Below are 72,089 nucleotides of genomic sequence, written 5' to 3'. Positions count from 1 at the left end.
GGTAGACTCTACCCATTGGGCACTACCACCCCACCCCAAAATTTTGCCCCTGGGCCCCTTTTACCCCCGAATCGATTCAGATTCAGATTTGGATTAAATCCGAATCCGAACCGAATCAAGGGTGATTCGGGTGACCCAGATTCGGGCACAAAACAGAACAGGGGTGATTCGGTTCGGGTCCGAGCCGAATCACCCGAAATCCCGAATTGCACACCCCTATCCTGGAGAGACCTCCCGAACCTGGGAGGCTGCTTGCAACCTCCTGGTCAGGGGTCTACTCGTGTGTCGCCATGTGCCATGGCAACACATGATGAAAAAGATGAGGTTAATGGAGCGCTCACTCCATCTAAGGTGAGGGGTATTTATGGAGGCTAGCTGCTGGGAGCCACACGGCTCCTGTTGCAGAACACGATCACCCTCAGAGCAGGCTACTCTCCCTTAGCCCACTTTTGGGAGATCATGAGAATAGCCTCTATGAGTCTTTTCACTTGATCAGAGTGGGGTGGTTGGGGCTTGGGTGATTCCTAGTGTAAGATCCAATTGGGATCATTTTTATATTGAATAGGCGCATAGGTTAATAGGTTAGCCATATTGGATTAGGTAAATGCTTGACATGAGTCTGTTTGGCTTTGATCTTAGCATGAACCCATGAGCAATGCTGTCATATAGGTAAAGTCCCAGATCCCCCGCATTGTGCTCAAAATTAGTCCTCGGTGGAGTCCCAGAGCTTATACAGACTGCTGAGTGAGTAATTTCTTGCCCACTGTTCAGGAAAGCCCCCACCTTCTCTCTTGTCTGATCTGAGAGAATCAGCCTGTTAGCTCAGACACACTTCCTCATTTTTCAATACCTCAGATCGAAAGACTTGATGTTCCATTTGAAGGGGGGTCGCTCGGCCCATGCCTTGTTCCTCTTTCGCATCTCCCCTAGCCGATGACATCTTCCCTAGCCAATAGTGTAAAATGTCAAATGGAATGGGTTAGCCGTGGGTCATCAATGGTCAGGACCCCTCTCTCTGGCCAATCACCGTTGAGTGCATGGGCAGAAAGGGTGGGGTACTTAGGACCCTGATCTGGAGCAAGAGGGAAGACAGGAGGAGTGGGTGCTGAAGCTGAAGGAAATAGAGGAAGGCCGTCTGACCTGACAGATCTGATACTTCGCAAAAGGGGAAACATCAGTTTCTCTCTTGGTAAGCTCAGGGGATAAGCCACAAGGAGCGTGCAGAAGCTCTGGTATTTTATAGGGTGTTAGTCAGATATTATTTTAGTTGCTGCGAGGGAGAGGGAGATCACTGTCTGTATACACTGCAATTCAACTGAATATTGGTAAGAAAATAAATCTGTTTTGATTAAATATAATTCCTTCACTTCTCCTCGTGTCTTCTTGGGTCTTGGGATTCTTGACAGCCAGTACCATCAAAAGAACCCAGTGAATGTGAGGATTTTTGGAGCCCTCATTTATTCCTGGTTGCAGGAGTTTTGGGGAGACAAAAATCTCTTACACTAGCCCCAACCTGTTTGCATGACCATAGCCTCCATTTGGTCCTGCAAACCCTGCTCACGTTTGATCATGGCAGCAGCAAGCATAGCACATGGAAGTCCGCCCAAGAATTGAGGGAACCTTCTCACAATGCCAGAAGAAGGGGGAAAGCTCATTACACCATAGCTGAGGTTCGATTGGCCATGAGGGGAAAGGGTGCAGGGCATGCCCCATTCAAACCATCCTGAGCAAGTGAGCATAAAGAGGCGTGTGCAGGGCAGCACATTCACTGCTCATAGCCCTGCCAACTGCAGCCCTCTCTGGAAAACATGGCATATGGCTGCCCAAACCTGAAAATGGATGGGGAAGTGGAGACACAATCAGAAAATCCAGGAACTGTGTGCACAGAGTGGAGAGACACTGGGACGGACCTTTAAACCCATTCAGAATTCCAGGGCCCGGTCCAGTGTTGCAGTGCATGCAGACCTTGTGGTGTGGGGAATTGCATGAGAGGGGAGCCCTCATTTTCAAGCTACCCTGGGAGAGTGGGGTCACCAGTTTGGGGCACTGGCAAGGATGCACATGACCATATGGGTTGAGGAGCTCGCAGATGATATGCCTTGTCAGTGGCAGTAAGCAGTCACCAAGGAAAGCATTCCCCAGGGCACTCCTCCCCACGGCTTTCCTCCATACAGCAACCTGGCTCGATACAGAGCCCCAGGTAGCCTGTCGGTCCCATGAGGCAGTGATTTGTGGGGGAAGGCGATGTTTTGCCATAAGGCATCAAGACTGAATTTGCTCGGCATCTCTCTCCCCTCCCACTGATGGTTTGCCTGATGAGTTGTAAGGGGGTGTCCCCAGGGCCTTTCACTCTCATGACTGAGCATTGCGCCCCTGGTCAGGTGGCCCTGTTTTCACAACAGTAGCGCACTTCGCTAAGATTTGAGCACTACTGACCCTGGTGACTGGCGTTGCTCATGAGTAAGTCTAGGGAGCACAAACCCCCAAAGGGGAAGAGGCTGGTCCCTGGATGGGGAGACCAGGTTCTCTGATGCACCTTTAAACAGGTCTGGTCTGGTATTGCATCATATGCAGATCTGCCAGTGTGGGAATTTGCGGGAGAGGAGAGCCCCAGGTTCTTGCTGCTCCAGGACAGTGAGGTTGCCCTTCAGGGGCACGGGCAAGGGTGCACACGTCCACAGCCGCCACAGGTGGGCTGCTGACAGCTACTTGGCAGCAGTCGCCAGGACCGGTACAGCACTTGTAGAGAAACCCGTCCTTGCAGCTTTCCTCAATAGAGCATCCTCACTCAGTCTTGAGCATCTGGTGGCCTGGCACTCTCGTGAGAGAGCAGTCAATGGGATAATGGGTGGCAAGCGCTCAAATACCACCTAGTAAATTTTACATTAGTACTCACAGATGGGAAGGGTCAATGCCCGTCCTAAGTAGGGGATGGGGCACCTTCAGGGGAAGGACGACACCGCTAGGCCCCTTCCTTAATAGCCGCCAATGGACCCGCTTAATTAACATCAGACCAGTGTTTGGTAATCATGATATTGTAGCCGTGGCGGGCACAGTGCGGCGGTGAACTGCCAAAGCGGTGCTGAAGCTTAGGTAAGCTTTTCAGCTGTAAGCAGGAGGGGCAAATCCCTTGAGGCTTGACAGATGAGGGATCCTGCTTTGCTCCTACATCTCTGCAAACGACATCCTACCATATGGCTTGACAGCGTCGGATGGGTGGCGTTAATTGCAGAGACCTGACCTTAGGTCGGCTATGAAGGGCGCCCCCTTCTGGAAGGTGGGCCGCCTGGAGCCAAGGTGTCTGCGCCATGGGCTTTTAGGGAGGGGCGGACACGTGGTGGGCCAGCCCATTTGGATCTGCACTGTTGCTGGTCTGAACGCCAATCCCAGCTGCCGTGCCCCAAATGCATGTTGTGTCCGTGTCTCCTTGGGTCTGGGTGCAAAGCTTGGAGGGTGGACTGTTTGAGGAAATGCATGTTGGGGTTGGGGGGCAGTTATTGTGTGATTCAGTTTTGGCAAGGTTGGAGGGCAGATTAGATCTTTAGGTTCGGTAGGGTTTGACACGATGTTATAAGATAAAAGATAAGCATTTACTTGAATAGTTAGAACAGGCACATTTGAGGACACTTTATATGTTTTCCGGGTTTTGTTCTCAATAAAAATAAGTAAACCTTAACATCTGATTTGTTCCTCTCACATCCACTTATCTTCAATCTTTGAACACATGTTCTGAAATCTGGAGCAGGCAACTGGGATGGGAAATCACATTTCACTGCCCCTCTCCTCCTGCTCACAGCCCTGCCCAGATCCACGAGGAGGAGAGACTCTTTGCCCTCCAAAGGCAGATGGGGCAAAGCTGTTGAGCATCCTGGAGAGCTGCGAAGGGAGAAGAAGGTTATAGATCCCTGTGAGGCAAGAAGAATGATGTAGAATGATGAGCGTAAAGGATTGAGGGTGACGTATAACCACTGGGATGCTCATAAACCCAAGTAGGGTCAGGGGACTGTTGCCCAAGCACGGTGTCTACTATAGCCTGTTGGTGGCATGCAATTCAAAGTTATTGGAAGCATCTGTTACCATCTCATTGCAAGTCTGTTGATCCCAAGCACTTTTGATATAAAGCTGCCTCTGTGGTGGACATGGATGCTACAGGTATCGACAGCCACTATTATTAAAGAATTATTATATATTAACAATATTGTCAAATATAATAGTACATTAGGCAATATTACATGGGGATGGTGGATGAAATGCCACAGGGCACTTAGACTCATTGTGGCTGATCCTGACCTGGAAGACAGGGTTGCAGAACACTGAACAGAAAGTTTTATTATTTTTTAACTTGTTAAATGGGGTATAAAGTATAACTTGTTAAATGGGGTATATAAAGAGCCCCTGGTGGCGCAGTGGTAAAACTGCCGCCCTGTAACCAGAAGGTTACAAGTTCGATCCTGACCAGGGGCTCAAGATTGACTCAGCCTTCCATCCTTCTGAGGTCGGTAAAATGAGTACCCAGAATGTTGGGGGCAATATGCTAAATCATTGTAAACCGCTTAGAGAGCTCTGGCTATAGAGCGGTATATAAATGTAAGTGCTATTGCTATTGCTATTGCTATTGCTATAATAGATCATGTTCTTAACTGAGGGTTTAGCAAGATATTGAGGCTGCCCTCATGAGCAGCTTAGCCCAGGCACTGCTCAACCACCTAACCCTTAAGGTTGGGTAAGCAGTGAGGTGGCCAGATTTGCAGATGACACCAAACTCTTTTGGGTAGTGAAATCCAAAACAGATTGTGAGGAGCTCCAAAAGGATCTCTCCAAAGTGTGTGAGTGGACAACAAAATGGCAAATGCCGTTCAATGCTGGCAAGTGTAAAATGATGCACGTTGGGATGACAACCCCCAATTTCAAGTATACGCTGATGGGATCTGAGTTGTCAGTGACTGACCAGGAGAGGGATCTTGGAGTCGTGGTGGACAGCTCATTGAAACTGTCGACTCAATGTGCGGCAGCTGTGAAAAAGGCCAATTCCATGCTAGGGATCATTAGGAAGGGGATCGAAAATGAAACTGCTAATATTATAATGCCCTTATACAAAATGATGGTGCGGCCACACTTGGAGTTCTGCATACAATTCTGGTCACCACATCTAAAGAAGGACAATGTAGAACTGGAAAAGGTACAGAAGTGGGCAGCCAATATGATCAGGGGCCTAGAGCACCTTTCTTATGAGGCAAGACTACAACACCTGGGGCTTTTTATTTTAGAAAAAAGGATGACTGCGGGGAGACATGATAGAGGTCTATGAAATCATGCATGGTGTGGAGGAAATGGACAGAGAGAAATTTTCTTCCCTCCCTTAGAAAGGGGTCATCCCATGAAACTGATTGCCTAGAAATTTAGGACTGACAAAAGGAAGTACTTTTTCACACAACACATAATCCACTTGTGGAATTCTCTGCCACAAGATGTGGTGACAGCCAAGAACCTGGATGGCTTTAAGAGGGGTTTAGTTAACTTCATGGAGGAGACGTCTATCAACAGCTACTAGTCAGAGGGCTATAGGTCACCTCCAGCCTCCGAGGCAGGATGCCTCTGAATACCAGTTGCAGGGGAGTAACAGCAGGAGAGGGGGCATGCCCTCAACTCCTGCCTGTTGTTTCCAAGTGGCATCTGGATGGCCACTGTATGAAACAGGATGCTGGACTAGATGGGCCTTGGGCCTGATCCAGCCAGGCTGTTCTTATATAACCTGACGTTTAACTTTGGCAGGTGATGATCTGGGCCAATTGTTGTCAGGAGCGGCCGCGCTGAGCATGGTGGCTGCTCTAATGTGAGCAGCTGCTGTACTCATGGTGTTGGACACACTGAGATGTGGGAGGGGTGAAGGCCTCCATATACATTGAGGTGTCATGCAAAAGCCATTTTGTTCCATCAGGCACCTGGCCCATTATTTTGTTGTTTATGTAGGCCCCTGCTGGCTCTTTTTTGCTGCTCCCCACCACTACAGGGGGCCCAATAGATTGTCCAAGCACTGAAAAAAGGGCCCCTCCTAGCACTGAAAAAAGCAGTATTTTGTGGAGGTCACCACCATGGGAAACCACTCTGTCATTGGGAGTTTGAACAAAAGTGATGATCAGTGGTGTAGAAAATACTAAACTAGGTGGACCAATGATTTCGGCTTGGTATATGGCAGCTTGCTATGTTCCTCATGCAAAACCTGAAATGATGTCCCAGCCTTTCCTAAGGACCCCCCTTTCACATTCACAGGCTAATGAGCTTCCTGCTTTGGACACACCTGTGAAGAGGTGAGGTGAGGTAGGCACAAAAGGAAGGTGATTCCATAGCCTTTTGTTTGCTTACTGAATGATGGAGCAGCAGGGCATGGCAGGTGCTGCTCAGGACAGCCAAGCCCTTCTCTTCCCTGCCTTTCACTGCCCTGCCCTCTGCTCCCTGCCCTGCCCACATTCATATTTCCGTGCTCTGCCCAGGGTCTCTCTCATTCTTCCTGTAGGAGAGCTGGCAGTGCTGAGACTAAGTAGAATTGCACTGCTCTGTTCCCAGGAGCACAGCAAGGGGGGAAGGGTGGAGGAGTCTCCGTCCCAGTAAGGTTTGGAGGGATAAATGGGAAGCTGCTTTATATACTGAGCCAGACCATCAGTCCACGTAGCTCAATATTGTCTACCTTGACAGGCAACAGTTCTCCAGGGCTTCATAGTACTCAGCTCGCAATGGAGATTCCCTTGACTGAACTGGGGTTTGTCTGCATACAAAGCAGATGCTCTACCACTGAGCTACAGCTTTGTCCTTACTGAGTTCCAACAGGGCTGACCAGTTCTTGCCAAACAAAAATGAGGCAAAGAGAACAAAAAAGCCCAGCCAAACCATTCTTCCTAAAAGTGTTAGGGGAGAGGCGCAAGTGGAGGAAGGGCCACACTTCCTGGAAGTTTCTCCTGACTTTGTGAGATTGGCCTCAGTTTGCTTATCCAGCCTCAAATTTTGTTTTCCTATGTGGTGGTGGGAAGTGTCAGCCAGACTCACTTTCTGGGAGAGACCATGCCTGGCAAAGACCCAGCTTTTCCTTTCCTTCCAAATAGGGCTTGACTCTACAGACCCCTCTAGACTGGGGGTTCAGAGAGCCTTTTAAAACCAGTGTACCCCTTCTGTCGCAGACCTTCAGTTCAGGTACATCATAGAGATATAGGTCAGATTCAGATGTAACAGGTAACTGTGAACCCGTGTTGTCGATTTTATACTGTGAATTGTGCCCCAAATGTTCATCAAACGGTGACCCGCCAAGCTCCAGATTCAGGAGAAGGGAGCCCCTGCTCATCCTTCCAGGCCTATCCAAGCAAGCTCCATGGCCCGACTGTGGGCAAAGCATCAGCATGTCAGCAGAATGGCCATGATTGACCATGTTTTCAAAGGGGGCATGCTGAGCACAATCGTGCATTTTTGGAGCACTCTGCCCAGCCTTGTCATGGAAAGGGCATTTAATTCCCTTTAAATGCCATGCCTTGCCATGCCATACCATGCCATGCAAGTGCTTATTTTGACAGTGATGGTACTGCTCCTCCCCCAATGTGCCCAGTAGGAGTGTGCTTGGAACTGGCTGGTTCAGTTCGGTTTGAGTACAGACTGGACCTGAACTGAACAGGGCCAGTTCGGTCCCACATCCCCTCAAAGCCACCCAGTCCGGTCCGGTGGGGGTTCGCGAACATTTTTTAAAAAACTACTTACCCACTTTGGGGCAATTGTTTGAGGCGGTGGGGGGAACACGTACGACAGCAAACCTGTTTGCACATCCCTCGTACCCTGCACACAAACAGTCTTGCAAAAGCATGATTTTGGCAGGGGAGTGGTCTGGATTGAGGGGGATCATATTTCCCTGTTACTCAGGAAAGGGAAGGGAGCATGAGAACTTCTATGAGGGGATATGTTTATGATGGAGGGCAACGGATGCTGGGGCATCTGTCCCACTGTGACCTAGGATGCTGTTGCAAGGGATCACACTAGCAAAGGAGTCTATGCAGATGAAACCAAACTCTTGCTCACCTTCTCATGAAAATGCCAGTCTACTCAGGAGGACCATGGGGTGTGAGCCCTTGGTCTCCCTTCAGACTGCAGGCTCCTCAGTTAAACTAACCCACCATGGGGGCCCCCACCTTTGTGTCTCCCATCTATGGTAAAAAATAGCACAGAATTGCTGCAACCCCACCCTTCCCTGTGAAGCCTTGCCGACACCCAAAGGAGATCTGGACACTCCATGTTGGGGGAACACCGGGCACGTGAACGGATCTTTAACACCATTTTAAATTCCCGGTTAATGTTGCACCATATGCAGATTTGCCACTGCGGAGAATCGGTGGAGAGGGGATCCCTGATTTCCAGTGACCCCAGGAGAGCAGGGTCATTGTTTCAGGGCACAAGCAAGGATGCACATGTTCACATGGGCAAGCTGACTGGCAGGGGGCACCCTTTGGCAGCTAATTGGTGACAGTGGCGAAGACAGGGAGAACAGTTGTCAGGGTACCCGTACCTGTGGCTTTCCTCCATAGAGCAACCTGGCTCGATATAGAGCCCCAATGGCCTGTCACTCACATGAGAGAGCTGTCCGTAAGGAAAGGGGATGTTTCAACTCCTCAAATTATTAGAGATGTTGCTCCTCAGTTCTCTCTCCTCTGCTCTGATGGTTCTTCTCATGAGTCGTGAGGAGGTGTCCCCATGGCCTGGCACTTTCTTGAGCGAGGGAGGTCAGCTCTGGGTCAGCATCCATTGCTATCACACAGATGGAGAAAAGCTCCTTTGATTGGAGTACTGCTGACCCTGGTGACCAGCCCTGCTCATGAGTAAGCCTATGGACCCGAAACTCCCAAAGGGGAAAGGGCTGGGCCCCCCTTTCCCAACATTTCTGTGCTGGGGGGGGGAATAGAACTTGGCCGCTCAAGAATCCCTGCTTGGGGCAGCTTTAAATACCCAACCCTAGACACCCTCCCAGCCAAATGTTCTCCTCCCAGTGCTGTGATGGGTTGACCTGCTTATTTATTTGATTTATTTATTTAATGTATATACTGCCCTTCCAAAAATGGCTCAGGGCATTCTACATCAAAACAAACACAATTAAAATCAATTATCAATGAAAATCAAAACTAAAGGAATCGAACAATTAAAATCATCTAAACATTAAAATAATTAACATTACAACCATTTTTAACCAACTTTAACAATTAAAACCCATGAATCTAATTTAAAGCCTGGGTGAATAGATGTGTCTTCAGTGCCTTTTAAAAAGTTGCCAGAGATGGGGAGGCTCTTATTTCTACAGGGAGCACATTCCATAGCCTAGGGGCAACAATGGAGAAGGCCCGTTCCTGAGTACCCGCCAGACAAGTTGGCGGCAACCACAGATGAATCTCTCCAGATGATCTTAAAGGCGGTGGGGCTCATGGTTAGGGATGTGCACAAAGCCAGTTTGCCTGGTTTTGTTCGAATTCGAACCAGGTTCAAACTGAGAGTGGGAGATTCGGTTTTGGTTTTCCTCCCCCCACCTGGTTTGGTTCAAATTCGAACAGTTTTGAACCATTTTGAACTGTTTTGAACCAGTTTCAACCTCCCAAAGTGGGTGGGGTGGTAGTTGGCACCCATGGATACTTAACACCCAACCCCCAAAGCGATCAGACACTTGTACGATATTTGAACAAATTTTTGAATTTTTTTATTATTTTCTCATAGGGTATAATGGGACTCGAACCAGCCCATTATTCCCTATTGTGGAGCACCCATGGGTGCCAACTACCACCCAAACCCTGAAGTAATTAGACACTCCTACAATTTTTTTAAATGAATTTTAAAAATATTCTTAATTATTATTCTCATAGGGTATATTAGGACTAAAACCAGTACATTATCACCTTTTGTGCAGCACCTACGGGCACAAAGGGCTGATTTTTAAGTGATTTCTGAACTTTACGCATCTTTGTTTTCCCCCCATGGGGAAGAATGGAGGTTTCAGCAGCCCCATAACTGCACGTGGGGGGCCACTGGCAGCTTACTTGCCCCCCTTGGGCACTACCACCCACCACACTCCCCCCTCCCCCCTAAATATTCACCAATAATCAGAGGAATGTCTGATTGCCTTGGGGTTTGGTTGGTGGTAGGAACCCCTGGGTGCCTACCACCTACCCCACTGTGCTTTGCTGTGGACACCAAAATGGATCCAACCCAGATTGCTAGCAACTTTTAGCTGCTTGTAGGACTCAAACTATGGTCCAAAAAGCCAGATAGACAATAGATAGCATTAACCCAATGTAAGCACGTTTCTAAAAAGCAGAACTGATGGAAGTGTGTCTGGAGGACACCCACCAAACTTCCAAATTGTCCCTTCTCAGGCCTGTTATTCTTCTTCTAGTTTTTTTGCAGGTACACCCAAAGCAGAACTTCTTCCATGGCTCTCGCTGTCAGCATTTTGTTCTCCTTGATGCTCTCCTGCTGCCTGTGGGCTACAGCAACCCGAAATTATAAGACCATGATAAAAGTGAAAAATGGAGGACCATACGGAGTCTGGGGTGCAATTGAATTGTGCCCTAAAGGTTATGCTCGTGGATTTGCACTCAAGGTAAGAGTTTCCCTAATTTTGGACCTCCCTCCATTGAGATACCTTGATGCTGGGGAGCTGCCTCAATCAACAATTTCCCCCATCCAGGGGTGGAGGGAGCCCAATGGCAGTCGGGGGACAGACTACAGCTCTCCCCTCCACCACCACTGTGCGTGCACACTGGCCACATCCCTTGCATCTGTCATAAGACCCAGGGGGTGTGGCCAGCATCCGGAAGTGATCCTTCAGCTCCTCCCCACTCCGTCCCAGCTGGTGTGTCAATGACAGCTGAGTGCCGCCTTTCTTTTCCTCCTTTCCTCTGAGTGAGGAAGAGAAAGGAAGGAAAAAACGAGTTGATGCATGGGATGCTGATGCATGGGGAGTGGCCAGCACCTGGGAGAGGGGCTGAATGGCCCTTCACTTGCCAGCTGGAAAGGAGTGGGGAAAGGGCTGTTCCTCTTGCTCCCAGCCGGTGAGTGTTTTGTTTAGCAACTGGCAAGGCGGTGCCCCAGGGGAGGGGCACCATGGCAACCCACCCCCACCCCAGCATCCCAGGGACATTTGTCCTCCTGCCCCATTGTCCAGTGAAGGTTTTGCCACTGCTTCCATCCTTTCTTTTGAACATTCCTCAGACAACTGCTTTAGAACCCCAAAAGGCAAAGGTGAAGAAACAGTAGTACATAAAGGAATCATCTAAAGGAATGGGAGAAGGCAAGAAAATGATGATGGTGGTGGGATCAGTTTTGATGAGGACAGGAAAGCAGATATCAGCACAAGTATGGAGAAAGGTGATAGTGTTGCATTACCATAGTTGCCTCACTTCCTGGAGCATTGAGAAGTCTTAGGGGTTTGCCGTGTTCCTTGGATTCTGGTTTCCTTTTCAGGGAGAGTCACTGAAGATTCATCGTGTCTTTGTACGATTTGGCTTTTTACACGAAAATACAGGCTGAACATTGGGTGAAGTTAGAAATATTGTAGAACAGCCATGTAAGTCAGCAGCACGTTACATCAGGGAGCCCAAACTCTGCCTCCATGAGAAAAGGACGAGAAAAGGACCCTAACCCTGCCAACTTGGCAAAGAGGCACCTTTTTACGTGGTGATTCTCATTATTTAGTAGAGGTAGAGAAACTGGCCCTATCTACCCCCAGCACAGTACCTCCAGTCACTGTTGCTGGTGTCTATCTTATGTTTCTTTTTAGATTGTGAGCCCTTTGGGGACAGGGATCCATTTTATTTATTTGTTATTTGTCTGTGTAAACCGCCCTGAGCCATTTTTCAAGGGCGGCATAGAAATCAATCAATCAATCAAACAAACAAACAAACAAACAAACAAACAAACAGACAGACAAATAATAATTTCAGATGAACCTGTTGGTGTAGGAATAACTTGAATGAGGTTGGGAACTTCATTTCTGGAAGATGAAATAAATCTCTTCCAAAATACAAAGCCATGTTGAGGACTGCAAGGTTGGGGTTATCTAGGTCTGCCAGTAACAAGACTGAATTTCTCCTATGGCTTGCTGTTGGCTGAGGTGGATGTGAATGCAAATCCCCAAGCTTGGCTAGCAGTTGTTCTGCACAACTAGTAGTCAATGACTAGTGCTGAAGCTGCTCATCATTGATCTGACTGGACCAATACGATGCTGTCCAATTCCAGCAGGGAGGGAGCCAGCTAATTCCCACTGAAAACATTGTGCTATAATTTTACAAAATGTGGGCAGCCGTAGTGTTATCATCACTCCTTCTCTTCACCACCAGGTACAGGCACACGAGGTTATATGGTATGATGATACAGCTCTTAATGGCATTCGGCTCTACTGCATTGATGGCATAGTCGTTGAGTCAAAAACTGGACCGTGAGGGATCTTTTGTTTCCTTTTCCTTTTTGGCTGTCCTGCTTGAACTGTGGAAGGGGCTGGGTTTCTTTCACTGTTGCTGGATTGACCTAGACAGAATCTGTCTGAATCCTTCTGAGCTCTCTCTGGCTGACATACTGTGCAATGTTGTTCTGCCTGCCTTTTAACGAAGATGTGTGCACTTGTCCAAATTTCAATACTTACACAGGCAGAGTGTCATTGTTCTACTGCCATTCCGCTGGACAGGAGTTGAAAGGCTTTTTATAGGGGTTGTTTTTATTGTGGGCTTCTAGGCCATCTGGGGTTGTGGTCGAGTGGCTTCCAAAATACCTATAGAATGTACTGCTATTGTCTATAGGAATTTGGATCCACTGATCTATAAAAGGCGTGGAGGTATTTGTGCGCTGTTCTCATAATGTGCACTCCTGGACCGTCCCTGATCTGTCTAAGATCCTGGGTGGCAGCAACATTTCTGATCCTTTCCTTCCTGTTCCTAATGTGGCAACATTGTCAATAGCTTACAGGATCCCAATTTTGAGGGGGAAAGGGACCAAGAGAGACTGAGAAACTCCAAGTGTAATGTAGAGAACTCAAGGGAGCCAGGCTTTTATGGAGATGAGGGCATATTCCAGGAGGGAGGGACTGGTGTGATAGTAACCCATCTTTGTCATGAGATTAAGAACCTGGAAGAGGAACCCGACATCTTTAGCTCTGAGTTTATTGCTAACTCCTTAGGTGAGCAACTAGGTTTTTTGAAGCACCACTGAGACCAATAGCTATGTCGTGAGTGTGTATGAATGTGTTAGGAACTGACCTATCATGCTCCTGAGAGATCTCATAAGTGCAGTAGCGGCCTGTACTAACAAGCTGGAGGACTCCTGATGTCCCATACCAGGGGCTCCCAATCTGTGGTACTCCAGATGGTGCTGGACTACAACTCCCATCATCCCCAGGTACAGTTTATTGTGGCTGGGAATGATGAGAGTTGTGGTTCAGCAACATCTGGAGTTCCACAGTTAGGGATCCCCTGTCCTAGATGACCAGAGATTCCTGGATTAAACTTCTCTTACCCAGGAATCTCTGCTTCTGAGAACCATCCTACCGTGTGTTATGAAATCAATGGGTAAAGGGACAATAGAGGAATATGTGGCTAATTGGCATAACCGTTGAAGGTATAACCTTCACTTTTCAGAGTTTGTGCATGGGTGGCCCCAAGACCTTTCCTGGGGGTGGGGGCAAATCTGAAATCTTATACCCACACCTGGAAGTAAGCCCCATTGATTTCAATGGGATTGGCTCAATGTAGAGGGGAGCTGCCTTACTTAATCCCCCTCTAGAGGCTCACGTAAGTACTTCTGTTTTTAGAAACGGAGGATTAAGAATTGGAGAGTTCTCTCTCCATTTTATCCTGTTTGCTAACTGCCCCACCCCCCGAGGTTGGACACTGTCTTTGGAAACACTGTTCAATCTTCTGCCTGACTTTTAACAGAAAGTGTGTGCACTTGTGTAAAAGTGCACTTGTGCAAAATGCAAGCATTACATGGGCAGAGTTGCATAATAGACAGACAGTGGCTGTCAATAGCTCACAGTTCTTCATCTACTTTTTCTTCCGCCTGCCTTCCCCCCACCCATCCTTAGGCTAGGGATTGCCCTTTACAAGTACATACCCAAACTGGCCCACAAAACAATTTAGCCTTGTTCGGTGTTCAAACTGGACTGGACCCAGTTCGGCCGGACAGGGAACCAGACCCAGCCAGGTTGATTCAAATTCGGTTCAAATTCAAACCAAAATGGCAAAAACTGCAAAAAAGTTCAAAACTGCAATACCCATGCACTCTTACTGATGATACCATTTGAAACATGTGGGATGTTATTTGTACAGTATGTACATTGTTCAATATAATTCATATATTATTCAGAATATTATAATCATTGTCTTCTTTGGCAGGTGGGGAAACTGGACAGAGTCTAAGTATTGTCCCAAAGGCTGCTTAATCTCCTTCACTCTGAGAGTGGACAAACACCGAGGGATGACTCATGATAATAAAGCAGCTGTCAATGTCTGGTTCACCTGTCAAGGTGGACAAGTTCTGACAGGCAACTCACATAAATGGGGTGTTTTGGGCCCATGGAGTGATCGCTGTAGCTCTAGTGCCATATGTGGGCTTCAGACAAAGGTACAGGACGATCAGTATATGGTTGATAGAACAGCACTTAATGATGTAAGATTTTTCTGTTGTTCCTGAACCACAAGAGCTCTCCCTACTTATCAAACAGTGTGTCTGTGCTCGAGTGGGTTTGTTGAGATGAAACAAACACAATTAAAAGTTTAATAAAGAGCTGTGTGTATTGTTTTTTCTCTGAGGTGCTTGCCTCCAGAGGCATAACTAGGGAAAATGGCGCCCGGGGCAAGCACTGAAATGGCGCCCCCCACTGCGCCCCCCTATCACCCCCCCAACATACTACATTATACTTAGGTTTTTCCTCACAAGTGCCCGCCGCCGCCGCCAAGCCAGGCCACTGACTGGCCGTCAGGCGCCAGCAAAGCAATGGGGGGGGGCGCAGGCAGCGCGGAAGGGACCGCTCGTGGGGAAGGGGGCACCAACACGCTCCCTTGACTGCTGCAGCGCTGCTGCACTGAGCAGGAAACATTTGTATTAACAAAAATTTAAAAATTTAAAAAAACCATTTGGTCATGGCGGCGCCCCCCCATGTGACCAGAAAAGATGGCGCCCGGGGCACGTGCCCCCCTGCCCCCCCTATAGTTATGCCTCTGCTTGCCTCTGTGTGCATTGCTACTGTGTAGGGGAAATCAGATATGAATTACCACAACAGGAATCCTCCCCCACTCCCCACCGATCCCAATGAGGATAGGACGGGCATGGTAAGTTGAACAAGGGCCTTATTTTATGAACTAACCAACAAGGATCTGCACAAGTGTGATACTTAAAATGGTATCTACCAGGGCTCTATATTGTCTCCATTGATCATTAACAGCTACAAGAAACTGCTGTAAGAGAATATCAGAAGATTTGGTGCAGGGTGTTATCAATATGCTCTCTTATACTTTTTATTCGATTTTCACAACACAAAAGGACAAACACAAATGATACAAACACTCATAAACACACACAATAAAGACTTCCATTTCATCATTGGAACAAGTGTTGTTAACAATAACTGGATCTTGCCTGTAGAATAAACATTCTCTCCCCAGTAATTCATATAAAAAACAACTTTAGGGTGTTTTAAAGACATTTGTTATTAACCCTCAAAGGCCTGACAAAAATCCATTTTGTAATGTATTTTTAAATAGACAAGAAAAGGCTCCCATTCTTTTTTAAATTCTTCAAATTTATTTCTTAGTAGTGATGTTAATTTCACCATTTCTGCCAATTCTATTACTTTAAGAATCCAATCCTCTTTAGACGGGCATTGACTGTCTTTCCATTTGCGCGCAAATGTCAGTCTTGCTGCCGCAGTTAAGTACATGATGGGGGTCCAATATTTCCTCGGTAAAGCATGGTTATCAATACCTAATAGTATTGATTCTGGACTCTTAGGAAAAGTCATTTTGAATACTTTTTAAAGTTCGTTATATATCAAGTCCCAATAACCTCTCGATTTATTGCATGTCCACCATAAATGTATATAAGAACCCTCTTCTTTCTTACATTTCCAACATTTATTTGACATATTCTTATAGATTATGGCCAACTTTTTGGGCGTAAGATGCCATCTGTACATCATTTTCAAAATATTTTCCTTTAAATTAGAGCAAGCAGTGAATTTTATATCTTTTATCCAAAGTTTTTCCCATTGCCCGACACCCAAGAAGACACGAGACACAAGGAATTGGTATAAATCAGGGCCACAATTTATTTAAAACTATAACAACAACTTAAAGAGCAGGGATTGGCTCCCATCCCTCTACAGTGCGGTGCTAAGGCATGCGCCACCAGGGCATGCCTAACCTATGGCATAGGGCGATACACCTTGGCTCCAGGCAACCCCAACTGCTCTAAATCCGGGGTTGCCTATCATAGCCAGCCTAGTGCCAGGCCCCTGAGCTGGCCTTGCCCCCCAGGTAGCCGTACAGCCATTCCATGGGGCTTAGCCTGTCAGAGTAGGTCGATCAAGGGCAGACATCCCTGAGCCGTGCAGTCTCTAGGGAGTTGCCCTTCCTGACCTATAGCCAAACGCTTTACCTGAAGGTGCTCACCGGCCTGATAAGCTCTTCCCAACTGCACTGCACCTGCCAATTGTGACCAACGAAAACCTACTTAACTAACTACGGGTTAGTACAGTCCGAAGCAGGCGAAAAAAGGCGCGCACTACCAGCCAATCAAGTGGGCGCCCAAAAAATTCCTGCTCGGCCCCAATAGGCGACCAGCCAAGCCCAGACTGTACCATGGGAAGGGAGGGTGGGTGCCTGCAGAGAGCAAACTGAGCTCTCTGAGACCCGAAGCAGGACGCGCGGCTAAGGCCCCGCCCCCTGCACGGGCCTTTCAGCCAATCAGGCCCGATCTTTGCCTCGTTCTTCCCAGAGGGGGCCAGGCAAATACGCTGCGCCGCTTATACAAGTGGCGAACAGCGGGATTTTTCCAAATCAATGTTATAACCAAGGTCCTGGGCCCATTTAATCATTGAGGTTTTTATTACCTCCATTCTTGTATCTTCCAATAATAATAGGCCATACATCCTGGAGACGAGTTTTTCTTCCTTATCGCACAACTGTAGTTCGAATTCTGACTTTAGTTGGTTAAAAGCCCTTTTACAGTCTTGCTTAAATAAAGCATTGATTTGATGGTATTGGAACCAAGAAATATTCCAATCCTGCATATGTTCTAGCTTTTTAAGTTCGTATTTTACACCTTGGAGGATGAGCAATTGTTGATAGGTGGGCCAAGATTGTTGCATATTTTTCTGTTTTCTAGATATAACTTCTAATGGGGATACCCAAAGTGGGATTTTTGCTTCTAACAAAAATTTATTTTTCATCCATACCATATATAAACTTTTTCTAACATAATGATTTAAAAATTCTTTATTTACTTTTACCTTGTCATAAAATAAATATGCATGCCACCCGAATCTTAAATCAAGTCCTTCCAAATCCAGCAATCTTGGATTTTTTAATGTAATCCATTCTTTTATCCAGGTTATGCATATCGCTTCAAAATACAACTTAAAATTTGGTAGTGCAAATCCTCCTCTTTTCCTATCATCTGTTAAATTTTTAAAGTTTATCCTTGGTTTTTTGCCTTGCCAGACAAAATTCCTTACATCTTTGTGCCACTGGACAAAAATTGACATTGAATTTATTATTGGTACTGTCTGGAGGAGATATAACATTTTGGGAAGAATGTTCATTTTAATAACAGAAATTCTTCCGCTTAATGATAAATTCAGTCTATTCCATCTGCTCAAATCCATCTTTATTTCTTTCCAAGTTTTAATATAATTATTTTGAAACAATAATGCATTGTTTGTGGTGTCACACCTAGATATTTTACCTTTTTTTCCACTTTAAAACTAGATCTCAGAGCAAATCTTTCAATGTCTTCTTTGTTCATGTTTTTAGTTAATACCTTTGTCTTGTCTTTATTTATATAGAACCCTGCCAGGTTCCCATATGATTCTAATATCTCCAATAGTGTGTCAATTGATTCTAAAGGGTCTTGTAAAAATAACACTAAGTCGTCTGCAAAAGCTCTTAATTTATATCTTTGTGTCCCTATTGTCAATCCTTGTATTTTAGTTTCTTCCCTTATCATCCTACACATGATTTCCAAAACCAATATAAACAATAATGGAGATAGGGGACAACCTTGTCTAGTACCTTTTTGAATACTGAAATAATCTGTAAGTTCTCCATTAACCTTAAATTTGCTTTTTGTTCAGAATATATATAGACCCAATCGCCCTTATGTAGTTAACTCCAAACCCTACAGTTTCCAAAGTTTTCAACATGAATTGCCAGGAGATATTATCAAATGCTTTCTCTGCATCCAAAAATAACATGGCCAATTGTCTGTCATTTTATTTTTCATAATATTCTAGTACATTCAAAACGGTTCGTACATTATCCTTTATTTGCCTTTTAGGTAAAAATCCCGCCTGATCTTCATGAATTAACTCTACTAAGACCCCCTCCATTCTTTTAGCAAGTATAGAAGCATATAGTTTGTAATCGTTATTAAGAGGGAAATTGGTCTATAATTTTTAACCAAAGATGTATCTTGACCAGGTTTTGGTATTAATGTAATAGTCGCCTGCCTCCATGACTCAGGAAACCAACTCTTCATCATAATTTCATTCATTGTCCATTGTAGTGGTTGGGACAATACTTCACTAAAAGTTTTATAATATATAATTGGGAGCCCATCTGGCCCTGGCGATTTCCCCCCTTTTGCTCGCTTAATAGCATCCTTAACTTCTTCATTAGAAATTGGAAAGTTCAATTTTTCCCGTTGTTCAGAATTTAATTGTGGCAAGTTTCTTAATTGTAAAAATTGCTCTACTTTATTTAACTCAACCTTTCTTTTTTGATAAAAGTCGTTATAGTATTTGTAGAATTCTCTTTTAATCATTGATGGTTAATAATACCACTGGAGGTGCTCAAACTCGTTATATAGTTCTTTTGCCATTCAACTCTTAATTTCCAAGCCAAATATTTTCCCGGTTTATTTGCCTGTTCAAAAGATTTCTTTTTTTAAAATTTTAGATTTCTTTCCATTTCCTCCACCGTCAACATGGAGTATTTCTGTTTTAATACTTTAGGTGTTGAATCAAAGTTTGATCACCTTTTCCCCCAATCAGTTTCCCTTCCAAATCTTTAATTTGGATCTGGATTAAATCCTTATTCTCCTGTTTCTTTTCCCCCCAATATGCATTTTGTTGAAAAAAAAAACCCCTCATCACCGCCTTACTTGCGTCCCATATTGTCTTCATTTGTAGATCGTCCTTTAAATTTATCTCAAAATATTCTCTAAGTTTTTGTAAATCTACTTTCACAACTTTAGATTGGTTCAAAAGGGACTCATTTAATTCCCATTGATAATTTTTCTTTATTCCAATTTTCCACTTTAATTCTATAGGATTATGGTCAGAAAATATTCTTGGCAATATATCGATATCTTTAATTGTTATCAACACATCTACATTGGCCCAAATCATGTCTATTCTTGTATGCGTCTTGTGCCGAAAAGAAAGTATACTCCCTTGCATCTGAGTTTTTAATTCTCCATATGTCGTGTAAACCAAAATGCTGAACCATATTGAAGAAAGTTCTTGGTATTTTCCCATTATTTTTCCTCAAGTCTGTTGTATCTCTGTCAGCCTGTGTTGAGCCAATTCCATTAATATAATCCGTTGCCTATCTATCTCTGTTAGTTGTTTTTCCAATTTACTATAGAATTCTGCTTTTGCCTCATTGGGGGCATATATGCCCACTACTATGTATTTTAAATCTCCAACCTTTATCTCTACCACCAATACTCTTCCATAATCATCTTTATATAACAATTTTGGCTCTAGGAAGTCTTTTATATAAAAAGCTATGCCCCCTTTTTTTCTTAATATCTAGAGTTTCAAATTGCTGACCTAGTGCTTTGTTTTGTAAATATTTTCTATCTCTCCTTCTTATATGCACTTCCTGTAGGCAAATCAAATCCAATTTCCTTTTTCTCAAATCATGAAATATTTTTTGGCGTTTTGTTTTTATATTTAAGCCATTTACATTTAAAGAAAAGAATTTTATTTCCATAGTGACTATTTGTTTATAATGCTAATTCCTCCCTTATTTAGCGCCTTGTGTCTTTTGTACATCCTCTGAAATCTGAAGATCGTTCCTATACCTACGAAGAAATTGTTTTACTTTTAAGTCTTCGGTTAGTCTATATTTCTTATTTTTAATGGTAAAGGCAACCCCTTGAGGGAACTCCCATCCAAAGGGGATTTTGTTTTGTTTTAGAATATCAGTCAAATCTTTGTATTCTTTTCATTTCATAAGAAATCTCTTTGGGATTTCTTTCATCACCATTATAGTTTGACCGTTAATTTCCCATTTATCTTGAAAATGGGCTTGTATAATACGATCTTGGGTAGATTTGGAATTAAGTTGAATTACACAATCTCTAGGGGCTTTATGGGCGACTGCGGAAGTGTTATTTACTCTGTAGGCATTTTCAACCAATCCTTCTATATTAGGTACGTCCACCTGCAAGAGTTTAGCTAATTCATTTGTCAGAACATCTAGTAAATTTTGAGTTGTACTTTCTGGGATTCCCCTTATTCTGAGCATTCTTTCCCTCTGTGCCATTTGCAGCATAGCAATTTGGTCAGCTAACTCTTCCTTTTCCTTTTCCAATTCTTTTATCTCCTGACTTACAGCTTCTACTTTTTTAGAAGTTAGCGTAGTACCCTCCACCGTTCTCTTACTTATTTCTTCCAAGTTGTTACATTTGTTTGAATTGTCTATGATCCCTTGTTTCATCACTTGTACCTCCTTATTCAACTGCAATATATCTTGCTTTAAGACCTGTGAATCTGCTTTTGTCTGTTGTATATCCTCTTTAAGAGTTTGCATATCATTAACCATAGACTGTACTACTTCGTTATTTGTATCTAACTTACTATTAATGGCTTGAAGCAGCTCCCAAATTTCACCAGTGGACTTTTCCACTTGGGGAATTGTTCCCACTGATAGTCTTCTAGCCATATGGGTTTGGGTTCTGGTTGGAGTATTCTTATTCTTAGACATTCTGATATATAAGGCTACAGTAACAAATTGGATATTTTCAACAAGATTAACTCTTTAGCCAGTATACCCCTCCTGTAACTTCAAAGGGGGAGGTATAGTTTCCAATTTGAATCCAGTTCACCCTTTAACTCTTTTGAGTTCTTCTTTACTCAAAGTGTGTCCGTTTGTTCACTCTGTTATATAGACACAGGTTTCCTCAAGTTTGTATTTGTAGACTCACAACCAGAATCAACTATACCAAAAAGATGGTAGAAGCTATACTTCACACTCTTCAAAACATCACAAGACGCCCAGGCGTTCGCTGTAGTCACCTCCGTGTTGTCCAACGTCGAATCTTTACACTTAAAATGAGATTGTAGACTGACAATTTGGTATCTTAGACTACTTTGACTAGTTTTGTGAAGATTTAGTTCACTATAAGTTACTTCAGCATAATTGGTAGCCATTTAAAGACATAAAGGTAAGAGTGGGCGTTAAACCTCCTGCTCTTCAGAAAATACTGTAAAGATATAGCTCTTCTTCTCTGTAGATATACTTGTAAAGTCTTAGTCACTCTCTATATAGAGCTATAGTATCCCAACTGTACCTTGGCATCCAAAGGCAGCTAGGAAACATTGTTGGGTAAAGCTCTCTTGCAAGTTATTATATTCCTGGTTCTTTTAGATGAGATTCTTAATAAATCTCTTTGTTACGTCATTGGCATTTAGTAGAAATTGCAACGCTTCCGAGCTTGGTTTTTCTGGCAGCCTGAATTCCACAATGCAGAACTCTCCTTGACTCAATATGCTGATGACACCCAAATCTTTCTCTCCATGTCAACATCATCAGGAGAAAGCATAGCCTCCCTAAATGCCTGCCTGGAGGCAGTGATAGGCTGGATGAAGGATAACAAACTGAGAATGAATCCAGATAAGACAGAGGTACTTATTCTGTAGGGTTGGAACTCGGGAGTCAATTTTGATCTGCTGGTTCTGGATGGGGTCACACTTCACCAATAGGAACAGGTCTGCAGGCTGGGGATGCTTCTGGATCTAAACCTCTCCCTGTTGTCCCAGATTGAGGTAGTGGCCAGAGGTGCTTTCTATCAGCTTTAGCTGATATGCCAGTTGTTTAAGTTTCTTGAGACAAATGACCTCGGAACAGTGGTACATATGTGGGTAACCTTTGAGTACTGCAATGCACTCTATGTGGGGGCAGCCTTTGTACATAGTCGGGAAACTGCAATTGATAAAGAATGCAGCAGCCAGGTTGGTGTTAGGGCTACCAATAGGTTTCCATGCAAAATATGAGATGCTGGTTGGAAACTATGTAGCCCTAAACAGCTTAAGCCCTGGGTGTTTAAGAGAAATATTCATTATGAGCCCCATTGCCCATTTAGATTATCTGGAGAGAAAATCTGCAGTTGCCAGCCACTCCTATGGTGGCTGCGCCGGGATGGGACTTCTCTGTTGCTGCCCTGAGGCTCTGGAATACACTTTCTGCAGTAAGAGCCTCTGCATCTCTGACAATTTTTAAAAAGTGTCTCAAGACTTATTTTTTCCACTAAAGCTTTTAAATTGGACTGTGATTTTAAATTGTTTCATTTTTTTTTATTTTTAATCTGTTTTATGTTGTAAACAGCACAGAGAAGGAAGTTTGGGGTGGTATAAAAATTTAAAAAATATAATAATAATAATAATAATTAAAAAAAGGAGTTATGCAGATCACAATAAAAAATACAACACAAGATGACATGCCCCACTGTCTCAACTGCTCCTGTACCACAGGGTCAGGTATGTTCAGATAATAGAATTCTGCCCTCTAAGACTGTGGAGGGGAGGGCATTACACCTGGCCTGTCAATGGGTAGGGACTATAAGTTTAGTGAGGTAATCTGCTGGCATAGTAATCGAATCAAATCAAATTTATTATTATGGTCCATGACCAAGAAAACAAGGAGGCTCTTCTCACGATCGGTGAGAAGATCCTCTAGGGGGTTTGTGAGGAGAGTGGGCTAAGCCCGCTCTCCTCGCAGATGAGCAGACACTCTGCTCTGGGCGGCCACAGCGGCTGCCCACATGACTTCCAGCTCTGTGACGGAGCTGGCGGGGGTGGGAGCATTGGGGGCCGTGTGTCCCCCGGAAGCTCCAGTATGCCTTGTGCGAGACCCCAAGCTGGGAGGCTGCTTTTAAGCTTCCCGGCTGGGGGTCTACTCATGAGTAGCTATGATGCAGAGCTGTGTCTCGGCTACTCACGATTTTGAAAACTGGGTTTGTGGAGTGCTCGCTCTGGAAACCCAGTTTAAGGGGAGGGTTAGTTAGGTGGGTTAACCACCTGGAAGCCACCAGGCTCATCTGCAAATCCAGTGGCTCACAGACAGGAAAAATAGGGCTAGGCTCTCCTAGCCCGATTTCGCCTGATTCTCAGAATAGCCTCAAGGAATAAAAATAATACAATACAGTAAAAAGAGACAACATCAAAAGAATAAATTAGATAAAACTGAGTTACAAAGATTGCAAGGTCATACACAGCTAAGTTGATCTCATCTTATTTTACATGTTGCAGTACAAAATCTTGCAATCCTCTCTGTAACCTCCACGTGGTGATCCATTAAAAATTAAAAAAACTTAATAATCATCAGAATAACCTGGTTTGTCTTTTAAAAGAGGTTCTATCCATATAGGGTGAATAGCCCTATAAAAGGCACAGTGGCAAAGGCTGTGCGCTACCGACTCAACAGCTCCAGTGCCACAAGGGCATAACCGATTCCTTAAGTCAATTCCCTTAAACCTCCCTTCTAACACCACAGAAGGTAACATATTAACGTGTGCCTGTGAGAAAGCTCATGTATGACTTAAAGTGGGCAGGCATATCATGTATCCTGCTGGCTGGGGATAGTTAAAAAACCTGCCTAATGTGTTCTTTGCAGTAATCACACTTAGTTCTCTTTTCCCCTCCATATCTAGCACTCTTTGCTTAACTATCTTTTTAGCAGCATCAGGTGTTAAAGATGACAGATATTGCCATGAGTACCCACAGTTACCAAAGATGACCTGTGAGTTCTTTCGCCAGAACGACTGGAATTCATCTTCCAACACCAATGGCACAAGGCCCAAGGGGCAGGCGTGGTGTTTAAGCCAAAAATTAGTCAGATATCACCATTCCTGGGCTTCAGCTCTAATTACTCCAGATTCAAGGTGTAATGCGGCATTGGAAACACATTTAGGAAGATGAAAAATAGCCCGAAGGAAGCCTGCCTGAACAGCTTCCAATATAGAAAAGTTAGCTGTAGGGAAGATCTGAATCCCGTTTAACATTTGGGCTAATATTTTGGCCTGGAGCACCTTGAGGGCTGCTGGAATATAATATCCACCTTTAGTATAGAATATTTTTGAAACTGCAGTTGCTCTCCTTTGGGCACTTGCTGCCACATACTCATAATGCGGTTTCCACAACCCTCCAGAGTGAAAAACAATCCCTCAATATTTATAAGTTTTAATCTCTTGAACTCTGATGCCATTACCCATGTATGGTTTTTCAGTCTCTTACCAAATACCATGAGTTTAGACTTCTGGGTATTAATGATAAGAGATTCATTCTCACAAAATTGCATGAGTATTCTCAAAGCTCTTTGCATGCTGACTAGTGTTGTAGATAATATAACTGCATCATCGGCATAGAGCAGTATCTGCTGGCATAGTAATATCGATTGAACTCCCTGGGCTGAGGTATTTAGGAACTAGACTTTAAGAGCCTCTTCTCATGACTGGAGAGAAGGGCTCCAGAGTGGACTGTGGGGAAGTCGGGTTAAATGTACCTTCCCTGCAGATGGGCAATTCCTGGCAGTAGCTCCGAGGGTTGGGGTGCTGGGACATGCCCCCCCTGGTGCTCAGATAATGTGCTGCACAAGTGTGCAGGTTATTATTGGGATCTCCCTCCCCCACTCCAGTCTGCCAGCTGCTCGTAGCCACAGTTGTCACATGACCAGAGAAACAAGGTTAAAGGAGTGCTTGCTCCCTTAACCTCATTTTAAAGGGTGGCTCAATAGACTAATTTGCCACTGTGGTGTTGCTGGGATTGGGCCTGATCCTCATGGGTGACACATGTATGTAAAACTGGGCTGGGCTCCCTTAGCTGTTAAAACCTTTTGGCACTCAACATCCAAAAACCAAAAAGCTTGGTTTGACTTCACTGTACCCCAGTGATAACTTCAATGGGATAATTTTCCCCCTTGCCTGTGGGCAAAGTACCACTCTTGGAAGTCCACTGGGCCAAAGCAATGAGTGCTTAGAAAGGTTTCCTTTCCTTTCCCATAATCTGTAAGAGAGTATGATACAGAAGTGTGATTTACTTTGCAGGGACAAGTAGACAGATTAAAAATCACACAAGTAATATTTTTCATTCAAGAGGAGTTTGCTAGACACATGCTTTCTAACTAAGGTTAAGATGATCTCATGCAACCAGGAACCAAGCAAGAAATTAAGTTGGAATTTCAGTGATACCTTATCTGGAGTACAGTGCCTTGCTCTGGGTGCTGTAGTTGAAGGAAGATGTAAACAAATCAGAATGGGTTCAGAGCAGGGCAATGAAAATGGTCAGGAGCCAGAAAAGAAACTCGACTAGTAAAGGTTGAAGGAAATGAGCATGTTTGGCTCAGTTCCCACAATGGTGAAGAAGAAGAGAAGACTAAGTTAGGCCTGTGCAAGCTGGCTCGAGGTAAAGCTGGCTTGCTCTTGAAGTGGCCCAGATTGAGGGTTTGGCCTCAAGCTGGAACCGGCCCAGTTCAGCTCGAAGCTGAGCCAAACATACTGATGCTGACCGGGGTCAGTTTTTTAAAATAATTGTGGAATTACCGTGATTACCAGGCTGGGGGCAGGGATCCTTTTGCAATCATGTGGGTGGGTGTCTCCTGAAGTCCCCCTCTCCCCACCATCCTCCCCTGGTCATTTTTGGCCAGTTATTCACAATTTGTGGTCTGTTTGGGGCAGTCTTGGGCCCATTATGGGCCTTTCTGTGGTAGTGGTGGCCAATTTTGAGTCTGCCACGCACTCCCAATGGCCATCTGCATGGCCAGGTCATGATCCAGGCCATGCAGATGGCCATTGGGCATTTGCAATGGCTTTCAAAATGGGTGCAGCTACTCAAGAGAGGCCTGTAATGGGCCAAAAATGATGGGGGGAGGAGGCCAGCGAGGGGAGAGGAATATCCGGAGACCCCCCTATGGTTGTGACAGCACCCCCAGAGTCTAATAGTGATGGTAGGTCTGCCATTTTCCCTCCCCAGTTATTTTTTGTCCCACCCCAGAGCCAGGCCTGAGCCAGTTTGGACTAGAGCCAGTTTGGACTAGAGCTCCAGTGTGTGCAGAACTGAGCCAGAACCGGTTCAGTTTGAGTCCAGTTCCACCAGTTTTCCCCATTTTGTGCACACCCCTAGACTAAGGCAATGTGGGGGAATGGACATAATAACATTTTACATATATCTGAAAGCCTATAAAACATAAGAGGGCTTGTTCTCTGCTGCCCAAGAAGGCAGAATTGGATCTAATGGGCTTAAGTTGCAGGACGGTAGAGTTTGGTTGAATCTTGGAAGAAACTTCCAAGAAAGAGCAGTTTGACAGTGGAAGCAGTTACCTGGGCAGTAGTTGGTTGTCCCTCACTGGTCGTCTTCAAGAAAAGGCTGGAATGCTATCAGTTGAAATGCTCTAGCTCTGTATTTCTTGCATGGAGTGGACTAGATGGCCTGCAAGTTACCCTCCAATGCTATGATTCTGTGACCCCACTCTTTGTCTTGCCTTACCTGTTCCTGCTTTGCTCCCCACAGGCTCTGAACTTCTCCTACTCCTTATTCCTGCGAGTCTTGCTATGTCGTTTTATCATTGCACTGTTCTCATTGACTTACTTACTCACCTATTGATGACATTTATATCCCAATCTTCCTGTAAGGAGCACAGAGCGATGCACATAGTTATGTTTATCCTCACAACAACCCTGTGAGGTAGGTTAGGCTCCCATCGAACTGACAGGCTCAGAGTCAACCTGTGAGTTGGACAGGGTTTTGAACTTGGGTCTCCAATACTCTAAGCACTACACCACGCTGGCTTAGACTGTCTTTAAAAAATTGTTACCAACTTGGCTTTCACAACAACACACCTCATCTTAATCAAAAGCTTCACCCAAATTATTTCATCAGAAAGGGCCAAGTCTATCAAAGACCCAGGTTCTTCTCCTCCCCTTCAAGAGGATATCCCACCCCAGAGAGCATATCCTCCAATACTATGCTTCCTTCTTCACTGTTCCTAGATTTCTTAAAAACACTGCTGTCAGCATGCTTGTTCACAACCTTAACCACAGGATTACAGGTAAAGTGTGCAGTCAAGTCAATTTTGACTCCTGGCGCCCACAGAGCTCTGTGGTTTTCTTTGGTAGAATACAGGAGGAGTGTTTACCCAGCTTTTTACACGAGTTTGGGAGTTGTGTGTGCTCCCAATCTGCAGTTGCCCGACACCCAAGAAGACACGAGACACAAGGTATTGGTGAAACTTGGGCCACAATTTTATTTAAAATCGAAACATAACTTAAAGAGCAGGGATGGCCTCTCAAAGCAGTCCGGTACTATAGACATGTGCCTCCTGGGCATGCCTGACCTATGGTATAGGGCGAAAACACCTTGGCTCCAGGCAACCCCAGATGCTCTCAATCCGGGGCTGCCTTTCCTAGCTGACCTAATGATGGGCCCCTGGCCAGCCTCACCCCAAGGTCTGTGCCTAAATGCCTATCTACAGGCTAGTACAGTCAGGAGCAGGCGAAAAAAGGCGCACACTACAGGCCAATCAAGTTCAGCAATTCCTTGAAGTTTAGCCTGCCAGAGTAAGTCAACCAGGGGCAGACATCCCTGAGCCGTGCAGTCTCTAGGGAGTTGCCCTTCTCGACCCATAGCCAAACGCTTACCCGAAGGTGTTCACCAACCTGAAAGTATTTTCCAACCGCACTGCACCTGCCAAATTGTGACCAATAAAAATGCCTATCTACAGGCTAGTACAGTCAGGAGCAGGCGAAAAAAAGGCGCGCACTACAGGCCAATCAAGTGAACGCCCAAAAAATTCCTGCTCGGCCCCCAAAAGGCGACCAGTCTAAACCCAGACTGTACATAGGGAAGGGAGGGCGGGAGCTTGCTGAGAGCGAACTGAGCTCTCAGAGCCCAGAGCAGGACGCCGAGATGAAGCTCCGCCCCCTGCACGGGCCCTCCGGCCATTAGAAGCCAGGAAGCCTCATGCCACTTCAAAGTGGGCCAGACAAAAGTGCTGCGCCGCTATTCAAGCGGCTGGCAGAGTGATTGTGTGGAAGCAAGGTAGGAGGAAAACCTGGGCAGAAGTGATCTGCGGAAGCAAGGTAGGTGGAAAAGCTACCCAGGTTTACCTCCTACCTTGCTTCTATACAACTGAAAATTTGGAGCACACACAACTACCACACCTGGATAGAAGACAGTTTTTGACTCTGTGAACCACCTCTTTGTCAAGCTTAAAAGGCCCCATAGCATTACATCATAGGGATGTGCCCGAAACAACTTCGGTGCTGGTGGGGGTGGTTCTTTAAGGGTGGAGGAGGGTGCACTCACCCCTTCCACTGCATTCCCCCACCGGTGCTTCGTTATGTTCAATCCCCTCGGGACGGCAGCATTCTTCCCTGCCACCCCGTTCCCCTCATCGGCCCGAAGTGCTGATCATGTGTGCGCCCGTCACGTGTGTGTGTGCGCCCCGTGCAGATGATGGGTGCATGCACAATCGGTACTTCCAGCCACTTACGGCTGATGAGGGCAACGGGGCGGAAGGGAGGAACACTGATGCCCCGAGGGGATTGAAAATAAAGGAGCGCTGGTGGGGAAAATGCAGAGGGAGGGGTGAGTGCACCCTTCCTTGCCCTTAAAGAACCACTCCCGCCGGTGCCAAAACGCTGAGACTGCCATGAAGCTGAAATGTTTTGGTCTCAAGCCTCTTACAAAACGGTTTGGACATCCCACCCTGGTGTATCACTCATTCTACACTGCTCACAGTTACAACTGCATTCATCTGTAGCCTCTGCCTGTTACTGTGATGGCAGGTCTTGGTCTAAACCTGGCCCCGGTCTAAACAAATTCCAATATACCTTACAGGCTTGTTGTTTTTTGCACAGATCTATCAGCTCAATATGAAAAATAATTGTGTAGCCATATAAGCATTTTTTATCTTATCAGAACGATACTGTCTGTTTTAGTCTCTTTTTTCCTTTCTCCTTAATTTTTCAACCAATTATGTAAAAACTTGAAATTTAGTCATTTATTTGGTAACCAGGGGCCCCTCATAATGTGTGGAACTAGGCTGTAGCTTGCTTAACCTGCAACTAAATCTGGCACTGCCTATGATATAGTCATAGTTTCTACCTCTCTCCTATGCCTGTGATGCTCATTATAGTCATTCTAAAGGCGATGACACAAATGCCATGACTCTGCATATAATGGTCAAGTGAGCTGCATCAGGTCATCGAGGAATTTTTTTAAAAAAATCATTTTGTCAGGTGTAGTTAGTATTGGCTCCTAAAAACTGCCCCCCTCTGTGCATGCAATTCAAAAGAAACAAAAAGAAAAAACAAATGAGCAAGTGAACTGACCAAAGATTTCCCCATCTTACATCTAGGTAGGACTTCAGTCAGAAGCCCTATCCAGACATTATGTTCAACGTACATACAATGAGTGTACAGTACTCATAGATACAGATCTGAATACTGTGACAGTTATTTACATGTTATGTTGAACACAGGTACAGTAGTACACTGCCTATCTGAAGTGGCCTGTATCCAGGTTCACTTTAAAAATGAACACAGTTCAAGCCATTCACACAAAAACATGTACGGTCATACAGACATCTGTACGTTCTGTGGAGGAGAGCTGGTCTTGTGGTAGCAAGCATGACTTGTCCCCTTAGCTAAGCAAGGTCCACTCTGGTTGCTTATGAACGGGAGACTTGAAGTGTGAGCACTGTAAGATATTCCCCTCAGGGGATGGAAGCACTCTGAGAAGGGCAGAAGGTTCCTAGTTCCCTCCCTGGCTTCTCCAAGATAGTTTTTGTTGGGAAAGTTATTGCCCAAATTCTATATGGGATTGAAATCTGGGGGCAAAAACTGAATGTTATGAAATAACTGGAGGTTTGTCAAAGTAAGTTCCTGTGGAGTGTTTTGTCATTACCCCTGGCACCCCATCTGCCTTTCTTTGAACTAAGATTGTACTTCCTTCAGTAGAAGGTAGATCCATAAAGTCAGATCTAAAGAGACTTTTGGAAATGCCTGAATGTCGTCTCCCCAAGCTCTGTCTCAATGAGCAAGTGGAGAAAATTGATTGTTTCAAAATTTCATCTGGATTTGTTACATACCAAAGGTCTGTTGCATGAGTGTCTTAATATCATTGGATATAGAAACAAGTTAGGAGAATGGCTTTATGGTCTGGATAACCATCAGGATATGGAACAAATCAAGACTTCAAAATTTTCTTAATGGCATTTCGTATTTAAGGATGCTATTCCGATGATCAGGTGAAATCGGGCTAGGAGATCCTAGCCCAATTTTGCCTGACCGTGTGAACCACTGTGCTCTTAGGTGTGCCCAGTGGCCTCCAGGCGGTTAACCCGCCAAAGTAACCATCCCCTTAATCCGGGTTTGCAGAGTGAGTGATCAGGCGAATCAGAGCGATCAGAGTGAGACAATCAGGAGATCCTAGCCCGATTTCGCCTGACCATGGTGAGCCCGGTGGCCTCCAGGCAGTTAACCCGCCAAAGTAACCCTCCCCTTTCACCGGGTTTGCGGAGTGAGCGCTCCGCAAACCCAGTTTTTTTGCTTGTAAGTTGCCATGGTGCCGCTCTGCTCTGTGGCCACTCACAAGTAGACCTCCGACTGGGAGACTGAAAAGCAGCCTCCCGGCTCAGGGATCTCTCCAGCATGCCCTGCGCACTCAGGCAGGGCTTGCTGGAGCTTCCGTGGGCCACGCGGCCCCCAAACTCCCCAACCCCAGCTGGCTCCATGACGGAGCCGGCAGTTGTGTGGGTGGCCGCTGCTCATCTGCGGGGAGAGTGGGCTAAGCCCGCTCTCTCCACAGACCCCCTAGAGGCTCTTCTCAATGATCGTGAGAAAAGCCTCAAGTTTAATTATGAATGTGCTCATTATTTACGAGGTCTTTCTTGTGTACCATGAAGAATTGCATTCATAGAACTTCAGTTTCAAACTATGCCCCCAGCTTTCTTAGATGGAAGATTGAGACAAATTCCTAAAGAATTACGATTTTGTCTTTGTGGTACTTACGAAGTTGCAGACATAGAGCACTATGTATTGTATTGATTTCTCTATCAGGACCGTAGAGAGAGATTTCTAAGACAAATCCTATATTTAATTTGGGGGAAAGGTGCTAAGGAGAAAATCTGTTATTTCCTGGCTGATGTTCTTCCAGACATTACATACCAAACTGTTTTGTTTACAAAAGTGGCTAAGTCTATCCATATTGCATGTTTGCAAAATATTAAAATGTTAAGGAGATCTTTTAATTTGAGAATATTTTAGCTTATTTTCTGTTTTGGAATATGTATGTATTTTTAAATTGTTTCTTTGAAGGCTTATTGATTGATTGATTGATTAAGTGCCGTCAAGTCGGTGTCTACTCTTAGTGACCACGAAGATAGATTCTCTCCAGGATGATCTGTCTTCAACTTTAAGGTCTTTAAGGTCTCTCAGTGGTGCATTTATTGCTGTCGTAATCAAGTCCATCCACCTAGCTGCTGGTTGTGCTCTTCTTCTCTTTCCTTCAACTTTCCCCAGCATTGTGGACTTCTCAAGGGAGCTGGGTTTTCACACAATGTGTCTGAAGTATGACAGTTTGAGCCTGGTCATTTGTGTCTCGAGTGAAAATTCTGGATTGAGAAGGCCAGGGCAGTTTACACAGAGAAATAACAAATAAATAAGATGGATCCCTGTCTCCAAAGGGCTCACAATCTAAAAGAAACATAAGACAGACACCAGCAACAGTCATTGGAGGTACTGTGCTAGGGGTGGATAGGGCCAATAAATCTATTGACATACCGACACCTGTCATTTTGGGTTCATAGTTAACTCTTTAGGTTAGCAACTAAGTTTTCAGAACCACTAGGACAAGAGAGTGGTCGGTAGAGGGTCAAAGTCCCATTATCCACTGCATAATCCTGAAATGCCCTGCTTTCAGCTCCTATTGCCACCATTCCCATCTGTTGCATATGGAGCTGGCACCTGGTGGATCTGAAGGGAGGCCATCCTTGGTAGCTCCAAGGCTACCAGTTGCTGACCACAAGATTACTCCATATGATTCTGATGCCTCATTCTTTCAGGTACCGAGAAGCAGGAACTTGCTTACCCATTGGATTGGAAACAGTTTGTTTGTTCCACAAGGAGAGTTTTGTGTACAAATCATTCATTACCTGAAGATCTTAATAGAGATCATGCCTTAATTTCCAAACAGGCAAATACACATTGTGCTTCCTGGAAGTAATTCCAAGTTGCTTTTCCAGTGGAGAAAAGCAAAGAAAAAAGAAAGTTGCCTCCTTGGCTCAAGTGCCCCCACTGCTTGACTCTGGTACCCAGGAAATGCACACATGCTTCCTTTGCTGCACATGCACTTTCTTAATCAGGATGTTTGCCAGTATCTTATAAACATTTTTTAAAAAGTTGGAAATGTTATGAATAGAGAACCAGAGAACTTGTAGGCAAGTGGGAGGTATCAGTATACTTGGTGACCTGCAGATACCTCAGTTTCATAAAAACATGAAGGAAAAACCCAAGGGGGCCATATACCACACCCAAGTTATCCCATGTTAGTCAATGTGAGCTCAGACAGTTAACACGTGGACACAGCAAATAGAAGTGGTGGGAGGAGGGCAGGGGCGTATCTAGGGTGGGGCAGGCAGGGCACGTGCCCTGGGCGCCACTTGAAGGGGGGTGCAAATTTTTAAAATGAACATTTTAAAAAAATGGCTGCCAAAAACAAAATGGCCACTGCGCATGCTCAAATGGCCTCTGTGAGGTCATGGGCCATGCCAGGCCTCACAGAGGCCATTTGAGCATGTGCGGTGGCCATTTTATTTTTGGCGGCCATTTTTTAAAAAAGCACATTATTTTTAAAGATGGCCACCAAACATGCTCCAATGGTCCCTGTGAGGCCCTAGGCCTTGCTAGGCTTTGCAGAGGCCATTTGAGCATGCATGGTGGCCTCCAAAATGGCCACCACGCCGATCTTTGTAGTCCCAAACAGGCCCAAAAATCAGCCCGGTTCAGGCTGCATCAGTGAATTAAGAGGCTGGCGGGGGGATGGGGGTCCTTTGCAGCCCCCCACCGTGCCCTTAAGGAAGCCCCCGAAAGGGGCTACAGGTAATTTTTTTAAATTTTAATATAAGTCACTATACACGTATTTAGTTTGGCATTATGTACAGAGGGCTTGTGAATACTGAGCTGAAGCTTATGAGCTAGGATTGTATTCATTTGCTCTTACTTCTTGTGATAAGTGAGTTAAATGTGATGTCTTAATAATATGGCTATTAATGGTGAGTTTGTCTTTGAATCAGTGTGAAATCCTTAGTATTAAGGCTGGGAGTTTCTTGCTCTCTTTCTCTCATTTTAACTTTCTTTCCGAAATACTAGAATATATTCCAAGCAGTGACACAGTTTACTCTGCATATCCTTTAATTATTTTCAGAGTATCAGGGAAAGGCAAATTCTCCTTTTATTTTTAAAACTTATGTAATAGTGATGCTACAATGCATAGTAGAGAATTAGACAGGTACCTCTGGTTACCTTTCCAAGTACACCTCCACATAGTATTTGGGTATTTCATGAGCCCCAGCATACTGAAATTGGTAGCTTTCCAGCATATTTTGGTCTGGCTATGTCCACTGCTAAATAGTTTTTGAAATATTAAAAGATTAACAAGCTTGATTTGTATTTTTGAGCTGATATTATGGTAAAGTTATCTGAAAGATGGGTGTCAGATGTTTGGCCAGGGGGTGCAATTTCAGTGCTTGCCCTAGGCGCTATTTTCCCTAGATATGCCTCTGGAGGAGGGGGAAGAAGGCTTCAGCAAAAAAGGGGCAGGAAATTTTTCAGCTTGAAGGATACTCTTTCAAGGATAAGACAATCACCCATTCTGCTTCTGAGGGGGAAAGCTGTCTAATAGCCTCCACAGAAGATAAAGCTGGAACTCTGTGGATCCCCCACCAGTCTGCTGACTCTGCTTTGTTTCTTAAGACGAAGAGGTTTGACAGAAGTACTGCCCTCCCAGATCCCTTCAATGTAAGGAAATTTTGAGGGAATTTCCTCAGCTTTGTGGGAACACTCCGGAGGCTGAGATAACCACAATGAGACTTAACAGAAGAAACGTGCATTAGCCCCCTCTGTAGCAGATCCTCAAAAGTGAAGAGCCCTGTTTCTTAACATTAACTCTTGGAATTTTAGGGCTGGATGAAAAGGAGATTGGACTGAGCACCAGTGCCACCCCTTTCCTCCGCAAATCCAAAAACCATAAATAAATCAATAAAATTTGCATATGAAGCAACTAAGCATGTGCATGGAACCGACTGGTCCGGTTTGGTTCGAGTCTGGACCGGACTTGAACTGGACTGGGGCAGTTTGGTCCGGCAACTCCTCCTCCCCCCCCGGTTCGGTTTGGGGTGTGTGTGTGTGTTCACAAACATTAAAAAAAAAGTGTGTGTGTGTGTTACTTACCTCCTTTGGGGGAGTTGTTGGAGGCGGCCCAGGCCACACAGAGGCCAATTGCGCAGGTGCGGCGTCCTTCAAAATGGTCGCCACACCAGAGAGGGTAGGCCCAAACGGGTTGAAGAGCCAGCCAAATGGGCCGGTTTGGGCTGTAAGGGAGGCGGTGGGGGAGAGAGAACCTCCACGTATCACTCTCGCTGCCTACAACAACTCCCCCGAAGGGGTAAGAATCTCTCTCTCTCTCTCTCTCTCTCTCTCTCTCTCTCTATCTATCTATCTATCTCTCTATATAAAGTCTGTGACCCCCACGAACAGTCAGGGAGTGTTTGGTCTGGGTTCGGACCAAATGGGGGATGGTTCGGTTTGACCGCAAACTGTCGAACTGAACAGGTTCAACGTCTAACCTATTTGCACATCCCTAGAAGCAAGATCGAAGAGAAGGGGCTCTTGTCACTGTTGTTAACTTTTGTTTTGTCACCATGGTCAGCCATAGGGTCAGACTAGACATGCACACCAGGGATAATGTTCAACATTTTGTTGTGGGTCCATATTGTTTTATTTTATTTTCTTTCCAGAACACACACACACACACACACACAGCTATATCCATCCTCATCTTTATAGCATTGTCATCACCACACAATGTACCGTTGGGTGAATAAAGGGAAAGGAGATCTACCTATGACTAGTGGGCACTGGAGCCAAAAGTACAATCTGTTTTTGCATGCTCTGGACTCTCAGAAGCTGTGACTGGAGATAACACTGGGATATTTCTTCGTCAGCCATGCTCTGCTTGTGAACCTCCCTGAGGCTGACCAGTGCCTGTACAAACAGCTCAGCTCCATTGCTATTTATGCAGCATGACATTATGTGTCTACTTAGATGCTATCCATTAATTCCTTCTGAAGTGAAAAGGTCTATGACTGCTATTTGTATCTGCACAGTATGTGTGTCTTTCATAGGCCATTAGTATCATTGCCTTCTTTGGCAGCAGAGGAACTTGGTTGGAGATTTTGGCTGCCTTCAGACGTAATGTGGAACCAAGGGCCCAATGGACCCGTGGTTCTGTGCCTCTCCTCCCCATGCTCTCCCGTCCATATCTGGATGCTCAGGAGAGCTGTCTCTCTGCAGTCAGTGAGACTGCAGAGAGGCAGGGGATCTGGGCTGGCTTCCTTCTTGACAGAAGGACAATCCGCACAGCCAATTGGGCCGGAGTGAGGGAGGAGCTTCCTCCCTCAACTCTGGTTCTGTGGGACCAAAACTGCAGTGCCAGCATTCGGATGTAATGCTGGCACCACAGAAATGGAGTTTGCGGTGCCCAAACTCCACTGTGAACCAAAGGTTCAGATTGGAGCTCAGGGAGGGAAACCTTGGCTCCCTTTCTGCCTCTCAAACTCTATCTACGTGAATACGGATGTCCTGGTGAGGAAACTGGAGGTGAAGAGACATCCGGTTTTCTGTTATATCTCAATTTGGCCTTAGAGTTGCCCCAATGGCAACCTCACTGCACAAGAGGACTGTTCACATGACTGTTAATTGGGAAGGGACAGCATCCTTCCCAGTTTTGGGAGCTGTGTGTGCTCCTGACTTCTGTTGATGTGCTAGTGAAGACTTAGGTAGGAGGAGGGGTGTGTGATTGTCTGTGAGATGGGAGCTGGGTAGGGCGGCTTTTCCCCCTACCTTGTCAAAGTGCTGGGTACAAATGCTGGATGGGGCAGTGTTGTCCTACTCAGCTCCCACCTCACAGATGATGTAATTTTATATTTATTTAAAATATTTATACCCTGTCCCTCCAGTACATTACTGCTTGGGGTGGCTCAAAACGTTTATTGTGATCACATCCCACTCCTTCTAACTAAGTTTTAGCTAGCACATGATCAAAAATCAGGAATCTGCACAGTTTCCACAGCTAGATAAGATGTTTGCCCTACCTCTTTAATGGTTGTGTGAACAGCCCTACTTCCTGAGAAGGGAACCCCACTCCCCATGGGTGCTGATGCTGCAGCAGCCAACAACATCTAGTTCAGCTGTCAAGATGGGTCTGCACTCAAACAGCTCACATACCTGGGGTTGATTGTGGCCATGGAGCCTCTGCCACTGCTTCTATGGCTTCATAGGTGGGATTTCACAAAGGCAGGGGAGATGGTACAGCATTTAATGGGATGGGATTCTTCTACTGTAACTGAAGCATAAGTCTTCCCTCTTCTGTAACATAGCTGCCTGCTAGTATTCTCATGGCATTGCTAGATGTGAATATACTGGCTAACATATTGTGCCACACTGCATGCATGTTGCAATATTCATGCAGTTCTGTAAGTGTGCCCTTGCGCTAGCACAAATATTTTGCAAATGCAGCTGTGTGAACGTGTAGCCATTATTTCCAATGGCTGTACTGATTCACACATTTTTTGTTGCATAACTGTACAAACGTTATGTTGAGATGCACATGTAACATTGCACAGCAAGCTAGCCACTTTTATTTATTACTAGTGTTTTTTAGCCCGTTAAAATAACGGGCATTAGTGTTTCCCCCCCTCACCTCCCGTTCCCTCTGTCTCTGGCCGCCACCGAGTGTGGCCGCCACCCCCATTGGGTCCAGCCCGCCGCGGTGGCGGTAGCTGCCAGCGGACCAGGCCCAGTCCTCTCCCTGCCTCTGCCGCCATTGACCCCAGTAGCCCTGCAGCGGCCACCGCCGCCAGCAGGGCCTGTCTCCCCGCCGGCGGTCGCCAGCGGGCTCAGTTCCCCCGCCGCCAGTTGGCCCAGTCTCGTGGCCACTTGGCCGTACCTTGTTCTCTGGCCAAGGCGGCGGGAGAACCGCCACCTCGGCCAGCTTCCCCTGCCTCCACCTCCTCCCATCCGGCTTCGGCGGCGGCCAGGCTGGACCCGCCGCCGCTGCCTCTGCCCTCCCTGATCCCAGCGTCTCCCTCCCCGTAGTTTCTTCTTAGCCCGCCGCTCTTGCCAACATGGCCGGCCGTGTCCCTGCGGCTGTATCTTTCTCGGCCGTTCTGGGCATGCGGTCCGCGCATGCCCAGAATGGCCGAGGAAGACACAGGCCGCAGAAAGACATGGGATCACACTCAAGCCTTTTATTATAGAGGATATACAGCCACTGTGGGAAGTGGATCTAATCTAGACCGGGTCTGTGTCACAGAGGAGAAGACTTTAACTTTTTGGCCCAGCACAATTCTAATCTGTACCACCTATTCTTTGCAAAGGATATTAGGGGTGTGCACAAAACCAGTTTGCCTGGTTGGTTTGAGTGTCAACCAGACTCGAACCCAAAAGGGCATGTTCGCTTTCTTCAACCTGAACGAGGAGCCTGGCTCAGCTTGAATTCAAGCCAGTTCAGGTTCTATAGTTTTTCAAAAAAAATTGTTTGCCTTATAGCTTGGTTTTGCAGCTTCGGCGGGGGGGGGGGGGGGTGTGCTGCCACAGCCACGGGGAGGTCTTCAGCAGTTCCTCCTCCCCCTGCTGGCCTCTCCTTGGCCTTCTAAGGGCTATTTTGGCCAGTTTTCAGGCTGTTTCAGCCCTTTCAGAGGTGGCAGTGGCCATTTTGCAGGCTGCCACACATGCATGGCGGCGCATGCTTGGCAGCCTCCAAAATGGCTGCTGCCACCTCAGAAAGGGCCGAAACAGCCTGAAAACTGGCCAAAATGCCCCTTAGAAGGCTGGTGTGGCTGGTGGGGGAAGGGGAACCAGCAGAGACCCCTCCTGCGGCCATGGTAGCAAACTTCAAGGCTGCCAAACCTGACAATAAGGTTTATTATTTAAAAAACCAAAACCCCGTAGAACCCCCAAATCAGCCCCAAGATGGCCCAGGGTGGGGTAGGCTCAACCTTGAGACCAGCTCAGGGGCGGGCCCTCAAGCTGGACTGTTTTGATGTTGAACCAACTCGAGGTAAAGCTGGTTTGCACATCCTTAAATTCTATTTGGCCCAGGAAGGAAGTTGTCGTGAGTAGTAGCGAGAGCTTATCTAGGACTAGGACAAGGACTGGTGAGACCCGAGTTCAAATCCCCATTCAGCCATTATACTTGCTGGGTGGGTGACTCTGGGCCAGTCACTTTTCTCTCAGCCTAACCTACTTCACAGGGTTGTTGTGAGGAGAAACTTAAGTATGTAGTACACCACTCTGGGCTCCCTGGAGAAAGAGTGGGATATAAAATGTAAAAATAAAATTAAATAAATAAAAATATCTCCCAAGACAAATAGCGGCAAGCAAAGGTGCAATCCAGACTGAGACAACACTGAGGGCAGAGAGCTCTCCCCTCACTGAAGTCCTTGTCTGGATCCCCCATAGCTGCAATTTAGAAAGCAACAGTTAAGCACCTCAGTTCAATGATACATTTGATGTAATGTTGTTTGGCTCTTAATGACATGGCCATTTATGCTTTTGGTTTTCCTAAAAAAAAGAAGATGAAGAAGAAGTGCCTCATTGTTTATCATGCTGTGGCCAAGTGGGTTTAATATAATAGTTAAGGCGCGGAGAGCCATTTTTGTGTGACTGATCTTACCTATAGGGTAGAGCTGCTGTCTGTTGAATAACACCACAAGAGAGCGGATGCCACCATAGCTGACTGAATGTAACATGCACCTGAGGGTTACATTCTGTAATGCTGTTATTCTGAGGGCATCTCTGCACCAAGCAGTTATGTCATTGTTGTATCATGGGGGCTGACGTTCTACAGAGCAAAGATAGGAAGACTCCCGTCCTTGCTGCTGTGTGGCTTTAAAGCACCACCGTCCCGCCACCCCATGCTGCTTGCATAGGCAGGTTGTTCTGCTTCTTCAGAATGTTTTGTGGAACACTCTAGCTTTTGTAGCTGTAACCGTGAGTTGCAGCATGACTGAGTAATGTCTGAATGAAGCTCCTGAATTGGGAGTAATGGAAGAAATGTCACAGCAGGCAATCCCACAGCACTCCACAGGAGTAGAACATCTATCTATGCAACAGTGCACAGGGTGTGTGTGTTTTAAAGCCACGCAGCGGTAAGAACATAAGAACAGCTCTGCTGGATCAGGCCCAAGGCCTATCTAGTCCAGAATCCTGTTTCACACAGTGGCCCACCAGAAGACTCTGGGAAGCCCAAAGGCAAGAGGTATGTGCATGCCTGATCTCCTGCTGTTGCTTCCCTGCAACTGGTATTTAGAGGCATCCTGCATCGGGACAGGCGCCTTCCCTGTCAGCATTGTTCTGTGAGAAATTTCAGTCTTTAAATCTAAGGGCTGTCCCCACAAAGGGTTCTGGGAACTATAATTTGGTGAGAGTACTGAAAATTCTCTACTCAAGATCCCTGATTCGTCTCCTCCTCCTCCTGCACCACCCCCACCCCCACACACCCTCAAGATTTAATGGGGAGAGGGAAAGACTTTTTTTGATGATGACTATTGAACCCATTTAAATCTGTGGTGTAGATATGTGTGGTGCTGGTCAAATACCTTTTGACACCTGCAGCAAAAAGCTGAAATAATGATTGCTGTGCCTTTAAAGCAACCATTAGGGATGTGCATAACTTGATTTTTTTAATGTTATTTGTGCCTTGAACAAATCACCCCTGATTTTTGTATCCAAATCTACCCCCTTGAAATCAGCCCAGATTCAATTTGTATTTGCTTTGATTCAATTCAGATTTGGACTGATAGAGACCACTTAACAAGGACTTAGGGGAACCAGATTTGGGTGGTGGGTAGGGCCTCATGGGTGCCACCTACCACCCAAATGTCTAGACAGTGGGACACTTGGTTGATTTTTAATTTTTTTTTTAGTTTTTACTGATTTTGAATATTTCTGTCATAGGAAACAATGGGGATTCAAAGCTGCCATATCCTAATCCTAACCCTAACACAGATCCCCAGATTTCATTAAAAAAACACCAAAAAATCCATTTTTGGCCTACCATTATACACCAAAGAATCCAAACACTTGAAAAATAGTAACCACACATTTTGCTCCATAACTCCACTTCTACAAGGGCTAGAGCTTAGCTCTTTTATAAAACTGAAAGCTGGGAATATGGGGGAATTAATAGGAGGGATCTGAATCTTGCATTGATTCAAATCAAATCAGGCATGATTCGATTTGTACCCGAATCTAGCCAATGGACCACAACGGTGATTTGTTTTGTCTCCAAATCACCCAAACCAGCTAGATTAGGATACAAATCGATTTCTACCCAAATCAATTTGCACATCCCTAGCAACCATCCCTCTCCCCTCCAAAAGCTAACGTGCTTCTGGGTTTGGAGGCAAGGATGAAAGGCAATTAGTGATGGGGATGCAACAGGCACAGAGGAACGGCTCCATGGCTTTCCATCTGCCCTGCTCAGTCATAGAGCAGCAGAGTGTGACGGAGCTCCTCACAAGAACTCGGTTTCCCACCTTTTGCTGTCCTGCCCCTGCTCACTGACCTGCCCACATTCATATCTCACTGCCTTGCTCAATGTCTCTCTCATTCTTCCTTGGAGGCGCTTGACTTCGGTGAAACTGTAAGTAGATTTTCCTTGCTTGGTCTCAGGAGTTAGGTAGGGGGAAGAAGGGAGGGCAAATGTTTATTTTTAAACATTTATATTTATGTATTATATTTCTACACTGTGCAAACTTAGGTCTCTGGGCAGTTTAAAACATTTTATTTATTTATTTAGCAAATTTATTGACTGCCTGACTTCCTTAGACTCGAGGCTGTTTGCATAAATTAAAAGAACAACGAAGATAAGAGAAGAAGTGTGTGTGTGTGTGTGTGTGTGTGTGTGTGTGTGTGGTAGGGGAAGTGGGGAGAAATAAAAGAAAAAGAACACACACACACACACACACACACACACATTAAAAACTAAAAGCCTGGCAAAATAGATAGGACGCAGGAGCTTCTTAAAGGACATAAGAGAGCGAACATTACAAATTTCAGGAGGCAGAGTGTTCCATAAAATAGCACAAAACCAATCAAGGAATTGTGTTGAATGTGGTGACCCAGCTAGAATTTCTTTAGCTCCAAAAGGTTGCCAGAATCAAATGAGGCAGCGCCAGGGGTGGAGGGGAGGATACAGCCAAGCTGTTCTCCAAAAAAAAGGGGTGCATCAAAAAGGCAGGAGGGGCACACTTCATGAAAATGTCCACTGACTTAGTGGGATTGACCTCAACTTGCCTAACCAGCGGATGATTATACAGGTGGCCCTTGTTATCCGTGGGGGTTCTGTTCTGGCCTACTGCTGTGGATAATGAACAAAACCTTGAGTCAATGGGAATTAGGGGGTTCAGTTCCTTGAGGTTAAAAAGGGGCTAAAAAGGCAGGGAGGAGGCAGAAAGAAGTGAAAAAAAGTACTGTACCACACTCTTCAATTCTCCAGCTGTCCAGCAATGCCCCCACCCAAAATTTGTCTGATTTTTTGTGAAAAATAGTGGGAATTTTTTTTCTAAAGATCCACAAAAAGGCTCAGTCCTGAAAAATGGTCACCAGAACAAAATAACATAAGAAAAGTCTTACTGTATCAGGACCAAGGCCTATCTAGTCCAGCATCCTGCTTCACACAGTGACCCACCAGATACCTCCGGGAAGCCCACATGCAAGAGCTGAGGGCATGCCCTCTCTCTAGGGGTGTGCACAGAACCGGCTGGCCCAGTTCAGTTCGAGTCCGGACTGGACTCAAACCTGACCGGCCAAGTTCAGTCTGGCCCACATCGGTCTCCTCGCTGGTTTGGTCCAGTCTGGGGGGGGGGGGGCGGGGGATCGCGGATTTGTTTTTATTTTTTTAAAAAAATAAAAATATATGTGGTCCCTTCGGGGGGGGGCTTCCTGTAGGCTGTGGTGTGCACATGTGTATGTGTTCCCACGAAGGTTCCCCCACCCCCCACCGGCCTCTGAAATTGCTGCCATGGCCAGGTAAAGCAACTCTTTTCAGCGCATTCGGGCCTCCGTAACTGAGTGCGGTGGCCATTTTGGCCAGTGCTGCGCATACCTAAATGGTCTCTGCGAGGCCTGGCATGGCCCACGGCCTCACAGAGGTCATTTGCATATGTGCGGTGGCCATTTTGGCAAAAAAATTGGTGCTCTGCATGCACAAATGACCTCTGTGAGGCCATAGGCCATGCCAGGCCTCGCAGAGGCCATTTACGCATGCACAGCTGCAGCCCAAATGGCCACCATGTGCAGTTATGGAGGCCTGAATGGGCTGAAAAGAGTTGCTTTACCCAGCTGTGGTGTTGATTTCAGAGGCCGGTGGGGGGAGGAGGAACCTTCGTGGACCCCGCTGTGGCCTACAGGAAGCCCCCTGAACGGCTTTTATTTTATTTTAACTTTTTTAAATAATTGATCGTTCCACGGACTTGTCTGGAGGTTCGGTTCCAGGCCTTACGGAACCAGGGTGGGGTTCGGTTCGATCCCCAAACCCCTAACCTCCAGACCGAATCCCCAAACCCCTGAACCTCTGGACTGGTCCGCACATCCTTACTAGGAGTGTGCATGGAACTGTCTGGCCCGGTTCAGTATGGTCTGGCCCCCCCACATCGAACCCCCCCCGGTCCAGTCTGGTCCCAAATTATTTGTTTTGTTTTATTTAAAGATTAAATTAGATGCTAAGTACCTTTAGCCCCTTCGGGGGGCTTGCTGAGGCCGCAAGTGTGTGTGTGTGTGTGTCCGTGCGGGTTCCCTCTCCCCCTGCCAGCCTTCTTCATCACCGCCATGCCTGCAACCTTTTCGGCCCTTTCGGGCCTCTGTACCAGTGCGCGGCTGCCATTTTGGCAGCCGCTGCGCATGCGCCAATGCCCTCTATGAGGAAATGGCGGGGTGAGGCGGTGATGAGGAAGGCCGGCGGTGGGAGAGGGAAAAAGCACGCACACACCCTCCCGTCTCTTCAGCAAGCCCCATGAAAGGGCTAAAGGTACTTAGCATCTAATTTAATTTTTTTAAAAAAATACGCGGACCAGCTGGACCGGACCCCTAACCTCCGGACCAGACTGCTGGACCGCCGGACTGCCGGACTGGTCCGCACATCCCTAATCCCTACCTCTCTCCTGTTCTCCTGCAATTGGTATTGGTATCTCTCCTGTTCCCTCTGAGGCTGGAGGAGGTCTAAAGCCCTCAGACTAGTAGCCATTGATAGACCTGTTCATGAATTTATCTAACCCCTTCTTAAAGCCATCCACGCTGTTGGCTGTCACCATATCTCATGGCAGAGAATTCCATAGGTTGATTATGCATTGTTTGAAAAAGTACTTCCTTTTGCCAGTCCTAAATTTCTTGGCAATCAGTTTCATGGGATGATCTCTGGTTCTAGTGTTATGAAAGAGGGAGGAAAAATTCTCTCTATCAATTTTCTCCATGCCATGCATCATTTTATAGACCTCTATCATCTCAGTCTTCTTTTTTCTAAACTGAATAGCCCCAGGCCTTGCTTCGTAAGGAAGGTTCTCTAGGCCCTGATCATCTTGGTTGCCCTCTTCTGCACCTTTTCTATTTCTACAATGTCCTTCTTAAGATACAGAGACTAGAACTACACTACAGTGACCAGAACTGCACGCAGCACTCCAAATGTGGTTACACCATAGTTTTGTATAAGGGCATTATAATATTAGCAGTTTTATTTTCAGTCCCCTTCCTAATGATTCCTAGCACGTAATTGGCCTTTTTCACAGCTATTACACATTGAGTTGACACTCAATGAGCTTTCCACCAAGACTTGAAGATCTCTCTCCTGGTCAGTCACTGACAGCTCAAATCCCATCAGCATATACTTGAAGTTGGGGTTTTTCATCCCAATATGCATCCCTCCCTCCCTCCCTCCCTCCCTCCATTCCTTCCTTCCTTCTTTTCTTTCTCTCATTTTATTTTATTTTATTTATTTTTATACCGCCCTTCCAAAATGGCTCATGGCGGTTTACAATTAAAACAAACCATTAAAACAGTAAAGAGCAAAAACAAAAATTAAATACAATATAACAACAATTAACAATTTAAAAACATTTTAAAACAACAATTAAACAATCACAATAATTAAAAACCCTGAAACCGGGTTAAAATATTAAAACCGATTTTAAAATCTTAGAAAGCCAGGCCAAACAAATACGTTTTAAGGGCTCTCCTGAAGGCTAATAGAGAATTCAAATTATGGATTTCCGCAGGGAATGCATTCCACAGTCCCGGAGCAGCCATTGAGAAGGCCAGTCTCTGAGTCGCCACCAGACGAGCTGGTGGTAACCGGAGACGAACCTCCTCAGATGACCTTAATGTGCAGTGGGGATCATGCAGAAGAATGCGCTCTCTGAGCGAACTCCGGCCTAAGCCATTCAGGGCTTTAAAGGTAATAACCAGGACTTCGTATTTTGCCCAGAAATATATCAGCAGCCCGTGCAATTGTTTCAAAATTGGCGTAATATGGTCTCTCCGGGTTACCCAAGAGACCAATCTGGCTGCTGCATTCTGAACTAATTGAAGTTCCCGAACTACATACAAAGGCAGCCCCATGCAGAGCACATTGCAATAGTCAAGCCGGGAGGTTACCAGCTGATGCACCACTGTTTTGAGGTCATCCTCTTCAAGGAATGGGCGCAGCTGTCAAATCAGCTGAAGCTGACAGAAAGCACCCCTGCCCATGGCCTCCACCTGAGATACTGTATACTTGTTAACATTGAACTGCACTTGTCATTTTGTTGCCCACTCACCCAGTTTGGAGAGATCCTTTTGGTTCCTTGCAATCTCTTTTAGATTTCACTACCTTAAATCATTTTGTGTCATCTGCAAATTTAGCCACCTTGTTGCTTACCCCAACTTTTAGATCATTTATGAACAAGTTAAAGAGCACCAGTCCCAGTACTGATCCCCGGGGGACCCCACTTTTTACTTCCCTCCACTTAGAGAACTGTCCATTTATTGTGACCCTCTGTTTCCTGTCCTTCAAACAGTTACCAATCCACACATGAACCTGTCCCCTTATCCCATGACTGCGAAGTTTTCTCAAGAGTCTTCAATGAGGAACTTTGTTGAAAGTTTTTTGAAAGTCCAGGTGGTTTCAATTGACATCAGAAGTCATTTCCGGCCACCCAGGAACCATGGATAGATGAATCTAGCCTACTTTTTAAACCACAGATAACAAGGTTGGGTCTACATTGCCTGACCATGAATGTTCGAAACTGTGGGTGACAGGATTGTGGATAATGAGGGCCACCTCTAGTGCTATCCACATGTTAAGTTCAACACTCATACAATCTGTGGTACAGTGTACACAGGTACAGATCTGTGTGGGTTAGTGTTATGTTGAACACAGATGCAGCTGTACACTTCCTGTCTGAGGGACTTGTACCTACCTTCTACTTTTTAAACAAATGTTTAAATGAATGCCATCCTCAGTGCAGGTACAACATAATATGACTGTTTTCATGATCCTATTCAGGTGATCAAATCCACGCTATCCAGGTGAATTGCCCAGCCAGGGAAAGAGAGCTGTGTACCCTCACAGTGGCTAGTTGTGTGTTTGTAAAGATCTAAGTAGGAGAATGGGAGACTGATGAGGTGTGAGCTGGGTAGGACAGGCACTGCCAACCAGTGTTCCCTCTAACTGGGATTCCTAGATGTTGTTGACTACAACTCTCATAATCCCCAAGCAAAGGCTATTGTAGCTGGGAATGCTAGGAATTGTAGTCAACAACATCTGGGAGTCTCTGTTAGAGGGAACACTGTTGCCAACCCACATTCTGTCTGTTCCCAGCATTTTTATTAAGGGTGAGTGAAAAGCTGTCCTACCCAACTCCCATATGATCACTCTTACTTCCTCCTACCTTGATCCTTGCAAACACATGACTGCCAGTCAGGAGCACATGGTTCTCCTATCCTGGCCAGACATTCCTCCAGCCCTGATTTTAGTTGTGGGAACAGCCCTACGTTATGAATAGGGCTCCTGTCTTGCCCTTAGTCAACCACTTCAGTCGGACTCCCTTCTGGGAAAGGCCAAGCCTAAGATCCAAGTGGTTTTTCTGTTCCCCTTGAACAGGCCTCCTGAACTTAGGCTCCCTCAGCTGATTTTGAACTACAACTCCCATAATCCCCAGTCACAGTGGCCAATAGCCAGGAATTATGGGAGTTATAGGACAACATCTGGAGGAGGGCCGAAGTTGAGCAGCCTTGCCCTAGAGAGCCTGAACTTATAAGGTGAAAGGGCCCCCTCTAGACCATGACACCCCATCCTCCAAAATGGGGTTGCTTCCAACACTTTTCCAGATTTTTTTTTTAAATTAGTGTTATCATCTGTTTCACACATCTTTTTTGCAATATTTAATGAGCATTTCTCCCCCCACTTCCTAGACCTGAAATTATTATCAAGGCAAATGGGTCACTAGAAATGTAGAGGGTGTTCATATAATGACCAAATTAGCTAGAGCCAGATCACTAAGATATATGGATCAGAACAGGGATTCCCAACCTGTAGTGCTCCAGATGTTGATGAATGACAACTCCCATCAACCTCAATACAATACTGTGGCTGGGGATGATGGAAGTTGTAATTCATCAACATCTGGAGTACCATAGGGTTGGGTTGGGAACCCCTGGAACAGAAGATTATTTGGGGAGGGGTTCTAGATCCGAAAGAGATCTAGCCAAATTCCCAGTCATTCTGAATTAATAACAATTTATTATGTTATCCAGAAATTCATACAACACAACGGGCTAGTTTTCATAATTGCAGCATTGTTAGTAGGATAGAAATAGGAGATTCTGGTGGCAAGCAGAGGCACTCTTATACCTGGATTTTGGGGCCAAAGTCCAGGGCCTCCACACCCCCTGGGCCCCCCAATCCTCTTTAGTCTGTCCTGGGTGGTGTGGTCTGTGCCCTCAAGAAACTATGGGTTAAAAAATGATGCTTAGCTTGCATTGGCTTGTGGCGGGGGTGGGGTGGGGGGTTGCTCCAAAGGCCTTTAGTTCCAGGTTCCAAAATTACCTAGGTGCACCTCTGGTGGGAAGCATGCTCCCATGGAGTGTGATGTGTGAACCTAGGATTTTTTTTGCTGATCTCTGTTGGGCAGCACAAAAATCTCACATGAGTCCCGCATGGTCAAGCTGACTTCAGATCCAGATTACGCATCTCAGCTCCATGTCAGCTCCATGTCAGGTTAGTGCATTTCCAAACAGAGATTGGCAAAAAATCCTGGGTTTACATGACACGCTCTGTGGGAAATTGCGAGTTACTTGGATGGGAATAGCCAATTCCCATCCAACTAACATTGCTGCAATTGTGAGAACCAACCTGATGTTTATAAGAGAGAATCTGTCCACTACTGTTGCCCTACCTTTCGCTTTGAATTGTAAGGTATTTTCTAGTAGCCAAGTGTGCTTTTCTGAGGACCTTGGAATCGGACAAGCCCACATTTCCCAGCACTTCTGAGATGTTTGTAGGAAGCAAATAGTAGTAGGAACAACCAGTCAGTCCATTTCTCATATTAACTCAAAGGAATTGCACCTTGAACCGGTCATCTGGTAGTAAGGAAGAACCAACTGTCCCCTTTGGTTTGGATTTGGATGGATGACTGTGAAGCTATTCACACAAGCATGAGAAATTGGGCTAAGGGAGCCTAGCCTGATTTCTCCTGGTCGACTGCTGTGATGGGAGCTGCTTGGCTCCCGGCAGCAAACCACCTAAAGCACCCCTATCCTTAAACGAGGTTAGCTGAGCTAGCGCTCCACTAACCCTGTTTGGTTGTTCTTGTGCTGCCACAGCCCAGCTCCACACCACACCAACACACAAGGAGACCCCCACCAGGAGGCTGCAAGCAGCCTCCCAGGCTTGGGGGCCTCTCCAGGATGCCCTGTGTGCTCATGCAGAATATCCTGGGATTCCTGAGGGCTGTGTGGCCCAGATCCCTGAAGCCCCTGCCAGCTCGGTGATGGAGCTGGCAGCCATGTGGGTGGCTGATTCGGCCATCCAGCTATGAGTGGCTGCTCATATGCGTGGAGAGCGGGCTAAGCCTGACAGAAGCTATTCTCACGGATCATGAGAAGAGCTTCTATATGTGAGTACTGACTGCTAGGATCTTCCCCTTTGTGGATGATGCTGTAGCTTAATGGTAGAGCATCAGCTTGTATGCAGAAGGCCCAGCTTCACTCCCTGGCATCCCCAGGTAGGATTAGGAAAGGCTCCTGCCTGAAATGTTGTGAGATGCCCTGAGCAGTAGTGTACTGGAGGGGCAATAAATAAATCTTGGAGAGCCGCTGTCAGTCAGTAGAGAGAGTTCTGAGCTAGGTGGACCAATGATCTAACTTGATATAAGGTCGCTTCCCATATTCCTATCTTTCCTCTACGGGGAGTGTCTGAAAAGCTCTGTGAAAAAGGATTCAGAGAGATATTGGCTGGAGGAGAAGGGACTTGTTATCTTTACAGTGGTAAAAATTCTCAAGATTGTTATCTTTCAACTATATTTCTACACTGCAGTTTAGAAAAGACTGTCTTCCATGGACTTCTCCATCGGCATCGTGCTCTTCCTGACCTTCGGCTGCATCTCTTCCCGAAAATATAAATCCGTCATCTCAGTGGAGAATGGATCTCCTTGGGGGAATTGGGGTCCAAGACACTTCTGTCCTAAAGGTTATGCTCACGCGTTCCAACTGAAGGTAAAAATCTCCTTCACTCCTTTTAGGAACCCCAGTGCTGAGCAGAAGTCACAGCTCACTCTCTCTGAACTTGCTTCCTTCTTTTCTTTCTGTACACTCCTCAGAAAATAGTTCTTGAACCCTGAAAGGAAAGCTGGGGAAACAGTAGAGCTTAGTAGGGCTGTGCAAAATGATTTGGGTACAAAATGATTTGTACCTGAATCTGGCTGATTCGGGAAATTCGTAGCCAAAACAAATCACCCCTGTCCACAATTGCCCAGATTCGGGTACAAAACAAATCACCCCAGATTCAGACCCCCAAAATTCAGAGATTTGGACCTCCATTTTGTGGCCTAAGTGGGTTGGGTGGTAGTGCCCAATGGGCTGAAGCTACAGTACCACCCACATTTCAAAGAAATTGGGCAAAGGGGTGATTTTTGTAATTTAATAATACTATTATTACATTAAGATATATGCATAGATAGTTAACACACACACACACAGACACACACACACACACACACACACACACTAAACACACACATGCTCTCAGAGGCGTATCTAGGGAAAATAGCACCTAGGGCAAGCACTGAAATTGCGCCCCCTGTCCAAACATCTGACACCCATCTTTCAGATAACTTTACCATAATATTAGCTCAAAAATACAAGTCAAGCTCCTTAATCTTTTAATATTTCAAAAACTATTTAGCAGTGGTCATAGCCAGACCAAAATATGCTGGAAACTACCAATTTCAGTATGCTGGGGCTGATGAAATACCCAAATACTATGTGGAGGTGTACTTGGAAAACTAAACAGAAGTGCCTGTCTAATTCTCTACTATGCATTGTAGCATCACAATTACATAAGTTTTAAAAATAAATGGAGAATTTGACTTTTCCCAGATACTCTGAAAATAATTAAAGGATATGCAGAGTAAACAGTTAAAATGAAAGAAAGGGAGCAAGAAACTCCCAGTGGGCCTTAATAATAAGGATTTCACACTGATTCAAAGACAAACTCACCATTAATATTTGTGACATCACATTTAACTAACTTATCATAAGAAGCAAAGTAAGAGCAAATGAATACAATCCTAGCTCATAAGCTTCAGCTCAGTATTCACAAGCCCTGATTCTCTGTACTGAATATTCTCTGAATATGAATATGTGTACAGTGACTTATATTATATTAATATTGTTTTTTTTACCTGTAGCCCCTTTGGGGGGGCTTCATAAAGGTCGTGGGGTTTTTTTTGCAAAGTTTCCCCTCCCCCTGCTGGCCTCTATGGCCTCACAGGGACCATTTGAGCATGTGCAGTGGCCATTTTTTAAAATAATTTTTTTTCCAAAAAAAGGCAGCTGCAAACAGATGGCTGCTGTGCATGCTCAAATGGCCTCTGCAAGACCTGGCATGGTCTAGGGCCTCAGAGAGGCCATTTGAGCATGTGTGGTGGCCATTTTTTTTTCATTTGTCATTTTTAATTTTTTTTTAAATGGCGCCCCCCCTTCAAGTGGTGCCCGGGGCATGTGCCCTCCCTGCCCCACCCTAGATACACCCCTGCATGCTCCCAAAAAGAGAAAAAGAAATTTAGCTGGCTTTGAACAAGCAAACCCCACCATGTTCATTTTCACAACTCCTCTTTGGTTTTTTTTTTTAGCTTACTGACACACAGACACAGACACACACAGAGAGTGATTAAGTAAGTAATTAAGTAATGAGTGAGTAATTAAGTAATTACTCATTTTAAGGAAGGAGGAAATTTGAAGATATTACTACCGACTGCCATTTCCTATTATAAAGGTAAAATGTGCTGTCAAGTCAATTTTGACTCCTGGTGCCCATAGGGCCCTGTGGTTTTCTTTGGTAGCATACAGAAGGGGTTTACCATTGCCTTCTCCCATGCAGTATGAGATGATGCCTTTCAGCATCTTCCTATATCGCTGCTACCCGATATAGTATTACTGGGGATTCGAACCAGCAACCTTCTGCTTGTTAGTCAAGCATTTCCCAACTGTGCCCCTTAAGGTGGCATTTCCTACGATAAATGCTCAATAATTTCTAAGTCATGCCAGTTATATTATCCCTTCCTATTGTTTTGTCCAACACTAAATGTCATGAGAAAGATGTCATGGGTTAATACTGATCAATATAAAGCATAATTTGATCTGTGGGAAGCTGTGAAAACTTTATAACCTTCTCATTACAAGGAATTTTACAAATAAAAATAACTGCAGATACACTGTATGCAGACTTTTTAAAATCTCTCTCTCTCTCTCTCTCTCTCTCTCTCTCTCTCTCTCTCTCTCACACACACACACACACACACACACACACACACACACACACCCTTACTTTAAGTAATTAATGTGTAGCATCTAGAATCAAAAGGACCTCTTAAAGGTTTCCATGTTTAAAATAATTATTAATTTCTTTTCTTTTACAATATGGCAGTGACTAAGCCAATTATTTGAATTACTTTTCTTTAAGATGTTAATTTTTCACCTTAACGTTGGTCAAAATGTTATTATATCTACCTTTGGAATGTTAGCTCTGTTGCATTTCTGCAAACCACATGCTCCTCCCCTGATTTGAAAACTGATGGCAAATGTGAATGAAGGAAAATTTTGTACCTTCATTTGACGTGGAAGCATTTTTTCAGTCTCTGCTCTCAGTCAGTTACCTCACCTGTTGGCCCTCCTGGACTGGTCTGGTTCTGTTTTTTTGTTTTTTGTTTTGCAATGGCAAGAGAATCTCCTCTCTCCCCAACAACAAGAAAGAGATACTGAGAGAAAGTCAGTCACACCACCATGTCCGTGTGGCTCCATGATGACATGGAGAAAAAGATTTGGGTGTCATCAGCATACTGATAACACTCTGCACCGAATCTTCTGATGAAACAGCAGCAGAAACAGGAAGGGGATACTTACCAAACAGTCTGCAGAATAATAAAAACAACAAGACTGGATAGCACTCATGTTGTTTTTTAAATAGTCCCTAAACTAGCTGAAGTAATAAAGAAGACAGTGATTGTAAGCGTGTGCAGAGGATTGTGAAGCTTTGCAGCATGGAGTTGGGGGGCAACTTTGAGGAATAGACTGACTAAACTAGGGGAAGCCACAGGGCATTTTTACTGAGTAGTGTATGTGTGTGTACTCAAAAGAGCACTTTTATGTCATGCAGAGAGACATCTAGACCCATTTCAGACTGTCTTTTGGGCGGGCTATGGGGTGGAGACTGCCTTGTCGGCCTGATGGATGATCTCCAACTGGGAATTGATAGAGGAAGTGTGACTCTGTTTGTCCTTTTGGACTTCCTGGTGGCTTTCAATACTATCAACCATCCTTCTGGAGCGTCTGAGGGGGCTGGGAGTTAGAGGCACTGCTTTGCAGTGGTTCTGCTCCTACCTCTCAGGCAGGTTCTAGATGTTGTCCCTTGGAGACTGCTGTTCTTCACAATCTGAACTTTTGTATTGTGTGCCTCAGGGCTCCGTATTGTCTCCAATGTTGTTTAACATCTACATGAAGCCGCTGGGAGAGATCATCAGGAGATTTGGCGCAGAGTGTTATCAGTATGCTGATGACACCCAAAACTCTTTTACCCTGTCAACATCATCAGGAGAAGGCACAAGCTCCCTAAATGCCTGCCTGGAGGTGGTGATGGGCTGGATGAGACTGAATCCAGATAAAATGGAGGTACTTATTTGTGGGGTCGGGACACGAGAGATTCATTCTATCTATCTATCTATCTATCTATCTATCTATCTATCTATCTATCTATCTAAAATATGTTTATACCATCCAAAACCTGTGTCTCTGGGTGGTTTACTATTAATATCATTTAAAACATTGAATCAATTAACAATTAATATCATTTTAAACATTGCAATTTTGATCTGATTGTTCTGGATGGGGTCTGTCTGTTCTGGTTGGGGCCACACTTCCCCAGAAGGAACAGGTATGCAATTTGGAGGTGCTTCTGGACACAAACCTTTCCCTGGTATCCCAGGTGGCCAGAAATACCTTCTATCAGCTTTGGTTGATACGCCAGCTGTGTCCGTTTCTTGAGATAAATGACTTCAGAAGAGTAGTACATCTGCTGGTCACCTCCAGACTTGACTACTGCAATGTGTTCTATGTGGGACTGCCTTTGTACCTAGTCTGGAAACTGAAGTTGGTCCAGAATGTGGTAGCCAGGTTGGTCTCTGGGTCATCTCAAAGAGACTGTATCACTTGTATCTTAAAAGTTCCACACTGGTTGCCAATACGTTTCCAGGCAAAATACAAGGTCTTGTTTATAGCCTATAAAGCCCTAAACAGCTTGGGCCCTGGGTATTTAAGAGAACGTCTTCTTCTCTATGAACCACATCGCCCATTGAGATCATCAGGAGAGGTTCGTCTGCAATTGCCACCGGCTCGTCTGGTGCCTACTCAGCGACGGGCATTCTCTGTTGCTGCCCTGAGATTTTGGAATGCATTCCTTGCTGAAATAAGAGCTTCTCCATCTCTTACAACTTTAAAAAAGGCAGTCAAGACACATTTGTTCACCCAGGCTTAATTAGATACAGTTTGAATAGTTTTATGGTTTTTAATAGTTTTAGTGGTGTTTTACATCTTAAATTATTGTAATGTTTTAACCATTTTATTTGTGTATTTTTTGGTTGTAAATTTTTTAAATATACATTTTGAAACAAACATTTATTTCAGTAAATTTAAGGACACATACACAACACATACCTTTAGTAAAAGAATGTCCAGAATTCCAAAATAATATTTTTATAGAGCCCCACTGGGCATAAATCTCTAATAGGATAAAGCATCCAGTTTGTATGAGGTCAGAAATGGCTTCTAAAATCATGATAGTTTGTTCCAAAGTTCCGCCACTAGGAAAATGTTCATTTACCAATGGCTTGAAATTAATCTTTTAAAACGAAGATTCTGGGCAAAATTGTCAATCAAGGCTAACATTTACTTGCATACTTCTGTGGCCTGGAAATTTGAGAGCAACTCTTGCTTGCACTCTTCTTGGGATCTATACCCCCATGATAGCAGTAGGAGATAGGAACAGGCACTCTTGGCTACCACACCAGTGGACATCTCCTGCAAGTGTACAGGCCAACTAAGGAACTCTGGGACTTGATCTTGAGACATCATGTTGCATAGGAATGGACACTGATCTCCATCTCTCAAACAACAAGCCCTAGAGTTTCTTTTCTTTTCTTTTTTAAAAAATGTGATTCATGTAGAGTTCTATGTTGGGCATAATCAGAATGAGTTTCTGCAGTGACAGGAGGGAGCTCCAACAGTCAGAACTCAGACAAAATTCTCTCCTCTCACTGTAGAACTCTGTAGAGTTCTACAGTTGGAGCTCCAACATGCCTGATAGACCTCCTCTCCTTCATTGCTGGGATTTTGCCATGAACATTGTCTGAGTTCTTCGTGTGGGGCATGCTTGTCTGTGTTTGAATATGTCTATGTACTGGCCTGGGGGTAAAGTTACAGTTTTGTTTTTCTGCTTCTTACTATCTTCTGTCTTGAATTCAAACTGAGAGATTCTCCCTCTCTCTGCATAAGAGACTGTTAGTCTGTTTATTGTTCTCTCAATCTCTCTCTCTCTCTCTCTCTCTCTCTCTCTCTCTCATATTTGTATACTACCCACAACTGAAGTCTCTAGGCAGTTTTCTTATCCTGTGCTTTTAGTTAGTAGTAAATATCAAACTCTTGTTTCTCAGTTAGAGTTGCTTCCTGTACTATTTATTACTTATCGAGATTAAGTAATTTCTCTGCAGCATTGGGTTATGAGCCCAGTTGTGAAGCAGTAGGTTGTGGGATAACAAAAGAGTTTTTAGGCAAAGAAGCTGGACAAGATGATTACTTTTGCATCTATGGAGCGGCTTCCCACTGTCGAACTGCTCAATGAAATCTACTAGAGAAAATGGTCCTTCAGAGTAAAGATGTTGCTGAATGCTTTTGTATTACCTTATATTCTGGAGGAACAGAGACCAACAGAGAATGAAGAGAAATAGTAATGGGATTCTGCATATGGGACACAGATTTCTGGCTGTAAGCAATCTGACAAGATTTAAGTCCTCTTATAATGTGCAGGTAAAATCAAATTAAACACAAAGCTCTTACAACCTCAGGCAAGGTATTAAGAGCACTTGGAAGCCATGCACCATAATAAAAACCAATTGAAACCCTGGGCAAAACATATGTAAGAAAAAACATGAAGGGAGAGTTGCCCAAACAAAGATGTTTGTTTTGGCTGTTGAAGAAAATACAGTAAAGAGCAAGATAAAAGAGACCTTGTATATTGAACAGCTGCAACCACCTATTAATGTTAGGGGGAAATGAAAGAGACAATGAGGTGGTTCCCACGACCTGCGGAGGGTTTGTGGGAAGAGTGGGCTTAGTCCGCTCTTCCCGCAGAAGAGCAGACAGTCTACTCTGGGTGGCCGCAGCAGCCACCCACATGGCTGCCGGCTCCGTCATGGAGCCGACCGGGGCTGGGGAGTTTGGGGGCCGCGCGGCCCCCAGACGTTCCAGCATGCCCTGCGTGAGCGTGCAGGGCATGCTGGAGAGAGCCCCAAGCCGGGAGGCTGCTATTCAGCCTCCCAGTCGGGGGTCTCCTCATGAGTAGCCACAACATGGAGCCGCGCCGCAGCAACTCATGAGCAGAAAAATGGGGTTTGCGGAGCACTTGCAGAGAATCAGAGCTCTGCAAAAGGTGAATCTACAAAAGATGGCAAGTCCAGACAACACTGATAGTGTGGAAGCAATTCAGGTCTGGTGTTGTGCTGCATACGTGACCTGAGAAAAACCCTGCAGAACGCAGAGGGACAGGGACAGGTGGGCAGATGCAGGAGTGTCTAGGCCAGGCAACAGCAATGTTGCATTTCTCTTATTAAGTTTGCTTCTCTGCATGGCAAAAGTAGATGCAAACATTCATGCTAGGGATGTGCAAGTCAGCTTGATTCGAATCATGGGTCAAATGGAACTGGCCTGGTTTGGGCACTCTGAGTTTAAACCAGACCGGCTCTGGTTCTAAGAACCAGTTCGTGGGCTGGTTCAAGGATATATTTGTAAAAATGAATCCGGCGAGGATTCTCCTTTCCAAGTAAAGGAGGATTCCCTAACATAAGGGGGCGGAGGAGAGAGAAAGCATCCTTAATACCTTTTATCTTCAGCTGGCGGTGGCAGAGAGTCTCGAGAGGCAGCAGGGGGAGGCAGCGGGGACTCCTTCAAGCCCTCCCGCCGGCTCCTGAATGACAGCCCGGTCTGGTCCCACCCCTTCATTTGGGAGGCTGGGGGTGGGGGCTTGGAGGAGCCCCTGTCACCACCCCTGACAACCTACAGAGACATTTTGCCACTGTGGCTACTGCCGTGGCCTGAAAATAAAAGGTATTAAGCACCCTTTCACTTGGTCTCCCCACCTCAAGTTAAGGAATCCTCCTTTACTTGTAAAGGGAAATCCTCCCTGGATTCCCCTTTACAAGTATACCCCTGAACCAGCTTGCAAACCAGTTTGGCCCGGTTCATTGGGCAAACCGGACCAGACCTAGTTTGTCCGGACCGGAATTGGACTGAACCAGACAAACAGGTTCCATGCATATCCCTAATGCATGCAAATGTGTTTTGATACAGATGTGAATACACATCCGCATCTATGGTCAACAGTTGCTGTGTGTAACCAGTTGCACATGACTAGAGCTAAGATTGCTTTATTGTTTAATTAGCCCATTGAATATCCAGTCCATTTTGACTTGTAAGCCAGAGTGCAGTGCTAATCACATTAAAAATGTGAGGGCTGTTCTCATGACCATGATCCTTCCTTCCTTCCTTGCTTCCTTGCTTCCTTCCTTCCCACATTTCCCACATACTGCCCCACATGCAAATCCCTGGGCGGTTACAATGTAAAACACAAAGCACAATTAAAACAGTTTGAAATACAGATATAAACATTAAAATCTATAAACTAAAAGCCTAACTAAACAGATAAGTTTTCAGGCCCTTCTTAAAAACATCCAGAGAAGGAGGGGCTCTAATTTTGTTAGGAAGTGCACTCCAAAGTCCCGGGGCAATCCTGGAAAGTGCCCAATTTCAAGTGTCCACCAACCGAACCAGTGGCAACTGCAACCAGACCTCCCCAGATCATCTTAATAGGTGGTGGGGTTGATGAAGAAGAAGGTGTTCTCTTAAATACCGTTGAACCAAGCCATTCGGGTCTTTATAGGTAAGAACATAAGAACATAAGAACAGCCCTGCTGGATCAGGCCCAAGGCCCATCTAGTCCATTATCCTGTTTCACACAGTGGCCCACCAGATGCTGCTCCACAGGCAGGAGTTGAGGGCATACCCTACCTCCTGCTGTTGCTCCCCTGCAACTGGTACTCAGGCATTCTGCCTCTGTGGTTGGATGTGGCCCACAGCCCTCCGACTAGTAGCCGTTGATATACCTCTCCTCTATGAAGTTATCCAAACACTTCTTAAAGCCATGCAGGTTGTTGGCTGCTGCCACATCTTGTGGCAGAGAATTCCACAAGTGGATTATGCATTGTGTGAAAAAGTACTTCCCTTTGTTGGTCCTAGAGTTCCTGACACTCCATTTCATTTGATGACCCCTGGTTCTAGTGTTATGGGAGAGGGAGAAGGATTTCTCTCTATCCACTTTCTCCACAACATGCATGATTTTATAGACCTCTATCATGTCTCCCCGCAGTCGTCTTTTTTCTAAACTAAAAAGCCACAGGTGGTGTAGTCTTGCCTTATAAGAAAGGTGCTATAGGCCTCTGATCATCTTGGTTGCCCTCTTCTGCACCTTTACCAGTTCAACATGTCCTTTTTTAGATGTGGTGACCAAAACTGTACGCAGTACTCCAAATGTGGTCGCACCATAGTTTTGTATAAGGGCGTTATAATATGAGCTGTTTTATTTTCAATCCCCTTCCTAATGATCCCTAGCATGGAATTAATTGGCATATTTCACAGCTGCTGCACATTAAGTCGTCACTTTCAACAAGCTGTCCACCACGACCCCAAGATCGCTCTCCTGGTCAGTCACTGACAGCTCAGATCTCTTCAGTGTATACTTGAAGCTGGGGTTTTTCGTCCCAATGTGCATCACTTTACACTTGCCAATATTGAACCACATTTGCCACTTTGTTGCCCACTCTCCCAACTTGGAGAGATCCTTTTGGAGTTCCTCACAATCCGTTTTGAATTTCAATACCTGAAAGAGTTTGGTGTCATCTGCAAATTTGGCCACCTTGCTGCTTACCCCTGCTTCTTTTTTCCCCCAAATTCAATTTTTATTGATTTTAACAATAGTAATATTGTCATTCATTACAAATAGACAAAAAAGTGGACTTCCCGCACACATCTCTTCGTGAATCATCAGCTATAAAGTTTACCCTTGCTATAATAATAATTCAAAGCATAAATTTAAAGCCTTACAAACACAGCTAATCTACCCAACCTGCAGTTTTTTTACTAAATTTCAAACTCTTCTGTAAAGTCCATAGTAGGAAAGTAGTTCTTTAGATACAGCAAGAATGGTTTCCAATCTTCTTTAAAACATTCCAAATTTTGGTCTCTTATTAGTGTTGTAAGTTTTGCCATCTCCGCATATTCCAAAACTTTTATCAGCCAGTCTTCTTTTGAAGGCAGTTCATTACTCTTCCATTTCTGTGCATATATAATTCTGGCTGCCGTAGAAGCATACATAAAAAGTGTTAAATTAGTTGTAGAAATTACACCTTGTGTTATTCCCAGCAGGAAGGATTCTGGCTTCTTAGGAAATGTCATTTTAAATATTTTCTTTAACACATTATATATCATATCCCAATAGGCTTTAGCGTTCCCACAGAACCACCACATATGAAAAAAAGTGCCTTCAGAATGTCCACACTTCCAACATTTGTTTGAAACATTTTTATACATTAATGCCAATTTTTTTGGTTTCAGATACCATCTATACATCATTTTGTAATAATTTTCTTTTAAAGCATAACATGCAGTGAATTTTAAATCAATTTTCCATAACTTTTCCCAGGCTGCCATTTCTATATTATGACCCACATCTTGAGCCCACTTTATCATGGTTTTTTAAACCACTTCCTCTCTTGTCTCCTCCAGAAGTAACAGTTTATACATTTTAGAAACTAATTTTTCATCATTTTCACATAATTCCTTCTCAAAACTCGAAATCTGATCCTCAAATCCAACTTTAAATTCTTTCTTATATATCTCATTTAACTGATGATACTGAAACCAATCTCTGACCAAATTTTGTATTTCAGTTAAACTTTTTAACTTACAATCCTTTTCCTGAAAATGTAACAAACCCTTATAGGTACCCCAATGCATTTGCATATTTACTTCTTTACGTGATAAAGCTTCAATTAGAGATACCCATAGCGGAGTTTTAGGTTCCAACCAGTTTTTATATTTTAGCCACACCCTCATTAAACTCCTTCTCACATAGTGGTTCAAAAAGTCTTTATGTATTTTGCTTTTTTCATACCACAGATATGAATGCCATCCAAACCTTCTATCAAATCCTTCCAAATCAAGTATTCTAGGGTTTCTTAATGTTATCCATTCTTTTAGCCACGTCAAACAAACAGCATCAAAATACAACCTTAAGTCTGGTAAAGTAAGACCACCTCTTTCCTTTGCATCCGTTAAATTCTTAAAATTAATTCTTGGTCTTTTCCCTTGCCAAACAAACTTAGTTATATCCTTCTGCCATTGCTTAAAACAAGTTAAACTGTTGATTATAGGAATAGTCTGAAAGAGAAATAACATTTTAGGCAGAACATTCATTTTCACCACTGAGATTCTTCCCATTAAAGACAAATTCATTTTAGACCATCTTTGTAAATCAATTTTCACTGTATTCCATATTTTAACATAATTATTTGTAAACAACAAAGAATTATTGTTTGTTAGCCAGACCCCAAAGTATTTGATTTTCTTCTCCACTTTCAGCTCACATTTCAGAGAATCTGTCCTTAGATTTCTGATCCATATTTTTAGTCAGAACTTTAGTTTTGGCCTTATTTATATAGAATCCAGACAACTGTCCAAATTGTTGTATTTTTTCCAAGAGTCTTCCAATCTTGTCCATTGGGTTTTCCAAAAAAACCACAATATCATCCGCAAAGGCTCTCAACTTGTAGTCTTGTTTCCCAATTTTGGGGCCACATAATTTATCATCTTCTCTAATACTTCTACAAATCACTTCTAGGACCAATATAAAAAGCAATGGGGAAAGTGGACATCCTTGTATGGTCCCTTTATATATTTCACAGTTGTCTGAATATTATCCATTTATAATAATCTTAGCATATTGCTCTGAATAAATTGGCCTAATTGCCCTAATAAAATTGTTGCCCACACCCATTACATCTAATAATCTCCACATAAATTGCCATGAAACATTATCAAAAGCTTTCTCTGCATCCAAAAAAATCATCGCCATCTGTTTATCATTATGTTTTTCATAATACTCCAATACATTCAGGACTGTTCTCACATTATCTCTCAATTGTCTCTTTGGCAAGAAGCCAGCTTGATCTTAATGAATAAAATGTCTTAAAATAACCTTCATTCTTCTTGCCAAAATGGCAGCAAACAGTTTGTAATCATTATTTAGAAGTGAAATTGGTCTATAATTTTTGACTAACGTTAAGTCTTGATCTGGTTTTGGAATTACTGCAATATTTGCATACTTCCACGAATCCGGCATAATTCCATTTTGTAAAATGTCATTCATAGTCCATTGAAAGGGCTGTAAAATTTGATCTTTGAATGACTTGTAATACAAAGCTGACAATCCATCAGGTCCTAGGGCCTTGTTGGGCTTACTTTGATTTATTGCTTCTGTTATTTCCATGATTGTTATCAGAGTGTTCATAATTTCTATTTGTTCCTTAGAAAGCTTTGGAATATTTTTGGTCTTGAGCAACTGCTCAATTTTTTTGTCATCAACTATTTTGCCTTTATATAATTGTGAATAGTATTTAAAAAATTCAGCTCTTATTTTGTTTCCATCATAGGAAAGCCCATTTTTGTAAGTATTTTAGATATGAATCCCCCCCCCCGATCTAATTTTCCAAGCTAACAACTTGCCTGGTTTATTTGCGAACTCAAATGTCCTTTGCTTAGCATACTTCAAATTCCGTTCTAGTTCATTTGCTACTAACATAGAGCGTTGTTGTAGTAACATTTTGATAGCTTGAGTAGCCATCTTCTTATCTTTAACCCATAATAATTCTCTTTCCTTTTTGGAGATCTGCATCAATAGTGTCTCTTTTTTCAATCCTCTTTGCTTTTTAAAATATGCATTTTGCTTTATGAAAAAACCTCTCATAACCGCTTTACTTGCATCCCAGATAATTTTATTATCCATTCCTTGATTTAAATTCAATTCAAAATAATCCTTTAACTTCTTTTTGTTTTCTTGTTTTTCTTGTTTTGCTTTCTCTACAACATCTGGTTTTTTTCAAGAGGTATTCATTCAATCTCCAACGAAATGAAGTCGTTCCTTTCTTCTTCCATGTGAAAACAAATTGGATTGTGATCTGAAAAAGTCCTGGGTAAAATATCAATTCTTTTCATACATGGTATAATAGCTTTAGATGTCCAAACCATATCTATCCTTGAATGTGATTGATATCTTTCAGAGAAATAAGTATATTCTTTTGCATTTGAGTTTTTAATTCTCCATAGATCGTAAAGGTCCATGTGTTCTGCTAAATAAAAAAAAATGCTTTAGGAAGTTTACCTTGTAAATTCCTTTCCAATATATCTGATTTTCTGTCCAAAGATGTAGAAACAACACCATTAAAGTCTCCCAATATAATCAAGTTGACATTCGCTAACTCAGCCGTCTTTTGATCCAAATAACTATAAAATTCAACTTTCTTTTCATTAGGGGCATAGATTCCAATTATCACCGTTTAAATTCCAGAGATTAGAATTTCCAATGCTAGTAGCCTACCTTCATCATCTTTAAAAATCAATTTGGGTTCAAATTGTTGGTTAACATAAAATACTACCTCCCCTTTTTTTCTTGTCTGAGGAAACAAATTCTTGTCCAAGAGCCTTGGTAACTAAATTTTTTTTATCTTGCTTTCTAATATGTGTCTCCTGTAAACACACAATGTCCAAATTTTGTTTCTTAAGAAAATGAAAGACTCTATTTCTTTTTGCTTTTGTGTTCAACCCATTAATGTTCCAAGAAAAAATCCTGTAATCTCTGTTAGCCATCTGGTCTAATTTGAATTATGTGTTGAGGGAGCTGAATGCTCAGAGGATAAGTTTTTTTGTATTTCCGCCAGAATTCTTGCACTTTGAGGAGCTCAGTGAATCTATTCTTCTTGCCCTTATAAAAGAAAGAAACTCCCTCCGGTATTTCCCACCTAAAACGTATTCCATTGGAATTCAAAGCATCTGTCAAAAATTTGTAATCCTTACGTTTTCTTAGAATTCTGGCTGGTATTTCTTTCAAAATTTTTATCTGCTGGGTTTCAATAGTAAGGGCTGTAACAAAATGAGCCGGAACAATTCGCTCAGTAATTGATTTTGAAGTAAATTGTGCCAAACAGTCTTTAATTAATTTATTCCTTGTAGCAAAATCCGAGTTTAAACGAAAAGCTACCTCAATCTGTGGCTCCATCTCTTCAGCTGAAATTCCCAAAAGTGATGCAAGCTTCTCCCCAAGTAATTTTTTGATATCTTGACCAGCTCTTTCTGGAATGCCTCTGAACCTTAAAAATCTCTCTTTTTGTCTAAGTTACAACAATGCCATTTGATCCAATAATTTTTCCTTGTCATCTTTCAGTGACCCCACTTCATTCTCTAAAGTGTCAACCCTTGTTTTGAATCTTTATTGTCTTGTGCTAATTTCTTTACTGTTTCTTCAATATTTGATGTTCTATCATTTAATGTCTGTGTATCTTGTTGGATTTGCTGTATACTCTGTTTCAATTGAAACATATCAGTACTAACTTGTTGAAGAGTAGTTGCGTTTGTTTGGAGTAAGTGTTTCATATCTGCTAATGTCTGATCCATATCTACAGGCATTTTGACTTCCCCCACACCTGAACTTGGAAGGGAAAGTTTCCTGGACTGTGGATGTATCTGACTTTGGTGTAGCTTTTTTTGCATTATCTTTTTTTTCCTCCTTCCCCTTTCGTAGTATAGAGGAGAGAAAAAAGAGTAGAGCACTTTCACAACAGGGTTTAATGTCCTTGATCTCGAGAGAGAAAGTAAAAGCCTGTGATCATTTCCCAAATATAAACAATTCTGCACCACAACTCATATATCTTATCACTGGCAGTTCAGTTTTCTCACAGTAGTGTGAAACGCCTTTTTGCTGTAATTGGCTAAGTTAGTGATGGACAGCTTCAATGGCAAATAGCAAAACTCCTCTTCCATGAATTTTTTCAAATAGCAGTAAAGTAAAAAGAAAAGTAGTTTCCACTAATAAGATCTTTATCCAAATATTGAAAACTTTTAAGCATCGATTCAACTCTTGAGTTCCAATATTTAGCAAGAAGATTGGGTTCCCCTCCTTAATTATAGCCAAAGAAAACTTACAGCCGCGTCTTGTAGTTCTGTGATATCTTTCCAGCAAACGCAGGAAGAATTCCAGCAAGTTGTCATCAATCATGTAGAAAGGTGAGCTTCTTAAACTTTAAGCAATTAATTAAATCCAAACCGTAGAAATTGGCGGCCAGCCAGCTTCGGTCAGAAAGATTTCCGAGAGAGAAGTAATCTTGATTGAATCCAGCCCCCACCGCTCTACCTAAGACATAACTGCGTCCTCCAATGCGGCTCTGAATTAGGGAGCTGGCATAAGGGGGAACAGTGGTTTATCTTGAAGTCAACCCTTTAATCCAGGGTGAGATGGGGGGGTTGAAGCCTCAAAACCCCCTTAATTTCTTCTCCTCGGTTTCCCCATCAGGGAAGCGTGCAGCTGCGTTGGCAGTCCAACCGGAAGACGCTGCTTACCCCTGCTTCTAGATCATTTATGAATAAATTAAAAAGCACCGGTCCCAGTACAGATCCCTGGGGGACCCAACTTCTTACTTCCCTCCATTGTGAAAATAACCAGCACTTTGTATCTTGCCTGGAAACTTATTGGCAGCCAATGTCGTTCTTTTAAAATGGGTGTAATATGATTTCTTCGGGTAACCCCAGAGACCAACCTGGTTGTTGCATTCTGTACCAGCTGCAATTTCTGGACTATGTACAAAGGCAGCCCAACCTAGAGTGCATTGCTGTAGTCACGTCTGGAGGATAAGAGCATATGCACCACTGTTTTAAGGTTTTTATCTCCAGAAATGGACGTAACTGGCATCTCAACCAAAACGGATAGAAAGCCCCACTAGCCACTGCCTCAGCCTGAGAAACCAGGGAGAGGTTTGGGTCCAGAAGTACTCCCAGACTATGCACAGGGCAAGAGAAGCCTCCCATTCTAGCTCAGGAGCGATTCCCATTTTCGGCTCATGTTTGAGTTAAAATCAAGGTTGGAGCCACTGGCAGTGATCACAGGCTAAGCAGCAGCTGGGCCAGAGGGCCTTCCCTCCTATTCCATTAAAGACTTAGGATCATAGGAAGCTGCCTTATTCAGTCAGAACATTGGTCCATCTAGTTCAGTATTGTCTACACAGACTGGCGAAAAAGAGGGGGGGAGGAAATCGGACTGTGACAACGAAAAACAAATATACAAATAATATAAAGCAGCCAAACACTGAAAATGTATATTAAGAAACAATGAACCAATAATTAAATAATCAATAACACTAATGAGCAAAAATCATTAATCCATGCTAAACAAGAATAATAATATATACAGTAATACTCAAGCCATCTCATGATACATAATGCAAAAATTGCCATCTCATGATACAGAATGCATAGATTTTAGCATATACAATGACAGTCAGAGATTTCCAGAGGAGGTGTGACTGAACAAGGCAAAAATAGGGCTTCTAGATGAAATGGGAAAAGTCCAATGTCATAATAGAAGTTCCAAATAACAAAAAAGCAACAACGAGGTGTGGACGTCATCAGTCAGCGAATTAACCCCCTTATGCCCTTTAGGAGAATGCAAACTGAACATATAAGGATGTGGCTGAACAGGGCAAAAGAAAGGGTGTGTGTGTGCTGGCTTATATGAGAGACGCTCAATACCATCCGCACAGGAGTGAAGGTTTCAAATAACAAACATGCAGATTGCAGAGAACCCGTTGAGCATGGCTTCCATAAATTAGATGTCATGAATCAAAGATAAAGCCAACTGCATGCCCTAATGCAGAAAAACAAACTTCATGGATCAACGTCGAACGGCTCTTCCGGATATTCACTGTTTCACCCACAAAGCTTCATCAGCCTCCTTAACCTCATTCCTCGAGCTTAATGCAGTCTTGCAGTATTATCCAGCAAGACCGGTAGCAGCTTCTTCAAGGTTGCAGGCAGGAGTCTCTCTCAGCCCTGTCTTGGAAAAGCCAGGGAGGGAACTTGAAACCTTCTGCACTTCCCAGAGTGGCTCCAATCAATCCCCTAAGGGGAATATCTTACAGTGCTCACATGTGTTCACCCATTCAAATGCAAACCAGGGTGGACTCTGCTTAGCAAAGGGGTCAATTAATGTTTGTTATCATCAGATCAGCTCTCCTCCCCTGGTAGTGTGTCCTGTTGCTGGATAGGAGGGAACACTCTGACCCTGCCTCCGCATAGCACACAATCACTGCTGGCGCTTCTGACCTTGTTTTTAATGGACAGGAAATCAAATATTGGGAGCACACACAGCTCCCAAACTAAGGTAGGAACTTTCTCCTATTCATAATCATGAGAACTAGCCTACAGAGGCATGCATAAATGGGGAAAATATTGTCGCCTTGTATTGTCCACAGCTTTATCACCTTCTCTTCCTTCCTTCTCCTCTAGGTACACGATCACCAAGGTCCTCAAGCGTGGCAGGATGATACAGGCCTGAATGGCATCCGTCTGCACTGTACTGATGGCGCAACCATTGAATCTCAAGTTGGAAAGTGAGTGACTTTTTTGCTTGCTTTTCCTCTTTGACTTTGTTGCATAGAATGTGGCAGTGGGAGGGGTGTGGCTGAATTCTTTGCTGTTATTCCTCCTCTGACGTGCAAGGAATGACTGGAATAGATACACTTGCTTTTGATTTATTTACAAAATAACATAAGAGCCTTGCTGGATCAGTCCCAAGCCTATCTAGCCCCACATCTTGTTACTCACAGAGGCGGGTCTCACGATCAGTGAGACCCGCTTTGCAAGGGTTTGTGGGAAAGCGGGCTAAGCTCACTCTCTCCACAGACAATCAGGAAGCCCTGCCTGGGTGGTCTGATCGGCCACCCACACGACTGCCGGCTCCGTTATGGAGCCGGCAGGGGCTTGGGAGTTCAGGGGCCACACAGCCCCTGGGAGTTCCAGCATGCTCTGTGCAAGCACACAGAGCATGCTGGAGAGACCCCCGAGCAGGGAGGCTGCTGCTTTTTAGCCTCCTGGTCGGGAGTCTCCTCATGAGTTGCTGTAGCATGGAGCCGCGCCGCAGCAGCACACAATCCGTTAACCCCATTTAATGGAGCACTCCCTCTGCTAACCTGGGCTAAGGGGAGGGCTTCTCAAGGGGTTTACACGAGCAGCAAAAATTGGGCTACGCTCTCCTAGCCTGATTTTTGCTGGTTGTGAGAATAGCCTCACAATGGCCTATCAGGTTCCTCTGGAAAGTCCACATGAAGGAGCTAAAGGCATACCCCCACTCCTGCTGTTGCTCCCCTGCAATGGGTATCCAGAGGCATCCCACTTCTGAATCTGAAGGTAGCCTATAGTCATCAAGATTAGTAGCCATTGGTGGACCTGTCCTCCAAGAATTTGTCTAAGTGCCTTTTAAAGCCACCCAAACTGGTGTCCATCACAACATCCTGTGGCAGAAAATTCCACAGATTAATTATGTGCTGCAAGAAGAAGTATTTCCTTTTGTTTGTCCTAAATTTCTCAGGACATCTTCATCATTGTCTTTTTTGGCAGGTGGGGAACTTGGAGAGTGAATGATAGTTGCCCCGAAGGCAACCTGCAGCAATTCTCTCTGCAGGTAGAAGAACCCCAAGGGCTCCTTGACGATACAGCAGCCAACAATATCCGCTTCAGATGTGAATTTGGCATTGCTCTGGGCGGTCGTGGACACAACTGGGGGAAGTTTGGGGCCTGGAGTAAGAGCTGTGCCCCTGGCTTCATATGTGGGATAGTGACTAAGATGGACGTTGACAACGGTGCTGGTGACGACACAGCCCTTAATGATGTGAAGTTCTACTGCTGTGACTGAACCACAAGAGACTCAGTCTCTTACAACACAGCTGCCTGTGTTCAAAAATATGAATCTCAATGACAATTAAATCTTGAACTAAGAGTTGTCTTTGTCTTTTAAAAATCTCAGTTGCTTAACACTCTATGGGGCTATTTTTATAACTAGAGGGGTGGCCAACTCATCTTCCCCCAGATGACCAAGTGAATTTTGCTGCACTGCGCCAAGCAGTGTGGATCTCCAGAGGCCAGGACATGTCATCTTGGCCTCCAGGAATCCGGCCTCTGAAAACCACTGCACTGAGGGTGGTTCATTAGGGGATTCCCCCACCAGACAGTCACTCTAGGCACCTGTCTCTGTGTCTCCTTGGGCTGTGTGCAGCACTAGGAGACACACACGATCCCAGCAGCTGAGTTCTTACATCCTTAACCTTGGTTAAGAGCCAGACTCTGAAGTGGGGTTAGGCTGAGTGGGAGCACTGGGATCTACATGGATATAAATCTACATGCATTCCACATTGAGCAGCCTAACCCAGGCTAGGAGCTTGTGAAAAGTAAACAGCCTCCATGTATCACTTCTGGATGGGTAGTCAACAAAAGGTTAAAAAGTTAACAACGGGAAAAACTATGCAGGGCTTGGTGAATGGACATGGAGATATACTGGTGAATCATGCTCTTCAAAATCCTTATGCTGCCTCTAACATCTGGCCAGGTACTGTTCCATCACTGGTATCTATTTAGAGTTGACATACAATTTTGAAATGTGTTGTATTCTATCCAGTATCTTCTAAGCTTTTTTGTTTAGAAGTTTGTTCCAGTGGGGATTTTTCAGAGAGTATAGGGGGTGGAGTCAGAAAGGGAAAGGGAGGTAAAGTTGAAGATGGAGTTGTTTGAGCCTGCAAAGCGTGTGAGCCTGCAAAGCTTGTGAATGTTTGTGCAAATTCATTTCATTGCATTACTGGGCCTACATTTACATTCCTGAACTGCTGCATTCTACGATTGCTGCTGCTGATTGTTTCTCCATCTTCCTGACCTGCACAACCCCTGAATGTCATTTTTCCTTCTTAATCCTGGACTCTGTTGTTCACTGGATGCCCACTGCAGCATGGCTCAGATCCCACCACCACTTTTTTTTTTCTTGTCCACCCCAGGAGAACCTACTCTTTTCTGGAAACAATGGAGGTCCTATTTCTGAAATTACCTTGTCACCATACAGGCCTCTGATTTTACTCTAGTAAAATAGAAGTCTACATTGCTTCACTACCTGGACCCTGAAGGCCAAAGAATATATAATAATTTGCCCAATCCCCCAACTTGGAAGGGGATGCCGATTCTTATGAAGCTCCTCTCCAAGCCTTAGATGATCATTTCAACCCTACTTTGAATGTGATTGCTGAACATTCTATTCTAGATTCCAACTGCCTGGTGGAACTATTGATCAGGATGTCACAGCACTGTGTGCCTTAAGTGTAAACTGTGAATTTGCCAGTTTTACTGATGATCTGATCAATGATCAGATTGTTCTGAAAACAAACTGCTCCAAACTGCATGAAAAACTGTTATTGGAATGGAAACCTACCTTGGATAAAGTTATAGAGATGGCTAGGAGGGTGGAAAATGCTCTTCTCTGTGACAAATCCTATTGCATGATGGAAAGAAATTGAACAGTTCAAGAGTTTCCAGCATACATGCTATGGCCACATTCACATGTAAGAAGAAACCGGAGGTTGCTGAACCTATGGTTAATTTTTCAATCTGTGAATTGCATCACAGACATTCATCCAACTGCAGCCTGGCAACCTCCATTTTCAGGGCAATTGCACCACCCTTGTAAGAGCCCCACAACAAAACTGTCTCACACAAGCACTATTTCTTGTTGGGGGGTGGAGGGGGGCACTATTTTTCTGTTATTCAGGAAAGGGAAGAGAACACGACAATGACTTCCTAGAAGGGGATATGTATATGAAGGAGGACAAAGGATCCTGGGGTCTAGCCTGCTGTGACCAAGGATTCTCTTGTGATGGCTCACTCTGGGAAAGCAATCCATGGGGACCAAACCATGCTCCTGCCCCCATTGCAGCTTGCTGCCAGGGGACTAGCACTTTCATGAGAAGGCCAGTCTACTGGGGAGGACCTTAAGTTTGTAAAAACCTTCAGTCTTCCATTGGACTGAAAGCTCATGAGTGAACAAAGGGGGTGGGCGCTAGTGTGGGGCCACCATTCTCTCTGGTTAATGATAGAACTTTTTCACACTGACCCCCTCCTCTTCAGGAATGCATTTCATGCACCCAAAGGAGATTTTGATGCTCCATGTGTCCAGTCGTAGCCAGATGGGCAAATTGGGGAAACATTGGTGCCTGGGACGGATGCTTACTCTCATTTAAATTTCCTGGTTTGGACCAGAATGGCACCATATGCAGATCTGTCACCATGGGTCGATGTAGGAGAGGGGAGCCTCGATTTCCAGTGACCCCAGAAGAGTGGAGTTGCCGTTCCAGGCAAAAAGAAAGATGGACATATTCAAATGGAATGGGCTGGCAGAGGATATGTTTTGATGGCTTCTTCATGGCAGTCACCAAGACAGGAAGAGCTGTTGTAGGGGCACCCATCCCTGTGACTTGCTGATATACAGCAACCTGGCTAGGAGACATCAGCTGTCCAGCCCTCATTTATGTCTCCATGGCCTGACACTCTCATGAGAGACCTGTCTGTGGGAAAAGGTATTAGGAATGTGCATGAAACCAGTTCGGAAACCCTTTATGAGCCATCTGCCGGTTTGAAGGTGGGAGATGATGTTAAGAGCGGTCAAGTCTGCACTTACCCCTCCCCTTGCTTTCCCTCCACCGATGCTCCATTTGCAAAGGCCCCTCAGGGAAACAACGTACCTCCCTGCCACCCCGTTGCCTCATCAGACCCGATGCCAGAGGAAGTACCTGATGCGTCTTCATGCATTGGGCACATGCATGTGCACATTGTGCTTGTGAGCGCACACCTCGGGCACGCAAACGTGACATGAGTGATGTGTACGTGCACACACCCAATATGTGCACACGCATTGGTTACTTCTGCTGGCATTGGGACCAATGTGGCAACGGGGCAGCAGGGAGATATGCTGCCGTCCCGAGGGACCCTTTGCAAATGGCGTGCCGGCAGGGGGAAAGCGGCAGGAGGGGTAAGTGCACCCACCCCACCCTTAATGTCATCCCCCCACCTTCAAGTGTCCCTACACCGGTTCCGTGTACATCTTTCGAAGGGATGTCATTGCACATTAGCGATTCAGCTCAACACCCACCCCCGTCCCCACAGACAGTTCTTTACATGAGTTGTGAAGGGTAATCCTCATGTCCTTACACTCTCTTGAGTGAGTAGTCAAATCAGGAACAGCATCCATCATTATCATAGATGAGGAATCGCTCCTTTCACTGGGGCAATGCTGATCCCGCTGCCCAGCCATTCTCATGAGTAAACCTAGGGACTGCATACTTTTCTCCAAGTGGAAGCGGCTGGGGCCCTTTCCTCAGCATCATTGTACAAAAAATAGAGCAGTGCCATTCAAGAATTCCTTTTTGCAGCTGACCTTTAAACCTACCCGGTGTATTACTGCCCTGTGTTAATGGAACTGCTCCTGGAAATTGGCAAATGCCCCTGGCAATGTTTTAGGCTAGTGTGGGGATCTAACGAGCTTGAATGGAGCTGTCCACCTCAGAATAAATTTGCTCAAAGCTTTGATCTTGGAAAGAACTGAACAGAGAGGTTGAAGTACAAAAATAGAATCATGTTTATTTTAGGATTTAGGGGTACATGAAAAGAAATAATGATTAATGAGCAACACAATATTAACTGACAAACTAACAAGACAAACAAGTTAAAAGGACTAGGTTAAAGCTCACAAAGATGAGGCAATTTGGCTTGAGTTTCGAATTAGTCCACTCAATGCTGACCAGAGAAATAGTCTTTAGAGAGAAGAGCTTTGGATTTTAGAAGGAGCAAGAAAGGAGGGGAGTGAGAGGCTTGAGAGCAGAGGTTAGATACTACCTAATTCTGTCTGTTGGGGTGTTTGGCCCCTTGAAGCTCGGCCAGTGCCAGGGTTGCTTTCGCCTCCATGACAGGCAGAAACAGAAAGCCAGGGAACAGACAGGGGTTCAGGAACCAGGCAAAACCCAAAGGGGATCTGATCTTGGGAGACCAGGATTTCACAGCCAAGAGTGCTGTGCAGACCAGGCTAGGAAAAAGAGCTGGTC

General features: G+C 44.5%; 2 protein-coding genes across 2 annotated transcripts; both read left to right on the top strand.

The window, feature by feature from the left end:
- Positions 1-10,444: 10,444 nt before the first annotated feature.
- Positions 10,445-14,697, top strand: LOC128348811 (vitelline membrane outer layer protein 1-like). The gene is made up of 3 exons (XM_053304493.1): positions 10,445-10,615; positions 12,354-12,451; positions 14,400-14,697. The coding sequence occupies exons 1-3, from the start codon at positions 10,445-10,447 to the stop codon at positions 14,695-14,697; spliced, it is 567 nt and encodes a 188-aa protein (XP_053160468.1).
- A 26,708-nt stretch (positions 14,698-41,405) lies between these two features.
- LOC128351907 (vitelline membrane outer layer protein 1-like) lies at positions 41,406-67,912 on the top strand. Its single transcript, XM_053311930.1, has 4 exons — positions 41,406-41,428; positions 49,352-49,530; positions 66,466-66,569; positions 67,576-67,912. Exons 2-4 carry the CDS (start codon positions 49,372-49,374, stop codon positions 67,868-67,870), a joined length of 558 nt encoding a protein of 185 aa, XP_053167905.1. The 5' UTR covers positions 41,406-41,428; positions 49,352-49,371; the 3' UTR covers positions 67,871-67,912.
- The last annotated feature ends 4,177 nt before the right edge of the window (positions 67,913-72,089 follow it).

Source organism: Hemicordylus capensis, chromosome 3, assembly GCF_027244095.1.
Source record: "Hemicordylus capensis ecotype Gifberg chromosome 3, rHemCap1.1.pri, whole genome shotgun sequence".
NCBI classification, from domain to species: domain Eukaryota; kingdom Metazoa; phylum Chordata; class Lepidosauria; order Squamata; family Cordylidae; genus Hemicordylus; species Hemicordylus capensis.
Note: the sequence above shows the minus strand (reverse complement) of the source record. Positions and strands in the feature narration are given on the sequence as shown.

Coding starts and splice junctions, on each gene's coding strand:
- LOC128348811 (XM_053304493.1), top strand. CDS start 10,445: ATGGCTCTCGCTGTCAGCATTTTGTTCTCCTTGATGCTCTCCTGCTGC. Junction 10,616..12,353: donor CTCGTGGATTTGCACTCAAG/GTAAGAGTTTCC, acceptor CTTCACCACCAG/GTACAGGCACACGAGGTTAT. Junction 12,452..14,399: donor GTTGAGTCAAAAACTGGACC/GTGAGGGATCTT, acceptor CTTCTTTGGCAG/GTGGGGAAACTGGACAGAGT.
- LOC128351907 (XM_053311930.1), top strand. CDS start 49,372: ATGGACTTCTCCATCGGCATCGTGCTCTTCCTGACCTTCGGCTGCATC. Junction 49,531..66,465: donor CTCACGCGTTCCAACTGAAG/GTAAAAATCTCC, acceptor CTTCTCCTCTAG/GTACACGATCACCAAGGTCC. Junction 66,570..67,575: donor ATTGAATCTCAAGTTGGAAA/GTGAGTGACTTT, acceptor CTTTTTTGGCAG/GTGGGGAACTTGGAGAGTGA.